Source organism: Impatiens glandulifera, chromosome 1 (assembly GCF_907164915.1).
Source record: "Impatiens glandulifera chromosome 1, dImpGla2.1, whole genome shotgun sequence".
NCBI lineage: Eukaryota > Viridiplantae > Streptophyta > Magnoliopsida > Ericales > Balsaminaceae > Impatiens > Impatiens glandulifera.
Window position 1 is genome coordinate 126,015,314 of NC_061862.1, and position 72,089 is coordinate 126,087,402.

Sequence of the window (72,089 nt, forward strand, 5' to 3'; positions counted from 1 at the left end):
ACGACTAAATAATTATTTTCTCTCTCCCACTAATTAATTTATCTTTTTTACTAATTTATCTATTTTCTATTTATTTATAGGGTTTAAGGTGTAAGATGTATATTTTCTATTTATTTCTAGGGTTTAAGGTGTAAGATGTAAGGTTAGGATTAAAAAAAATAATTAAAAATAAAATCTCAATTTATATATTTAAAAATTAATTAAAAAAAATGATTAGGAAGGGAATTCGAGGGAATGATATGGCAAAATTTGATTAGACAAAAAAATAACAAAATTTCTCTCTTTTCTTTCTCCTCACCTTTTATTTTTTTTCCAACCTATGATGTAGTGACACATCATTCTCTCCTATTCCCTCTCTCAAATTTTCTCCCTCTATCACTATTAATTAATTAATTTCTTTTTTTTTCTTCCAACTTAAACCCTAAACCTAACACTATAGATTCTAAACCTTAAACCTTCCATATACTTTTTTAGAGATGAGACAATAATATACTTTAGAGATGAGACAATAGATTATTTTAATTAGTCGTAAATAAAAGAGAAAAATTAATTAGTAAGAGAGAGAAAAAATAATTAATAAAAGTGATTAAAGATAAATTAATTAATTAATGATAATAGTGAGAGAAATTAATTAATAACACGAGAATCCAATATTCGCGGACTTTCGCGGCCCCTATCATATAAGTTTAGTTAAAGAATAATGATAGGGGACGCTAGGCCGCTAAAGTCCGCGAATATTGGATATTCGATTTAATGACAAAATATTGTTTCTTCTTTTTTTGTTAATTAATTTTTCTCACTTTCTCATTAATTAATTAATTTTTCCCACTCTCCTTATTAATTAATTAATTTATCTCAGTCTATTTCATTAATTATTTTTCCTCTCTCACTAATTAATTATCTCTTTTTTACTACTAATTAATTATTTTCTCTCACCCACTAATTAATTTATCTCTTTTTTATTTAGGGTTTAAGGTTTACGGTTTAAAATATAAGGTTAGGGTTGAAAAAATAATTAAAAATAAAATCTCAGTTTAAATATATATTAATTAATTAATTTCTTTTTTCTTTCTTCTAACTTAAACCCTAAACCATATACCCCAAACCTAAAACCCTAGATCCTAAAACCTAATCATTCAGTAGAGGAGGTAACCAATTTATGTTTTGCTGACGATTTGTTCATTCTAGCGCACGTATACATTGATTATATTAAAACTATTAGGGTTGCACTAACGTTCTTTTTTTGGTTACATGTGTTAACTATTAATGAAAGTAAAAGTGTGACATTTTATGGAGGCATAAATGACGAAACGAAGCAGAACATCTTAAACATCATTAGCATCAAGGAAGGAAGTTTTCCCATAAGGTACTTAGGAATTCCGTTAACCGCGAAGCAGATCAAGATCTCACATTGCAAGTCGCTGATTGAAAAGGTAAAAAACACGATATCTGGTTTGGAAGCGAAAAAACTTTCTTATGTAGGGAGGATCGAACTTATCAAAACAGTGGTCATGGGCATAGTTGGCTACTAGGCGCAGTAAATGGTCATTCTGAAGAATATAATGAAGGAGCTCGATACACTGATGAAGACTTTATCTGGGGCAGTAGAGGAAGAGGAGGAAAAAAAGTCAAATGGACCACTCTCTGCAAAACGAAGGACGAGGGAGGCATCGACTTGAAGAACTGTATCGAGTGGAACAAGGCTCTCACCTTCAAGCATCTGTGAGCTTTAGAGCGCAATCAGGAGTCACTATGGATCAAATGGGTGCATACGAGGTTTATGAACTACAAAACCTGCATCTGAACTTGCAAAATTTAGGAAGGTTTGAGCTGGTCTTTACAAAAGATTCTTAAACTAAGAAGCGATATTCCAGATCTTTATGACATTCGGTTAGGGGATGGGAAATGCACTCTATTCTGGCATGACCCCTGGTTCGAAAAATAGCCTATCATCCACAAGGATGAGTTTAAAAATACCCGCATCAGAAGGGACTACACATAAGCGAAAATAAGAGACATTAAAGACGGAAATTGGGACTCACTCCTGAGAAGAAATCTAGAAGGACAGAGGATACTTGATCATATAAGTAACATACAACTACACGACAGACCGAATATTCATTAATGGAAAACTGAGGACAATGGGAAGCTGGTATCGAAGAAAATATGGGAGGTAACGCGGGAAAAAGCACAGAAAGTAGAATGGGCTCCTCTTGTATGGTCAACGAAGATTATCCCTAGACACCAGTTCATCTTATGGTTCGCCTTCTTGGAAAGACTCAACACTCGTGATCGTATCAGTATGTATATGAGCATCCTAGACACAAACTGTCTTCTATGTAGAGGAAATGAAGAAACCATATATCACCTATTCGGAAGCTGCTGTATTGCTTCAGAGTTTTGGGACAGATTCTATAAAAGCCTGGAGCTGATCAGTTTCCCGAGCGAATGAAATGAAATCAAAGATGCAACACTACTCAAAGCCAAGAGAAATAGATTTGCAACAAGCATGTTCAAGTGTGATTTTGGAGCAGTGGTGTATAACATTTGACAAGAGCGGAATGCAAGGGTATATGACAGAACCCGCAAGAGAGTTGAAGAGTGATAGAAAGATATTGTATCGGATTGCAGCGCCCTCGCGGGAATGTGGACAAGAATTCCAAGCACAGAGCAGAATTGGAATATCTATAGGAATTGGAATTTACCGTTTTTTAAACTCAATAGAATTGAAAGCATTATAATCAGATAATTCATTTACATTTTAGCTTTTTAGCTTTTACTCAAAATGTTACGACTTCAAAATCATTTTAGGTCTGTCTAGAATGATTTCATAAACTCGTGTTTATTTTCCCATTTTTGGGAATTTTTAATGAAATAACGCTAAGTCGTTTTTACTAAAAAAAAACCTAAACATTTAATATACTTTAGAGGTGAGACAATAGATTATTTTAATTAGTCGTAAAAAAAGAGAAAAATTAATTAGTAGGAGAGAGAGAAAATAATTAATAAAAGTGACGAAAGATAAATTGATTAATTAATGAGAGAAATTAATTAATAACACGAGGAAAGAGAATATTTTATGATTAAACAGAATATCCAATATTCGCGGACTTTTGCAGCCCAGATTCGCGTCTCCTATCATATAAGTTAAAGAGTAATGATAGAGGACGCGAATTTGGGGCTGTGAAAGTCCGCGAATATTTGATATTCGGTTTAATGACAAAATATTCTTTCCTTTTTTGTTAATTAATTTCTCTCACTTTCATCATTAATTAATTAATTTATCTCACTCTCCTCATTAATTAATTTATGTCAGTCTCTTTCATTAATTATTTTCTTTGTCTCATTAATTAATTATCTCTTTTTTACAACTAATTAATTATTTTCTCTCTCTCACTAATTAATTTATCTCTTTTACTAATTTATCTCTTTTCTATTTAGTATGTAGTGTTTAATGTTTAGGGGTTTAAGATGTAAGGTTAGGGTTGAAAAAAAATAATTAAAAATAAAATCTCAGTTTAAATATATGCTAATTAATTAATTTCTTTTTCTTTTTTCCAATTTAAACCCTAAACCATATACCCAAATTCTAAACCCCTAAACCTAAAACCCTAGATCTTAAACCCTAAGCATTTTAGAGGTGAGACAATAAATTATTTTAATTATTAGTAAAAAAAGAGAAAAATTAATTAGTAAAAGAGAGAGAAATTAATTAATAAAAATAACGAAAGATAAATTAATTAATGAGAATAGTGAGAGAAATTAATTAATAATACGAAAAGAGAATATTCTATGAATAAACAGACTATCCACTATTAATATTCGCGGATCACGGCCCTAGATTCGCGTCCCCTATCATATAAATTAAGTTAAGGAGTAATGATTCATCCCTTATCATATAAGTTAAGGAGTAATGATAGGGGACGCGAATATGGGGCCGCAAAGTCCGCGAATATTGGATATTCGGTTTAATGACAAAATATTCTTTCCTCTTTTTTGTTAATTAATTTCTCACATTTTCCTCATTAATTAATTAATTTCTCTCACTCTCCATATTAATTAATTAATTTATCTTAGTGTTTTTCATTAATTATTTTCTCTCTCTCACTAATTAATTTTTTTTTACGACTAATAAATTATTTTCTCTCTCCCACTAATTAATTTATCTCTTTTACTAATTTATCTCTTTTCTATTTAGGGTTTAAAGTTTAGGAGTTTAAGATTTTTTTTTTTTTGGGAAAACGACTTATTGTCATTTCATTAAAAAAACCCAAAACGGGAAAAAACGGATATAGTCTCCTTTAACTTTCTAACAAACCTAGAAAGTTAAAGTTAGGTTCAAGTAAACAAACATTCAAACAAAGCAAACACGAGACTTACAATCAATCATAAAAAACTAACTAGCTTTCGAAAAATTAAAAGATGTGACTTTGTCATAATCGAATTTCCACTCCCGACAAAGGGTCCATTCACGCTGACCTTTGGGAACCCGCCTCCACGCACCGATTAGCGCACCACAATCAAACACGATATCCCTCCATACATGCTCAACGTCGCGACGAACTCTCCCAAATACTCTTGCGTTTCTCTCGGCCCATACATGATAAACAATGGCAGCAAAACCACATTTGAAGACATTGGCTGGAGTTTAAGATTTAGAATTTAAGGTTTAAGATGTAAGGTTAGGGTTAGAAAAAAATAATTAAAAATTAAATCTCAGTTTAAATATTTACTAATTAATTAATTTATTTTTCTTTCTTTCAACTTAAACCTTAAACCATATACCCAAACTCTAAACCCTAAACTTAAAACCCTAGATCCTAAACCTTAAACCTATTTCACAATCTATGTAGAATTGAACAACTGTATGTGAAGACTGCATTTCTCCATGTGACTTGGAGGAAGAGATCTATATGGAACAACCTGAGAGTTTCAAAGTTAAAGGTAAAGAAGATCTTGTCTGCAGATTGAGGAAAAGCTTGTATGGGCTCAAGCAAGCCCTAGACAATGGTACAGGAAATTTGACTCTTTCATGGAAGAAAATGGGTACAGTAAGACCACTTCTGATCATTATGTTTTCATCAAGAGATACGGTGTAGATGATTATGTTATTCTTCTGCTCTATGTTGATGATATGCTGATTGTTGGGCAAGATATTGCGAAAATTGAGAAGCTCAAAAGGGATTTGAACAAGTCTTTTGCGATGAAGGATTTTGGTTCAGTGAAGCCTAGGCATGGAAATATCAAGAGATAGAAAGAACAGAACACTTTGGCTATCACAGGAGAAGTACATTGAGAAGGTACTTGAGAGGTTTGCAATGAAAAATGCAAAACCGGTTTCAGTTCCACTTGCAGGTCATTTCAAGTTAAGTTCTAAATAATGTCCTACAAGTGAGAATGAGAAAGATGAAATGAAGAATGTACCTTATGCCTCTGTAGTTGGTAGTCTTATGTATGCCATATTATGTACAAGACCGGACATAGCACACACAGTTGGTGTTGTTAGTCGGTATCTCTCCAACCCGGGAGAAGAACATTGGCTGACTAGTAAGTGGATTCTCAGATATCTTCGAGGCTCTTCGAAAGCACGTTTATGCTTCGGAAGTGATACTCCTATTTTGGAAGGCTTTACAAATTATGATATGGCGGATGAGGTTGATTCAAGAAAATCTGTATCAGGTTTTTTGGTTACCTTTGTAGACGGTGATGTTTCGTTGCAGTCAAGATTACAAAAGTGTGTTGCTTTGTCTACTACAGAAGCTGAGTATATTGCAGCTACTGAGGCATGTAAAGAGGTTCTATGGATGAAGATGTTCCTACAAGAGTTGGGCCAAAAGAAAGAGAAGTTTACTTTGTTTTGCGACAGTCAAAGTGCCATTCATCTCTCAAAGAATTCAGCTTTTCATTCGAGATCCAAACACATCGACGTGAGATATCATTGGATACGTGATGTGCTTGAGGCAAAAGAGCTGAACTTGGAGAAGATTCATACAAGTGAGAATGGTGCCGATATGTTTACGAAATCCTTGCCTAAGGACAAGTTTGAAGATTGTCGGGAGAGAGCGGGTTTATTGGAGCCCACGAAGTAGCGCTGAAGGGGGAGATTTGTTGAGTCAGCTCATTTGACAGCTGGGCTTGACAAATTAATAAAGCCAATTAGGGCATATTTAATTAAGGAAAAAAAAAACACAACAGTTTTTTAGTTGTTTTTCTCTCTCCCTCTTCCAGCAGTTCTTCCTCCATTGAATCAGCAATTCCTCCATTGAAGCAGCAAAAGGAGAAAAATAATTGTTAGGCCTTTATTGTAGCTTATCTATTTATGGATTGCTAAACATGTGTTATTATTTGATTTCTACAATAAGTGGTATCAAAGCTGAGTTCGTTTGGTGGTGATTCTTGTATAATTCAAATGGAAGAATCGTTGAGTAGTAATGACACGATGATCAAACTCACAGCTACCAATTACACAATCTGGAAGTCACGGATGGAGGATTTATTGTGTAATTATGATTATAAAGACACTATTTTGGGTGATAAAGGAAAACTAGAGGCTATGACATATGCAGATTGGAAGAAGCTGAACAGAAAGGTAGTTGGTAAAATCAGACAATGGGTTGACAATAGTGTGTATCAACATGTGGCTACTGAAGTTAATGCTTATAATGTGTGGACTATTTTGAGTGAACTGTATGAGAAGAACAACACTCAAAATAGAGCATTTCTATTTAGGAAGTTTTGCTCGTGAAATATCAAGATGGGTCTTCTATGTCTGAGCATCTAAATGCTTTTCAGGGGATTCTAAATGAGTTGGCTGCGATAGGAATGAAATTTGATGATGAGCTTCATGCTATGTGTTTGATTAATTCTCTACCTGATAGTTGGGAAACACTTTTGGTTTCAATTACCAATTTTGTTCCACAAAGTAAGTTCACTTTGAAAATGTTGAAAGAGAGCGTGTTGAATGAAGAGGCTAGAAGAAAAGAACAGGGCTTCTCGACTCCAAGTTAGGTATTCGTGACCGAGAGAAGGGGTAGAAGTAAAAGTAAAACTCCAAAGAATCGTAGTGGTAGTTCCGACAGGTCACGTGGAACATTCAGCTCAAGAAAAGAGATTACATGTTATCATTGTGGGAAGCCAGGACAAAAGAAGTATCAGTGCAAATCTTTGAAACGGGAACAAAAGGAGAATAAGCAAGATGGAAGTAGTAAGGTTGCAGATGTGGGTGGTAACGACATCGATATTGTTTACGACAATGATAGTATCAACCTTGTTTCTCAAGATACACAATGGGTGGTAGACTCGGGTGCTTCTTATCATGTCACTAATCGTTGTGATATATTTGATTCTTACACTAGTGGACAGTTTGGTTAAGTGACGTTGGGAAACCATGTTACGTGTAAGATTGTTGGAAAAGGAGATGTCTGTTTGGATACTAACATTTCGTACAAGTTACTTTTGAAGAATGTTCGACATGTTCCCGATATTCGGATGAATTTAATCTCTACTGGTATTCTTGATGATGAGGACTATCATAGTTACTTTGGTGAAGGAAAATGGAAACTCATTAAGGGGTCTTTGGTGATAGCTAAAGGAAAGAAGGTCAGTTCTCTATATGTGAAAGAGACTAAGTCTTACGGGGGAGAAGAAAATGCAGTTAATGTGTTCAACACAAATTTGTCATAAGCGACTTGGTCACTTAAGTCAAAATGGTATGCGAGTTCTCTCCAAGAAAATCGATCTTCAGGCTTAAAGTCCACAGATTTGAATACATGCACATATTGCTTAGTTGGTAAGCGACATAGAGTTTCTTTCAAAAGTTTCTCTCCATCTAGGAAGCCCAATATCCTAGATATGGTTCACACAGACATATGTTTTATGGATTCCATGACTTTAGGTGATGCTCATTATTACATCACTTTTATCGATGATTGCTCAAGGAAGGCGTGAGAATATTGCTTGAAGACTAAGTACAAGCATTTGATTACTTCAAGTTGTTTAATGCTGAAGTGGAGAGAGAAGCTAGGAAGAAATTGAAATGTGTTCGTTCGGATAATGGTGGCGAATACAGAGGGCATTTTGTGGAATACTATAAAAGTCACGGGATCAAGCTTTTGAAGACTGTGTTAAAAACACCTCAACAGAATGAAGTCGCAGAGTGGATGAACAGGTCTATCAATGAGAGAATTTTGTGTATGTTGTCTATGTTAGTTTCTTTAATCTAAATCTTTAATCTTTAATCCTTAAGTCTATAATCTATATACTCTATGTCGATAAATTGAGATAAATTGTAATTACGGAAACATACTTGGATCTTGAATGAAGAACGGTCCATTAAGTCGTTCTTCGTTATTCTCTTTTTCTTGATCTTCTCTAGATCTTTGATCTTCTTGTTCTGAATCTGAACCTAGATCGGAATTTGAATCTTCTTGTTCTATATCTGAACCTGGATCGGAATGTCTGATGTGGGTGGGGTTTAAGTCTTTCAACCCTATACCAATAGCCCTTTAGTGTTCTTGAGAGATGAACCTAAAACCTTATTGTTCGATGAGAGAAACAAATTAGGTAGGCTCTCTATATGGGTTGGGGACCTAGCCCTAATATACCCATTTATTATTCGGCCCATCAACAAAATAATAAATGATATTTCTGCTTCTACACAAATATGTCCCCATATTTATTATAGATGTCTAAATAAGATCATAACTTTTATACTTTAATAGACCACTTTAATTGGCTTTAATCTTTATTATGGTAACAACTAATATACAATTATTAAATAATATATGTACCCAAATATTGAAAATAATTCCAACAATCTCCCACTTGGGTCATATAATATTTCCTTCAATTGTATATTATAACCTTAAGAGCTCAAAATATTATTATCATTTCCAAATACATCTATATCAATCTCGTCCATCAATTATATATAAACATAGGATTAAAGCGATTTTTGTTACATTAGTTCGTAACTAAACCCTCAATAGTCACATATGTCAAATGACATAGATTAAACATGGGTGTGTAGTGTGGATTAACATCTACTGTGATCTTTAACATGTCTAATACCAACTGGTCCTCCTTTATTCCTTATAGAGATCAATCTGAATAACTTTATAATCTTGATTTCTTTAAAAACTAAATCTTTAATTTCTTTAGGAACTGATTTTTTAATGTGCACATAAATTCCAAATTTTATCTATACAAGCATCACAATACAAACTCCCACTAAAAATGTATATCATCTAAATATGCAATATCCATATGAACAATATGTTCATGAAAGACCTCAGATAGCAAATATTTAGAGAACTGGTCCGTAATTTTAGAGTTTGTCCAAATATGCTCAATAGATAAGTAAACATTATGAATTCTTTATTTTCCAAATAGTTCGACTTAGTCGAACTTATATTACTCTTAAAGTAAAAGAACTGCAAATTATTGTCACGTAATATCTTTAGTGGTCTTTCTATATCATTCATAATTTGAAACCCCGTGACAAAATTTTGAAGTCAGATTCTTTAATTGGATACCACAAAACACCTAATAAATTCTGCCATCAACTTGAAATAATTCGAGTGTCTACTTAGCACTCTTCCAAAAATTAATTCTTTAAACTAAAATGATGTGGCACGAATTTTCGACTGTTTTAGTATCCAACAAAATTCGAATCAATATATCAAATGATCTCTATCCGATTTGATTTCACTATATGAGTATGTAATGTTTTGTTATTAAAATGTCATATTACTTGCTTGGTTGCTTTCTCAATGATCCAAACTAGAATCCTTCAAATATTTGTCAAACATTATAATTATACTTAATTTCTTGATTCATATAATCTTGAGTATACATTAGACTCTTGTTTAAGGAGTAATGATAAGAGACGCGAATCTGGGGTCTCTTTCATTAATTATTTTCCCTCACTAATTAATTATCTTTTTTTTACGACTAATTAATTATTTTCTCGCTCCCAATAATTAATTTATCTCTTTCACTAATCTCTTTTACTAATTTATCTATATTCTAATTAGGGTTTAAGGTTTAGGAATTTAAGATTTAGAATTTAAGGTTTAAGACGTATTGGAAAAAAATAATTAAAAATAAAATCTCAGTTTAAATTATTAGTAATTAATTAATTTCTTTTTCTTTCTTCTAACTTAAACCCTAAACCATATATCCAAATTCTAAACCCTAATCCTAAAACCTAGATCTTAAACTCTAACCCTTCAATATACTTTAGAGGTGAGACAATAAATTATTTTAATTAGTCGTAAAAAAAAAGAGAAAAATTAATTAGTAGGAGAGAGAGAAAATAATTAATAAAAGTGACGAAAGATAAATTGATTAATTAATGAGAATAGTGAGAGAAATTAATTAATAACACGAGAAAAGAGAATATTCTATGATTAAACAAAATATCTAATATAATATTCGTGCACTTTTACGGCCCCAGATTCGCGTCCTCTATCATATAAGTTAAAGAGTAATGATACGAGACGCGAATCTGGGCCGCGAAAGTCCGCGAATATTGGATATTCTGTTTTATGACAAAATATTCTTTTTTGTTAATTAATTTCTCTCACTTTCCTCATTAATTAATTAATTTCTTTCACTCTCCTCGTTAATTAATTAATTTATCTCAGTCTTTTTCATTAATTATTTTCTCTCTCTCACTAATTAATTATCTTTTTTTTATGACTAATTTATTATTTTCTTTATTTTACTAATCTCTTTTACTACTTTATCTTTTTTCTATTTAGAGTTTAAGGTTTAGGAGTTTAAGATTTAGAATTTAAGGTTTAAGATGTAAGGTTAGGGTTGAAAAAAAATAATTAAAAATAAAATCTCAGTTTAAATATTTACTAATTAATTAATTTCTTTTTCTTTCTTCCAACTTAAACCCTAAACCATATACCCAAATTCTAAACCCTAAAACCACATATCCTAAACCCTAAACCTTCAATATATATTTTTGAGTTGAGACAATAGATTATTTTAATTAGTCGTAAAAAAAAGAGAAAAATTAATTAGTAGGAGAGAGTGAAAATAATTAATAAAAGTGACGAAATATAAATTGATTAATTAATGAGAGAATATTCTTTTTTTGTTATTTAATTTCTCTCACTTTTTTCATGAATTAATTAATTTCTCCCACTCCTCATTAATTAATTAATTAATTTATCATAGTTTTTTCATTAATTATTTACTCTCTCTAATTAATTATCTCTTTTCTATTTAGGGTTTAAGGTTTAGGGTTTAGAATTTCAGTTTAAATATTTACTAATTAAAATTAATTAATATTTTTTTCTTTCTTCCAACTTAAACTCTAAACTATATACCCAAAATAGTGAAAGAAATTAATTAATAACAGAGTAAAGAGAATAATATTCTATGATTAAACAGAATATCTAATATTCGCGGACTTTTACGGCCCCTATTCACGTCCCCTATCATATAAGTTAAATTATAAGAAATTATATAAGTAATGATAGAGGAAGCGAATCTAGGGCCGCGAAAGTCCGTGATATTCGGTTGAATGACAGAATATTCTTTTCTCTTTTTTTGTTAATTATTTTCTCTCACATTACACATTAATTAATTTTTCTCACTTCCCTCATTAATTAAATAATTTATCTCACTCTTTTACTAATTTATCTCCTTTCTATTTAGGGTTTAAGGTTTAGAGGTTTAGGATTTAAGATGTAGGATTTAAGGTTTAAGATGTAAAGTTAGGGTTGAAAAAAATAATTAAAAATAAAATCTCAATTTAAATATTTACAATTAATTAATTTCTTTTTCTTTCTTCAAACTTAAACCCTAAACCATATACCCAAATTCTAAACCCTAAACTTAAAACTCTATATCCTAAAACCTAAACATTCAATATATTTAGGTTTGCAACAAGCGTGTTCAAGTGCGGTTTTGGAGTAGTGGTGTATAACATTTGGCAAGAAAGGAATGCAAGGGTATATGACAGAACCCGTAGGAGCGTTGAAGAGTTATAGAAAGATAATTTATCGTATTGCAGCGCCCTCGCAAGAACGTGGATAAGAATTCCAAGCACGGAGCAGAACTGGAATATCTGTAGGAATTGGAATTTACCATTTTTTAAACTCACTTGAATTGAAAGCATTGTAATCAGATAATTCATTTAAGTTTTTAAATTTTTAGCTTTTACTCCGAATGTTACGACTTCAAAATCATTCTAGGCCTGTCTAGAATAATCTCTTAAACTCGTGTGTTTTTTTCCCATTTTTGGGAATTTTTAATAAAATGACGCTAAGTCGTTTTTCCCAAAAAAAAACATTCAATATATTTCAAAATACCCGCATTAGAAGGGACTACACAGAAGCGAAAATCAGAGACACTAAAGATGGAAATTGGGACTCACTCCTAAAAAGAACTCCAGAAGGACAGATGATACTTGATCATATAAGTAACACACAACTACACGACAGACAGGATATTCATGATTGGAAAGTTGAAGACAATGGGAATCTGATATCGAAGAAAATATGGGAGGAAATCTGGGAAAAAGCACAAAAAGTAGAATGGGGCTCCTCTTGTATGGTCAACGAAGATTATCCCTAGACACCAGTTCATCCTATGGCTCGCCTTCTGGGAAAGACTCAACACTCGTGATCATATCAGCAAGTATATGAGCATCCCAGACAAGAATTGTCTTCTATGTAGAGGAAATGAAGAAATCATAGATCACCTATTCGGTGGCTGCTGTATTGCTTCAGAGTTTTGGGACAAATTTTATAAAAGCCTGGAGCTGATCAGTTTCCCGAGCGAATGAAATGAAATCAAAGAAAAACAACACTACTCAAAGCCAAGGGAAATAGATTTCCAACAAGCGTGTTCAAGTGCGGCTTTGGAGTAGTGGTGTATAACATTTGGCAAGAACGGAATGCAAGGGTATATGATAGAACCCGCAGAAGCGTTGATGAGTTATGGAAAGATATTGTATCGGATTGCAGCGCCCTCGCGGGAACGTGGACAAGAATTCCAAGCACGAAGCAGAACTAGAATATATGTAGGAACTAGAATTTACTGTTTTTAAAACTTACTAGAATTGAAAGCATTGTAATCAGATAATTCATTTACGTTATTAGCATTTTAACTTTACTTAGAATGTTACGACTTCAAAATTATTTTAGCCCTGTCTAGAATGATCTCTTAAACTCGTGATTTTTTTTTCTATTTTTGGGAATTTTTAATGAAATAACGCAAAGACGTTTTTTCCCAAAAAAAACCTTTAAACCTTTAGAGAGGTGAGACAATAGATTATTTTAATTAGTCATAAAAAAATTAATTAGTAGGAGAGAGAAAAAATAATTAATAAAAGTAACAAAAAATAATTTAATTAACTAATAGTGAGAGAATTTAATTAATAACACGGTATCCAATATTCCAATATTCGCGGACTTTCGCGAGTCCCCTGTCATATAAGTTAAGTTAATTAATTAATGAGAATAATGAGAGAAATTAATTAATAACACAGGATCCAATATTCGTGGACTTTCGCGGGTCCCTATCATATAAGTTAAGTTAAAGAACAATGATATGGGACGCTGGGCAGCTAAAGTCCGCGAATATTGGATATTCGGTTTAATAACAGAAATATTCTTTTTTCTCTTTTTTTGTTAATTAATTTCTCTCACTTTCCTTATTAATTAATTAATTTCTCCCATTCTCCTCATTAATTAATTAATTTATATTAGTATATTTCATTAATTGTTTTCTCTCTCACTAATTAATTTTTTTTACGATTAATTAATTATTTTCTCTCTCCCACTAATTAATTTATTTTTTTTTTACTAATTTATCTCTTTTCTATTTAGGTTTAAGGTTTAGGAGTTTAGGATTTAAGATTTATAATTTAAGATGTAAGATTAGGATTGGAAAAAAATAATTAAAAATAAAATCTCAGTTTAAATATTTTCTAATTAATTAATTTCTTTTTCTTTTTCCCAACTTAAACCCTAAACAATATACCCAAACTCTAAACGCTAAACCTAAAACCTTGATTCTAAACCCTAAACCTTCAATATAATTTAGAGATGAGACAATAGATTATTTTCATTAGTCGTAAAAAAAAGAGAAAAATTAATTAGTAGGAGAGAGAAAAAATAATTAATAAAAGTGAAAAAAGATAAATCAATTAATTAATGAGAATAATGAGAGAAATTAATTAATAACACGACGATCCAATATTCGCGGACTTTCGCGGCCCCCCTATCATATAAGTTAAGTTAAAGAGTAAGGGCATCTCCAACCCTACTGCAAAATGGGTTTGCAGTAGCCCATTTTGCTCCAACCCTACGGCATTCCCAGCGGCATTTTGCAGATCCGGCAAATATGGAGAGAGAAGCCGGCAAATTTGGCGTACTACTATTCATCACTGCAATTAGGCATAAAATGTAATCATGTCCTCCAACTTTTGTGTTTCTTTTAATTAAGGATTTCTTTATTTATTTTTATATTAAACATTTCTCTAATTTTATATATTTATAATCTTTAATATATAATCTTTTTATATTTATATATAATTTATTTAATTATTTAATAATTTATTTATTTAAATTATATTTATGTGTATGAATTGTTAATTTATAATTAAATTTTGTTTCATAAACAAAGAAAAGATTGGGGTTAAATTTATAAAGTTGATAAATATATAGATAATATTAGTAAAGTTAAAAAGTTGATATAAAAAAGAATATTCTGAGAATATTCTTTTGAGTTTGGAAATGGGTTTTTGGGTTGGAGATGGATTAATGTTTGATATAATGTTTACTGCATTTTGGAGTTGAAAATGGTGTTGAGGGTTGGAGATGGTCTAATGATCACGGAATTTCGCGGCCCCCCTATCATATAAGTTAAGTTAAAGAGTAAAAATAGGGGACGCTGTGCCGCTAAAGTCCGCGAATATTGGATATTCGCTTTAATGCCAGAATATTCTTTCCTCTTTTTTTGTTAATTAATTTTTCTCACTTTCCTCATTAATTAATTAATTTCTCCAACTTTCCTCATTAATTAATTTATTTCAGTATCTTTCATTAATTAATTTTTCTCTCACACTAATTAATTATCTTTTTTACGACTAATTAATTATTTTCTCTCTCCCACCAATTAATTTATCTCTTTTACTAATCTCTTTTACTAATTTATCTCTTTTCTATTTAGCGTTTAAGATTTAGGAGTTTAAAATTTAGAATTTAAGGTTTAAGATGTAAGATTAGGGTTGGAAAAAAATAATTAAAAATAAAATCTCAGTTTAAATATTTACTAATTAATTAATTTCTTTTTCTTTCTTCCAACTTAAACCCTAAACCATATACCCAAATTCTAAACCCTAAACCTAAAACCCGATATCCTAAACTCTAAACTTGGTGGAGGTTAAAGACAGAATCACATGAATCTTGTTTAATCTTGTTATTGTTTATGCTAACAATTCAAGCACTCACAGAAGACTCCTCTAGATTTGTCTTAGAAACTAGATCGGTAGTGATAAATCTTGGGCTGTCCTTGGTGATTACAACGTAACTAGAAACGAATCTGATCGTAGACCAGAATCTGAAATAACTCGGGATATGATTGACTTTAATGACTATATCAGAGATATGGGTTGTATCGAGCCTACTAATTTTGGGAATTTTTTCACTTGGTCTTCTACGAGAGGGAATGAGCAAATTAGAAGAAGAATAATTGACAGATGTCTAGTAAATGAGAACTGAATTAACCAATTTCCGAGAAGTCAACTTCATGTTCTGAATCTGGGTATATCTGATCACTGCCCGATTAAATTGTTATGGGAAAAGGAAGAAAGGTTCAAAAGGCCCTTTAAATTTTTCAATTTCTGGATGGAAACGATAAATTCAAGGGTATTCTCGAAAACGTATGGTCTACAGATGTCAGGGGATCCAACATGTACAAGGTTTCTGAGAAGCTTAAACTCTTGAAGAATCATCTCCAAAGCTTTGACAAGAAGAAGTTCAGCAATATCTCTAATAGAATTCTGGGTGCTAGAGAAGAATTGGAAGAAGTTCAGAAAAGGTTATTAAGGGATGATAATGATGAACAACTCAATGAAACAGAAAGTGATGTGCTTGAAAATTTCAGGAAGTTGAGTCTTCTTGAAGAGAATTTTATTAGACAGAAATCAAGACAGAGCTGACTCTCGTTGGGTGACAAAAACACATCTTTCTTCTACAGAAAATTTAAGACTAGAAACATGAGAAACAATGTATACATGCTGAAGAATGATGATGGTGAATATGTTCAAGGTCAAAAGGGTGTACAAGATTTGACTATCGATTTCTATAAGCAGCTTATGGGTACAAGAAAGCAGCATCAAAGTCACCTGAATACCTTGTATCAGATTACTGATAGAAAATTTCTGCAGAAGATAGTCGCGAATTGATAAGGGTGGTCACGAGGGTTGAGGTTACAGAAGCTATGTTTAGTATTGATGAGAATAAAAGCCCGGGTCCTGATGGGTTTAATGTACAGTTCTTAAAAGACAATTGGTTGGTTGTGGGTAAAGACGTTACTGATGGGGTTCTAGAATTTTTCAAAAACAGGAAGATGTTAAAGCAATGGAATACATCGGTCTTAACCTTGATCCCCAAAACTGCGGTACCGAGAAAGTACAAGATTTCAAACCAATTTCCTGCTGCAATGTGATTTATTAAATAATTTCAAAAATCATTTCTAAACGATTTAAAAATGTCATAAGAAAAATTATAAATCTTAACCAATCTGCATTCATCCCCGGTAGGACAATCTCTCATAATATTCTTCTCATGCAGAGCCTTTTAAAAGGCTACGGGAATAAGAAAATATCCCCGAGAGTGGCTTTCAAAATAGATATACACAAAACTTTTGACTCTGTTAGATGGGAAGCCATTCAAGTCTTTTTGGTTGTTTCTGCTTTTCTTATGATTTTTCTTGATTGGATTATGCAGTGTGTTTCATCATCCTGCTTTGTTGTTAGTGTCAATGGAGTCCACGGAGGCTATTTAAAGGGTGAAAACGGGGTAAGGCAAGGGGACCCCTCTCTTCTTACCTTTTCATAGCTATCATGGCGATTTTTAAGAGCATCTTCGCGATCTTCCGAAAGAATCTTTCACCCTTTCTGTGAGGTAGAGGAGGTAACCCATTTATTCTTTGCAAACGATTTGTTCATTCTAGCGCACACAGACATTGATTCCATTAAAACTATTAGGGTTGCACTAACGTTCTTTTCTGAGGTTACAGTTTAACTATTAATGAAAGCAAAAGTGTGGCATTTTATGGAGGCATAAATGACGAAATGAAACAGGACATCTTCAACATCATGGGCATGAAGGAAGGAAGTTTTCCCATAAGATACTTAGGAATTCCGTTAACTGCGAAGCAGATCGAGATCTCACACTACAAGCCGCTGTTTGAAAAGGTAAAAAACACGATATCTGGCTGGGCAGCGAAAAAACATTCTTATGTAGGGAGGATCGAACTTATCAAAATAGTGGTCATGGGCATAGTTGGCTACTGGGCGCAGCAAATGGTCATTCCGAAGACGGTAATGAAGGAGCTCGATACTCTAATGAGGAACTTTATCTGGGGCAGTAGCGGAAGAGGAGGAAAAAAAGTCAAATGGACCGCTCTCTGCAAACCAAAGGACGAGGGAGGCATCGGCTTGAAGACTGTATCGAGTGGAACAAAGCTCTCGCCTTCAAGCATCTATGGGCTTTAGAGCGCAATCAGGAGTCATTATAGATAAAATGGGTTCATACGAGGTTTATGAAATACGAAACCAGCATCTGGACCTATAAAATTCATGAAGGTATGAGCTGGTCTCTAAAAAAGATTCTTAAACTAAGAAGCGATATTGCAGATCTTTATGACATCCGGCTAGAGGACGGGAAAGACACTCTATTCTGGCACGACCCCTAGTTCGAAATCCAACCTATCATCCACAAGGAGGAGTTTCAAAATACCCATATCAGAAGAGACTACACAGAAGCGAAAATCAGAGACATTAAAGACGGAAATTGGGACTCACTCCTGAGAAGAAATCCAAAAGGACAGATGATACTTGATCATATAAGTAACATACAACTACACGACAGACCGGATATTCATGAATGGAAAGCTGGTATTGAAGAAAATATGGGAGGTAACCCGGGAAAAAGCATAGAAAGTAGAATGGGCTCCTCTTGTATGGTCAACGAAGATTATTCCTAGACACCAGTTCATCCTATGGCTCACCTTCTGGGAAAGACTCAACACTCGTGATCGTATCAGCAAGTATACGAGCATCCCAGACACGAACTGTCTTCTATATATAGGAAATAAAGAAACCATAGATCACCTATTCGGGAGCTGTTGTATCGCTTCAGAGATTTGGGACAGATTCTATAAAAGCCTGGAGCTGATCAGTTTCCCGAGCGAATGGAATGAAATCAAAGATGCAGCACTACTCAAAGCCAAGGGAAATAGATTTGCAACAAGCGTGTTCAAGTGTGGCTTTGGAGCAGTGGTGTATAACATTTGGCATGAACGAAATGCAAGGGTATATGACAGAACTCGTAGGAGCGTTAAAGAGTTATTGAAAGATATTGTATCGGATTGCAGTGCCCTTGCGGGAACGTGGAATAGAACTCCAAGCACGGAACAGAACTGGAATATTTGTAGGAACTGGAATTTACAGTTTTTAAACTCACTAGAATTGAAAGCATTATAATCAGATAATTCATTTACGTTTTTAAATTTTTAGCTTTTACTTAGAATGTTACGACTTCAAAATCATTCTAAGCCTGTCTAGAATGATCTCTTAAACTCGTGATTTTTTTCCCATTTTTGGGAATTTTTAATGAAATAACGCTAAGTCGTTTTTCCAAAAAAAAAACTTAAACATTCAATATACTCTATGAGACAATAGATTATTTTAATTAGTCGTAAAAAAAAGAAAAAAATTAATTAGTAGGAAAGAGAGAAAATAATTAATAAAAGTGACAAAAGATAAATTAATTAATTAATGAGAATAGAGAGAGAAATTAATTAATAACACGGGATCCAATATTCGCGGACTTTCGCGGCCCCTATCATATAAGTTAAGTTAAAAAATAATGATAGGGATGCTGGGCCGTTAAAGTCCGCGAATATTGGATATTCGGTTTAATGACTGAATATTGGATATTCGGTTTAATGACAGAATATTCTTTCTTTTTTTGTTAATTAATTTCTCTCAATTTCCTCGTTAACTAATTAATTTCTCTCACTCTCCTCATTAATTAATTAATTTATCTCAGTCTTTTTCATTAATTATTTTATCTCTTTCACTAATTAATTATCTTTTTTTAAACTGTTTTCTCTCCCACTAATTAATTTATCTTTTTCTACTAATTTATCTCTTTTTTATTTAGATTTTAAGGTTTAGGAGTTTAGAATTTAGGATTTAGAGTTTAAGATGTAAGATTAGGGTTTAATAAAATAATTAAAAATAAAATCTCATTTTAAATCCTAAACCTAAAACCCTTGATTCTAAATCCTAAACTTTCAATAAACTATTATTTTAATTATTTTAATTAGTCGTACAAAAAAAGAAAAATTAATTAGTAGGAGAGAGAGAAAATAACTAATAAAAGTGACGAAAGATAAATTAATTAATTAATGAGAATAGTGAGAAAAATTAATTGATAACACGAGAGTAAATAGAATATTATATGATTAAAAAAAATATCTAATATTCGCGGACTTTTGCAGCCCCAGTTCGCGTCCCCTATCATATAAGTTAAAGAGTAATGGTAAGCGAATCTGAGGGCGGCGCGAAAGTCCAAGAATAAACAGAATATTAGTTTTTTTGATAATTAATTTCTCTCACTTTCTTTATTATTTAATTGATTTCTCTCACTCTCCTCATTAATTAATTAATATTGGATATTCGGTTTAATGATAGAATATTTTTTCTCTTTTTTGTTAATTAATTTCTCTCACTTACCTCATTAATTAATTAATTTTTTCCACACTCTTCATTAATTAATTAGTTTATCTTAGTCTTTTATTAATTATTTTCTCTTTCTCACTAATTAATTATCTTTTTTTAATTAATTAATCTCAGTCTCTTTCATTAATTATTTCTTCTCTCTAATTAATTATCTCTTTTTTTACGATTAATTAATTATTTTCTCTCCCACTAATTAATTTATCTCTTTTTTAGAGAGTTCAAGGTTTAAGGGTTTAGGATCTCAATTTAAATATTAAAAAAATAATTAATTTCTTAAAAAAATATTTAATAAAAATGACAAAAAGATAAGTTGATTAACAAAAAAAAAAGGAAAGAATATTCTGTCATTAAACCGAATATCCAATATTCGCGGACTTTCGCGGCCCCAGATTAACATCCCCTATCATATAAGTTAAATTATAAGAAGTTATATAAATATTCTTTCATTTAATTTAATTGACAGAATATTCTTTCGTTTTTTTTATTAATTAATTTCTCTCATTTTCATCTTCATCGTTAATTAATTAAATTCTCTCACTCTCCTCATTAATTAATTAATTTATCAGTCTTTTTAATTAATTATTTTCTCTTTCTCACTAATTATTTCTTTCTCTCACTAATTAAGTATCTTTTTTTTACTACTAATTTATTATTTTCTCTCCCACTAATTACTTTATCTATTTTACTAATCTCTTTTACTAATTTAACTTTTTTCTATTTAGGGTTTAAGGTTTAGGAGTTTAAGATTTAGAATTTAAGGTTTAAGATGTAAGGTTAGGGTTGAAAAAAAATAATTAAAAATAAAATCTAAATTTTAAATATTTACTAATTAATTAATTTCTTTTTCTTTCTTCTAACTTAAACTCTAAACCATATACCAAACTCTGAACCTTAAACCTAAAACGCTAGATTCTAAACCTAAACATTCAATATATTTAGGTTTGCAACAAGCGTGTTCAAGTGTGGCATTGGAGCAGTGGTGTATAACATTTGGCAAAAACGGAATGCAAGAGTATATGACAGAACTCGCAGAAGCGTTGATGAGTTATGGAAAGATATTGTATCGGATTGCAGCGCCCTCACGGTAACGTGGACAAGAATTCCAAGCACGGAGCAGAACTAGAATATCTGTAGAAACTGGAATTTACCGTTTTTTAAACTTACTAGAATTAAAGCATTGTAATCAGATAATTCATTTACGTTTTTAGCTTTTTAGTTTTTACTCAGAATGTTACGACTTCATAATCATTCTAGGCCTGTCTAGAATGATCTCTTAAACTCGTGGTTTATTTTCTCATTTTTGGGAATTTTTAATGAAATAACACTAAGTCATTTATCCAAAAAAAAAAAAACCCTAAACATTCAATATACTTTAGAGAAGTGAGACAATAGATTATTTTAAGTAGTCGTAAAAAAAAAAGAAAAATTATTTAGTAGGAAAGAGAGAAAATAATTAATAAAAGTGACAAATGATAAATTAATTAATGAGAATAGTGTGGGAAATTAATTAATAACACGGCATCCAATATTCGTGGACTTTCTCAGGCCCCCTATCATATAAGTTAAATTAAAGAATAATGACAAGGGACGCTAGGCCACGAATATTGGATAATCGGTTTAATACAGAATATTCTTTCCTCTTTTTTTTGTTAATTAATTTCTCTCACTTTCCTTATTAATTAATTAATTAATTAATGTCTCCCACACTCCTCATTCATTAATTAATTTATGTCAGTCTTTTTAATTAATTACTTTCTCTCTCTCACTATTTAATTATATTTTTTTTTACGACTAAATAATTATTTTCTCTCTCCCACTAATTAATTTATCTTTTTTACTAATTTATCTATTTTCTATTTATTTCTAGTGTTTAAGGTTTAAGATATAAGGTTAGGATTAGAAAAAAATAATTAAAAATAAAATCTCAATTTACATATTTAAAAATTAATTAAAAGAAATGATTAGGGAGGGAATTCGAGGGAGGGAATGATATGGCAAAATTTGATTAGCCAAAAACATAACAAAATTTCTCTCTTTTCTCTCTCCTCACCTTTTATTTTTTTTCCAACCTATGATGTAGTGACACATCATTCTCTCCCATTCCCTCCCTCAAATTTTCTTCCTCTATCACTATTAATTAATTTATTTTTTTTTTCTTCAACTTAAATCCTAAACCTAAAACTCTAGATTCTAAACCCTAAACCTTCCATATACTTTTTTTTAGAGATGAGACAATAATATACTTTAGAGATGAGACAATATATTATTTTAATTAGTCGTAAATAAAAGAGAAAAATTAATTAGTAAGAGAGAGAAAATAATTAATAAAAGTGATTAAAGATAAATTAATTAATTAATGAGAATAGTGAGAGAAATTAATTAATAACACGATGGACGCTAGGCCGCTAAATTCCGCGAATATTGAATATTCGATTTAATGACAAAATATTGTTTCTCTTTTTTTGTTAATTAATTTTTCTCACTTTCTCATTAATTAATTAATTTTTCTCACTCTCCTCATTAATTAATTAATTTATCTCAGTCTATTTCATTAATTATTTTCCCTCTCTCACTAAATAATTATCTCTTTTTTTATTACTAATTAATTATTTTCTCTCTCCCACTAATTAATTTATCTCTTTTTTATTTAGGGTTTAAGGTTTAGGATTTAAGGTTTAAAATGTAAGGTTAGGGTTGAAAAAAATAATTAAAAATAAAATCTCAGTTTAAATATATACTAATTAATTAATTTCTTTTTTCTTTCTTCTAACTTAAACCCTAAACCATATACCCTAAACCTAAAACCCTAGATCCCAAAACCTAAACATTCAGTAGAGGAGGTAATCAATTTATGCTTTGCTGACGATTTGTTCATTCTAGCGCACATATACATTAATTCTATTAAAACTATTAGGGTTGCACTAACGTTCTTTTTTTTGGTTACATGTGTTAACTATTAATGAAAGTAAAAGTGTGGCATTTTATGGAGGCATAAATGACGAAACGATGCAGAACATCTTAAACATCATTAGCATCAAGGAAGGAAGTTTTCCCATAAGGTACTTAGGAATTCCGTTAACCGCGAAGCAGATCGAGATCTCACATTGCAAGCCGCTGATTGAAAAGGTAAAAAACACGATATCTGGTTCGGAAGCGAAAAAACTTTCTTATGTAGGGAGGATCGAACTTATCAAAACAGTGGTCATGGGCATAGTTGGCTACTAGGCGCAGTAAATAGTCATTCTGAAGAATATAATGAAGGAGCTCGATACACTGATGAGTACTTTATCTGGGGCAGTAGAGGAAGAGGAGGAAAAAAAGTCAAATGGATCACTCTCTGCAAAACGAAGGATGAGGGAGGCATCGACTTGAAGAACTGTATCGAGTGGAACAAGGCTCTCACCTTCAAGCATCTGTGAGCTTTTGAGCGCAATCAGGAGTCACTATGGATCAAATGGGTGCATACGAGGTTTATAAACTACGAAACCTGCATCTGAACTTGCAAAATTCAGGAAGGTATGAGCTGGTCTTTAAAAAAGATTCTTAAACTAAGAAGTGATATTCCAGATCTTTATGACATTCGGTTAGGGGACGAGAAATGCACTCTATTCTGGCACGACCCCTGGTTCGAAAAACAGCCTATCATCCACAAGGAGGAGTTTCAAAATACCTGCATCAGAAGGGACTACACATAAGCGAAAATAAGAGACATTAAAGACGGAAATTAGGACTCACTCCTGAGAAGAAATCTAAAAAGACAGAGGATACTTGATCATATAAGTAACATACAACTACACGACAGACCGAATATTCATGAATGGAAAACTGAGGACAATGGGAAGCTGGTATCGAAGAAAATATGGGAGGTAACGCGGGAAAAAGCACAGAAAGTAGAATGGGCTCCTCTTGTATGGTCAACGAAGATTATCCCTAGACACCAGTTCATCTTATGGTTCGCCTTCTTGGAAAGACTCAACACTCGTGATCGTATCAGCATGTATATGAGCATCCCATACACAAACTGTCTTCTATGTAGAGGAAATGAAGAAACCATATATAAACTATTCGGGAGCTGCTGTATTGGTTCAGAGTTTTGGGAGAGATTCTATAAAAGCCTGGAGCTGATCAGTTTCCCGAGCGAATGGAATGGAATGAAATCAGTTTCCCGTGCTTGGAATTCTATTCCACGTTCTGTTGATGAGTTATGGAAAGATATTGTATCGGATTGCAGCGCCCTCGCGGGAATGTGGACAAGAATTCCAAGCATGGAGCAGAATTGGAATATCTATAGGAATTGGAATTTACCGTTTTTTAAACTCACTAGAATTGAAAACATTATAATCAGATAATTCATTTACATTTTAGCTTTTTAGCTTTTACTCAAAATGTTACGACTTCAAAATCATTTTAGGTCTGTCTAGAATGATTTCATAAACTCGTGTTTATTTTCCCATTTTTGGGAATTTTTAATGAAATAACTCTAAGTCGTTTTACTAAAAAAACATAAACATTTAATATACTTTAGAGGTGAGACAATAGATTATTTTAATTAGTCGTAAAAAAAGAGAAAAATTAATTAGTAGGAGAGAGAGAATATAATTAATAAAAGTGACGAAAGATAAATTGATTAATTAATGAGAATAATGAGAGAAATTAATTAATAACACGAGGAAAGAAAATATTTTATGATTAAACAGAATATCCAATATTCGCGGACTTTTGCAGCCCAGATTCGCGTCCCCTATCATATAAGTTAAAGAGTAATGATAGAGGACGCGAATTTGGGGCTGTGAAAGTCCGCCAATATTGGATATTCGGTTTAATGACAAAATATTCTTTCGTTAATTAATTTCTCTCACTTTCATCATTAATTAATTAATTTATGTCAGTCTCTTTCATTAATTATTTTCTTTGTCTCATTAATTAATTATCTCTTTTTTACAACTAATTAATTATTTTCTCTCTCTCATTAATTAATTTATCTCTTTTACTAATTTATCTCTTTTCTATTTAGTATTTAGTGTTTAATGTTTAGGGGTTTATGATTTAAGGTTTAGGATGTAAGATGTAAGGTTAGGGTTGAAAAAAATAATTAAAAATAAAATCTCAGTTTAAATATATGCTAATTAATTAATTTCTTTTTCTTTTTTCCAATTTAAACCCTAAACCAAATACCCAAACTCTAAACCCTAAACCTAAAACCATAGATCTTAAACCCTAAGCATTCAATATACTTCAGAGGTAGAGGTGAGACAATAAATTATTTTAATTATTAGTAAAAAAAGAGAAAAATTAATTAGTAAAAGAGAGAGAAATTAATTAATAAAAGTAACGAAAGATAAATTAATTAATTAATGAGAATAGTGAGAGAAATTAATTAATAATATGAAAAGAGAATATTCTATGAATAAACAGACTATCCACTATTAATATTCGCGGATCGCGGCCCCAGATTCGCGTCCCCTATCATATAAATTAAGTTAAGGAGTAATGATTCGCATCCCTTATCATATAAGTTAAGGAGTAATGATAGGGGACGCGAATATGGGGCCGCGAAAGTCCGCGAATATTGGATATTCGTTTAATGACAAAAGATTCTTTCCTCTTTTTTGTTAATTAATTTCTCACACTTTCCTCATTAATTAATTAATTTCCCTCACTCTCCATATTAATTAATTAATTTATCTTAGTGTTTTTCATTAATTATTTTATCTCTCTCACTAATTAATTTTTTTTTACGACTAATTAATTATTTTCTCTCTCACACTAATTAATTTATCTCTTTTACTAATCTCTTTTATTAATTTATCTCTTTTCTATTTAGGGTTTAAACTTTAGGAGTTTAAGATTTTTTTTTTTAGGGAAAACGACTTATTGTCATTTCATTAAAAAACCCAAAACGGGAAAAAACGGATATAGTCTCCTTTAACTTTCTAACAAACCTAGAAAGTTAAAGTTAGGTTCAAGTAAACAAACATTCAAACAAAGCAAACACGAGACTTACAATCAATCATAAAAAACTAACTAGCTTTCGAAAAATTAAAAGATGTCACTTTGTCATAATCGATTTTCCACTCCCGACAAAGGGTCCATTCACGCTCACCTTTGGGAACTCGCCTCCACGCACCGATTAGCGTACCACAATCAAACACGATATCCCTCCATACATGCTCAACGTCGCGACGAACTCTCCCAAATACTCTTGCGTTTCTCTCGGCCCATACATGATAAACAATGGCAGCAAAACCACATTTGAAGACATTGGCTGGAGTTTAAGATTTAGAATTTACGGTTTAAAAATAATTAAAAATTAAATCTCAGTTTAAATATTTACTAATTAATTAATTTATTTTTCTTTCTTTCAACTTAAACCCTAAACTATATACCCAAACTCTAAACCTAAAACCCTAGATCCTAAACCCTAAACCTATTTCACAATCTATGTAGAATTGAACAACTGTATGTGAAGACTGCATTTCTCCATGTGACTTGGAGGAAGAGATCTATATGGAACAACCTGAGGGTTTCAAAGTTAAAGGTAAAGAATATCTTGTCTGCAGGTTGAGGAAAAGCTTGTATGGGCTCAAGCAAGCCCTAGACAATGGTACAGGAAATTTGACTCTTTCATGGAAGAAAATGGGTACAGTAAGACCACTTCTGATCATTGTGTTTTCATCAAGAGATACGGTGTAGATGATTATGTTATTCTTCTGCTCTATGTTGATGATATGATGATTGTTGGGCAAGATATTGCGAAAATTGAGAAGCTCAAAAGGGATTTGAACAAGTCTTTTGCGATGAAGGATTTTGGTTCAGTGAAGCCTAGGCATGGAAATCACAAGAGACAGAAAGAACAGAACACTTTGGCTATCACAGGAGAAGTACATTGAGAAGGTACTTGAGAGGTTTGCAATGAAAAATGCAAAACCGGTTTCAGTTCCACTTGCAGGTCATTTCAAGTTAAGTTCTAAATAATGTCCTACAAGTGAGAATGAGAAAGATGAAATGAAGAATGTACCTTATGCCTCTGTAGTTGGTAGTCTTATGTATGCCATAGTATGTACAAGACCGGACATAGCACACACAGTTGGTGTTGTTAGTCGGTATCTCTCCAACCCGGGAGAAGAACATTGGCTAACTGTTAAGTGGATTCTCAGATATCTTCGAGGCTCTTTGAAAGCACGTTTATGCTTCGGAAGTGATACTCCTATTTTGGAAGGCTTTACAAATTATGATATGGCGGATGAGGTTGATTCAAGAAAATCTGTATCAGGTTTTTTGGTTACCTTTGTAGGCGGTGATGTTTCGTTGCAGTCAAGGTTACAAAAGTGTGTTGCTTTGTCTACTATAGAAGCTGATTATATTGCAGCTACTGAGGCATGTAAAGAGGTTCTATGGATGAAGAAGTTCCTACAAGAGTTGGGCCAAAAGAAAGAGAAGTTTACTTTGTTTTGCGACAGTCAAAGTGCCATTCATCTCTCAAAGAATTCACCTTTTCATTCGAGATCCAAACACATCGACGTGAGATATCATTGGATACGTGATGTGCTTGAGGCAAAAGAGCTGAACTTGGAGAAGATTCATACAAGTGAGAATGGTGCCGATATGTTTACGAAATCCTTGCCTAAGGACAAGTTTGAAGATTGTCGGGAGAAAACGGGTTTATTGGAGCCCGCGAAGTAGCGCTGACGGGGGAGATTTGTTGGGTCAGCTCATTTGGCAGCTGGGCTTGACAAATTAATAAAGCCCATTAGGGCATATTTAATTAAGGAAAAAAAAACACAATAGTTTTTTAGTTGTTTTTCTCTCTCCCTCTTCCAACAGTTCTTCCTCCATTGAAGCAGCAATTCCTCCATTGAAGCAGCAAAAGGGGAAAAATAATTGTTAGGCCTTTGTTGTAGCTTATCTATTTATGGATTGCTAAACATGTGTTATTATTTGATTTCTACAATAAGTGGTATCAAAGCTGAGTTCGTTTGGTGGTGATTCTTGTATAATTCAAATGGAAGAATCGTTGAGTAGTAATGACACGATGATCAAACTCACAACTACCAATTACACAATCTGTAAGTCACGGATGATGGATTTATTGTGTAATTATGATTATGAAGACACTATTTTGGGTGATAAAGGAAAACTAGAGGCTATGACAGATGCAGATTGGAAGAAGCTGAACAGAAAGGCAGTTGGTAAAATCAGACAATGGGTTGACAACAGTGTGTATCAGCATGTGGCTACTGAAGTTAATGCTTATAAAGTGTGGACTATTTTGAGTGAACTATATGAGAAGAACAACACTCAAAATAGAGCATTTCTATTTAGGAAGTTTTGCTCGTTGAAATATCAAGATGGGTCTTTTACGTCTGAGCATCTAAATGCTTTTCAGGGGATTCTAAATGAGTTGGCTGCGATAGGAATGAAATTTGATGATGAGCTTCATGCTATTTGTTTGATTAATTCTCTACCTGATAGTTGGGAAACACTTTTGGTTTCAATTACCAATTCTGTTCCACAAAGTAAGCTCACTTTGAAAATGTTGAAAGAGAGCGTGTTGAATGAAGAGGCTAGAAGAAAAGAACAGGGCTTCTCGACTCCAAGTTAGGAATTCGTGACCGAGAGAAGGGGTAGAAGTAAAAGTAAAACTCCAAAGAATCGTAGTGGCAGTTCCGACAGGTCACGTGGAACATTCAGCTCAAGAAAAGAGATTACATGTTATCATTGTGGCAAACCAGGACAAAAGAAGTATCAGTGCAAATATTTGAAACAGGAACAAAAAGAGAATAAGCAAGATGGAAGTAGTAAGGTTGCAGATGTGGGTGGTCACGACATCGATATTGTTTACGACAATGATAGTATCAACCTTGTTTCTCAAGATACACAATGGGTGGTAGACTCGGGTGCTTCTTATCATGTCACCAATCGTTGTGATATATTTGCTTCTTACACTAGTGGACAATTTGGTTTAGTGACGTTGGGAAACCATGTTACGTGTAAGATTGTTGGAAAAAGAGATGTCTGTTTGAATACTAACATTTCATGCAAGTTACTTTTGAAGAATGTTCGACATGTTCCCGATATTCGGATGAATTTAATCTCTACTGGTATTCTTGATGATGAGGACTATCATAGTTACTTTGGTGAAGGAAAATGGAAACTCACTAAGGGGTCTTTGGTGATAGCTAAAGGAAAGAAGGTCGGTTCTCTATATGTGAAAGAGACTAAGTCTTACGGGGGAGAAGAAAATGCAGTTAATGTGTTCAACACAACTTTGTCATAAGCGACTTGGTCACTTAAGTCAAAATGGTATGCGAGTTCTCTCCAAGAAAATCGATCTTCAGGCTTAAAGTCCACAGATTTGAATACATGCACATATTGCTTAGTTGGTAAGCGACATAAAGTTTCTTTCAAAAGTTTCTCTCCATCTAGGAAGCCCAATATCCTAGATATAGTTCACACAGACATATGTTTTATGGATTCCATGACTTTAGGTGATGCTCATTATTACATCACTTTTATCGATGATTGCTCAAGGAAGGCGTGGGAATATTGCTTGAAGACTAAGTACAAGCATTTGATTACTTCAAGTTGTTTAATGCTGAAGTGGAGAGAGAAACTAGGAAGAAATTGAAATGTGTTCGTTCGGATAATGGTGGCGAATACAGAGGGCCTTTTGTGGAATACTATAAAAGTCACGGGATCAAGCTTTTGAAAACTGTGTTAAAAACACCTCAACAGAATGAAGTCGCAGAGAGGATGAACAGGTCTATCAATGAGAGAATTTTGTGTATGTTGTCTATGTTAGTTTCTTTAATCTAAATCTTTAATCCTTAAGTCTATAATCTATATACTCTATGTCGATAAATTGAGATAAATTGTAATTACGGAAACATACTTGGATCTTGAATGAAGAACGGTCCATTAAGTCGTTCTTCGTTATTCTCTTTTTCTTGATCTTCTCTAGATCTTGGATCTTCTTGTTCTGAATCTGGACCTAGATCGGAATTTGAATCTTCTTGTTCTATATCTGAACCTGGATCGGAATGTCTGATGTGGGTGGGGTTTAAGTCTTCCAACCCTATACCAATAACCCTTTAGTGTTCTTGAAAGATGAACCTAAAACCTTATTGTTCGATGAGAGAAACAAATTAGGTAGGCTCTCTATATGGGTTGGGGACCTAGCCCTAATATACCCATTTATTATTCGGCCCATCAACGAAATAATAAATGATATTTCTGCTTCTACACAAATATGTCCCCATATTTATTATAGATGTCTAAATAAGATCATAACTTTTATACTTTAATAGACCACTTTAATTGGCTTTAATCTTTATTATGGTAACAACTAATATACAATTATTAAATAATATATGTACCAAAATATTGAAAATAATTCCAACAATCTCCCACTTGGGTCATATAATATTTCCTTCAATTGTATATTATAACCTTAAGAGCTCAAAATATTATTATCATTTCCAAATACATCTATATCAATCTCGTCCATCAATTATATAAACATAGGATTAAAGCGATTTTTGTTACATTAGTTCGTAACTAAACCCTCAATAGTCACATATGTCAAATGACATAGATTAAACATGGGTGTGTAGTTTGGATTAACATTTAGTGTGATCTTTAACATGTCTAATACCAACTGGTCCTCCTTTATTCCTTATAGAGATCAATCTGAATAACTTTATAATCTTGATTTCTTTAAAAACTAAATCTTTAATTTCTTTAGAAACTGATTCTTTAATGTGCACATAAATTCCAAATTTTATCTATACAAGCATCACAATACAAACTCCCACTAAAACTGTATATCATCTAAATATGCAATATCCATATGAACAATATGTTCATGAAAGAACTCAGATAGAAAATATTAAGAGAACTGGTCTGTAATTTTAGAGTTTGTCCAAATATGCTCAATAGATAAGTAAACATTATGAATTCATTATTTTCCAAATAGTTCGACTTAGTCAAACTCATATTACTCTTAAAGTAAAAGAACTGGAAATTATTGTCACGTAATATCTTTAGTGGTCTTTCTATATCATTCATAATTTGAAACCCCGTGACAAAATTTTGAAGTCAGATTCTTTAATTGGATACCACAAAACACCTAATAAATTCTGCCATCAACTTGAAATAATTCGAGTGTCTACTTAGCACTCTTTCAAAAATTAATTCTTTAAACTAAAATGATGTGGCACGAATTTTCGACTGTTTTAGTATACAACAAAATTCGAATCAATATACCAAATGATCTCTATCCGATTTGATTTCACTATATGAGTATGTAATGTTTTGTTATTAAAATGTCATATTACTTGTTTGGTTGCTTTCTCAATGATCAAAACTAGAATCCTTCAAATATTTGTCCAACATTATAATTATACTTAATTTTTTGATTCATATAATCTTGAGTATACATTAGACTCTTGTTTAAGGAGTAATGATAAGAGACGCGAATTTGGGGTCTCTTTCATTAATTATTTTCTCTCACTAATTAATTATCTTTTTTTACGACTAATTAATTATTTTCTCGCTCCCAATAATTAATTTATCTCTTTCACTAATCTCTTTTACTAATTTATCTATATTCTAATTAGGGTTTAAGGTTTAGGAGTTTAAGATTTAGAATTTAAGGTTTAAGACGTATTGGAAAAAAATAATTAAAAATAAAATATCAGTTTAAATATTTAGTAATTAATTAATTTCTTTTTCTTTCTTCCAACTTAAACCCTAAACCATATACCCAAATTCTAAACCCTAATCCTAAAACCTAGATCATAAACTCTAAACCTTCAATATACTTTAGAGGTGAGACAATAAATTATTTTAATTAGTCGTAAAAAAAAAGAGAAAAATTAATTAGTAGGAGAGAGAGAAAATAATTAATAAAAGTGACGAAAGATAAATTGATTAATTAATGAGAATAGTGAGAGAAATTAATTAATAACACGAGAAAAGAGAATATTCTATGATTAAACAAAATATCTAATATTCGTGGACTTTTACGGCCCAGATTCGCGTCCTCTATCATATAAGTTAAAGAGTAATGATATGAGACGCGAATCTAGGCCGAGTAATGATATGAGACGCGAATCTGGGCCGCGAAATTCCGCGAATATTGGATATTCGGTTTAATTACAAAATATTCTTTCATTTTTTTTTGTTAATTAATTTCTCTAACTTTCCTCATTAATTAATTAATTTTTTTCCCTCTCCTCATTAATTAATTAATTTATCTTAGTCTTTTTCATTAATTATTTTCTCTATCTCACTAATTAATTATCTTTTTTTATGACTAATTTATTATTTTCTTTTAGTAAAGATGTAAGGTTAGGGTTGGAAAAAATAATTAAAAATAAAATCTCAGTTTAAATATTTACTAATTAATGAATTTATTTTTCTTTCTTCCAACTTAAACCCTAAATCATATACCCAAATTCTAAACCCTAAAACCATATATCCTAAACCCTAAACCTTAAATATATATTTTAGAGGTGAGACAATAGATTATTTTAATTAGTCGTAAAAAAAGAAAAAAATTAATTAGTAAGAGAGAGTGAAAATAATTAATAAAAGTGACGAAATATAAATTGATTAATTAATGTGAATAATGAGAGAAATTAATTAATAACACAAGAAAAGAGAATATTATATGATTAAATAGAATATCCAATATTCGCGGAATTTTGCCGCTCCAGATTCGCGTCCTCTATTATATAAGTGAAATTATAAGAAATTATATGAGTAATGATAGGGGACGCAAATCTGGCCGCGAAAAAGTTCGTGAATATTAGATATTCGGTTTAATGACAGAATATTCTTTTTTTTGTTATTTAATTTCTCTCACCTTTTCTTTTCATGAATTAATTAATTTCTCCCACTCCTCATTAATTAATTAATTAATTAATTAATTTATCATAGTCTTTCTCATTAATTATTTTCTCTCTCTAATTAATTATCTCTTTTCTATTTAGGGTTTAAGGTTTAGGGTTTAGAATCTCAGTTTAAATATTTACTAATTAATTAATATTTTTTCTTTCTTCCAACTTAAACTCTAAACTATATACCCAAAATAGTGAAAGAAATTAATTAATAACACGAGTAAAGAGAATAATATTCTATGATTAAATAGAATATCTAATATTCGCGGACTTTTACGGCCCCGGATTCACGTCCCCTATCATATAAGTTAAATTATAAGAAATTATATAAGTAATGATAGATGAAGCGAATCTGGGGCCGCGAAATTCCGTGAATATTAGATATTCGGTTGAATGACAGAATATTCTTTTCTCTCTTTTTTTTTTGTTAATTATTTTCTCTCATTTTACATATTAATTAATTAATTTTTCTCACTCCCCTCATTAATTAAATAATTTATCTCAGTCTTTTTCATTAATTATTTTCTCTATTTACTAATTAATTATTTCTTTTTCTACGACTAATTAATTATTTTATTTCTCCCACTAATTAATTTATCTCTTTTACTAATTTATCTCTTTTCTATTTAGGGTTTAAAGTTTAGGGGTTTATCTCTTTTACTAAATTATCTCTTTTCTATTTAGGGTTTAAGGTTTAGAGGTTTAGGATTTAAGATGTAGGATTTAAGGTTTAAGATGTAAGGTTAGGGTTGAAAAAAATAATTAAAAATAAAATCTCAATTTAAATATTTACTAATTAATTAATTTCTTTTTCTTTCTTCAAACTTAAACCCTAAACCATATACCCAAATTCTAAACCCTAAACTTAAAACCTTATATCCTAAAACCTAAACATTTAATATATTTAGGTTTGCAACAAGCGTGTTCAAGTGCGGTTTTGGAGTAGTGGTGTATAACATTTGGCAAGAAAGAAATGCAAGGGTATATGACAGAACCCGCAGGAGCGTTGAAGAGTTATAGAAAGATAATTTATCGGATTGCAGCGCCCTCGCAAGAACGTGGATAAGAATTCCAAGCACGGAGCAGAACTGGAATATCTGTAGGAATTGGAATTTACCATTTTTTAAACTCACTTGAATTGAAAGCATTGTAATCAGATAATTCATTTAAGTTTTTAACTTTTTAGCTTTTACTCCGAATGTTACGACTTCAAAATCATTCTAGGCCTGTCTAGAATAATCTCATAAACTCGTGGGTTTTTTTTCCCATTTTTCGGAATTTTTAATGAAATGACGCTAAGTCGTTTTTCCCAAAAAAAACATTCAATATATTTCAAAATACCCGCATTAGAAGGGACTACACAGAAGCGAAAATCAGAGACATTAAAGATGGAAATTGGGACTCACTCCTAAAAAGAACTCCAGAAGGACAGATGATACTTGATCATATAAGTAACACACAACTACACGACAAACAAGATATTCATGATTGGAAAGTTGAAGACAATGGGAAGCTGGTATCGAAGAAAATATGGGAGGAAATCTGGGAAAAAGCACAAAAAGTAGAATGGACTCCTCTTGTATGGTCAACGAAGATTATCCCTAGACACCAGTTCATCCTATGGCTCGCCTTCTGGGAAAGACTCAACACTCGTGATCGTATCAGCAAGTATATGAGCATCCCGGACAAGAATTGTCTTCTATGTAGAGGAAATGAAGAAATCATAGATCACCTATTCGGTGGCTGCTGTATTGCTTCAGAGTTTTAGGACAAATTCTATAAAAGCCTGGAGCTGATCAGTTTCCCGAGCGAATGAAATGAAATCAAAGAAAAACAACACTACTCAAAGCCAAGGGATATAGATTTCCAACAAGCGTGTTCAAGTGCGGCTTTGGAGTAGTAGTGTATAACATTTGGCAAGAACGGAATGCAAGGGTATATGATATAACCCGCAGAAGCGTTGATGAGTTATGGAAAGATATTGTATCGGATTGCAGCGCCCTCGCGGGAACGTGGACAAGAATTCCAAGTACGAAGCAGAACTAGAATATATGTAGGAACTAGAATTTACTGTTTTTAAAACTTACTAGAATTGAAAGCATTGTAATCAGATAATTCATTTACGTTATTAGCATTTTAACTTTACTTAGAATGTTACGACTTCAAAATTATTTTAGGCCTGTCTAGAATGATCTCTTAAACTCGTGATTTTTTTTTTGGGAATTTTTAATGAAATAACGCAAAGACGTTTTTTCCCAAAAAAAAAAAAAAAACCTAAACATTCTATATACTTTAGAGAGGTGAGACAATAGATTATTTTAATTAGTCATAAAAAAAATAATTAGTAGGAGAGAGAAAAAATAATTAATAAAAGTAACGAAAAATAATTTAATTAACTAATGAGAATAATGAGAGAAATTAATTAATAACACGGGATCCAATATTCGCGGACTTTCGCGGTCCCTTTCATATAAGTTAAGTTAATTAATTAATGAGAATAATGAGAGAAATTAATTAATAACACAGGATCCAATATTCGTGGACTTTCGAGGCCTCCCTATCATATAAGTTAAGTTAAAGAATAATGATATGGGACGCTGGGCCGCTAAAGTCCACGAATGAATATTGGATATTCGGTTTAATAACAGCATATTCTTTTCTTATTAATTAATTAATTTCTCCCACTCTCCTCATTAATTAATTAATTTATCTTAGTATATTTCATTAATTGTTTTCTCTCTCACTAATTAATTATCTTTTTTTTACGATTAATTAATTATTTTCTCTCTCCCACTAATTAATTTATCTTTTTTTTACTAATTTATCTCTTTTCTAATTAGGTTTAAGGTTTAGGATTTTAGGATTTAAGATTTATAATTTAAGATATAAGATTAGGATTTGAAAAAAAAAAATTAAAAATAAAATCTCAGTTTAAATATTTTCTAATTAATTAATTTCTTTTTCTTTTTCCCAACTTAAACCCTAAACAATATACCCAAACTCTAAACGCTAAACCTAAAACCTTGATTCTAAACCCTAAACCTTCAATATACTTTAGAGTTAGAGATGAGACAATAGATTATTTTCATTAATAATAAAAAAAAGAGAAAAATTAATTAGTAGGAGAGAGAAAAAATAATTAATAAAAGTGAAAAAAGATAAATCAATTAATTAATGAGAATAATGAGAGAAATTAATTAACGGCCCCCCTATCATATAAGTTAAGTTAAAGAGTAATGATCACGGAATTTCGAGGCCACCCTATCATATAAGTTAAGTTAAAACGTAAATATAAAGGACGCTGTGCCGCTAAAGTCCGCGAATATTGGATATTCGGTTTAATGCTAGAATATTTTTTCCTCTATTTTTGTTAATTAATTTTTCTCATTTTCCTCATTAATTAATTAATTTCTCCCACTTTCCTCATTAATTAATTAATTTATTTAAGTATCTTTCATTAATTATTTTTTCTCTCACACTAATTAATTATCTTTTTTACGACTAATTAATTATTTTTTCTCTCCCACTAATTAATTTATCTCTTTTACTAATCTCTTTTACTAATTTATCTCTTTTCTATTTAGGGTTTAAGATTTAGGAGTTTAAAATTTATAATTTAAGGTTTAAGATGTAAGATTGGAAAAAAATAATTCAAAATAAAATCTCAGTTTAAATATTTACTAATTAATTAATTTATTTTTCTTTCTTCCAACTTAAACCCTAAACTATATATCCAAATTCTAAACCCTAAACCTAAAACCCTAGATCCTAAACTCTAAACCTGGTGGAAGTTAAAGACAGAATCACATGAATCTTGTTTAATCTTGTTATTGTTTATGCTAACAACTCAAGCACTCACAGAAGACTCCTCTGGATTTGTCTTAGAAACTAGATCGGTAGTGATAAATCTTGGGCTGTCCTTGGTGATTACAACGTAACTAGAAACGAATCTGATCGTAGCCCAGAATCTGAAATAACTCGGGATATGATTGACTTTAATAACTATATTAGAGATATGGGTTGTATCGAGCCTACTAATTTTGGGAATTTTTTCACTTGGTCTTCTACGAGAGGGAATGAGCAAATTAGAAGAAGAATAATTCACAGATGTCTAGTAAATGAGAACTGAATTAACCAATTTCCGAGAAGTCAACTTCATGTTCTGAATCCGGGTATATCTGATCACTGCCCGATTAAATTGTTATGGGAAAAAGAAGAAAGGTTCAAAAGGCCATTTCAAATTTTCAATTTCTGGATGGAAACGATAAATTCAAGGGTATTCTCGAAAACGTATGGTCTACAGATGTCAGGGGATCCAACATGTACAGGGTTTCTGAGAAGCTTAAACTCTTGAAGAATCATCTCCAAAACTTTGACAAGAAGAAGTTCAGCAATATCTCTAATAGAATTCTGGCTGCTAGAGAAGAATTGGAAGAAGTTCAGAAAAGGTTATTAAGGGATAATAATGATGAACAACTCAATGAAACAGAAAGTGATGTGCTTGAAAATTTCAGGAAGCTGAGTCTTCTTGAAGAGAATTTTATTAGACAGAAATCAAGACAGAGCTGACTCTCGTTGGGTGACAAAAACACATCTTTCTTCTACAGAAAATTTAAGACTAGAAACATGAGAAACAATGTATACATGCTGAAGAATGATGATGGTGAATATGTTAAAGGTCAAAAGGGTGTACAAGATTTGACTATCGATTTCTATAAACAGCTTATGGGTACAAGAAAGTAGCATCAAAGTCACCTGAATACCTTGTATCAGATTACTGATAGAAAATTTCTGCAGAAGATAGTCGCGAATTGATAAGGGTGGTCACGAGGGTTGAGGTTACAGAAGCTATGTTTAGTATTGATAAAAAAATAAAAGCCCGGGTCCCGATGGGTTTAATGCACAGGTCTTAAAAGACAATTGGTCGGTTGTGGGTAAAGACGTTACTCTGATGGGGTTCTAGAATTTTTCAAAAACAGGAAGATGTTAAAGCAATGGAATACATCGGTCTTAACCTTGATCCCCAAAACTGCGGTAGCCGAGAAAGTACAAGATTTCAAACCAATTTCCTACTGCAATGTGATTTATTAAATAATTTCAAAAATCATTTCTAAACGATTTAAAAATGTCATAAGAAAAATTATAAATCTTAACCAATCTGCATTCATCCCCGGTAGGACAATCTCTCATAATATTCTTCTCATGCAGAGCCTTTTAAAAGGCTACGGGAATAAGAAAATATCCCCGAGAGTGGCTTTCAAAATAGATATACAAAAAGCTTTTGACTCTGTTAGATGGGAAGCCATTCGAGTCTTTTTGGTTGTTTCTGCTTTTCTTATGATTTTTCTTGATTGGATTATGCAGTGCGTTTCATCATCCTACTTTGTTGTTAGTGTCAATAGAGTCCACGGAGGCTATTTAAAGGGTGAAAACGGGGTAAAGCAAGGGGACCCCTCTCTTCTTACCTTTTCATAGCTATCATGGCGATTTTTGAGAGCATCTTCGCGATGTTCCGAAAGAATCTTTCACCCTTTCTGTGAGGTAGAGGAGGTAACCCATTTATTCTTTGCAGACGATTTGTTCATTCTAGCGCACGCAGACATTGATTCCATTAAAACTATTAGGGTTGCACTAACGTTCTTTTCTGATGTTACAGTTTAACTATTAATGAAAGCAAAAGTGTGGCATTTTATGGAGGCATAAATGACGAAATGAAACAGGACATCTTCAACATCATGGGCATGAAGGAATGAAGTTTTCCCATAAGATACTTAGGAATTCGGTTAACTGCGAAGCAGATTGAGATCTCACACTACAAGCCGCTAATTGAAAAGGTAAAAAAATACGATATCTGGCTGGGCAGCAAAAAAACATTCTTATGTAGGGAGGATCGAACTTATCAAAATAGTGGTCATGGGCATAGTTGGCTACTGGGCGCAGCAAATGGTCATTCCGAAGAAGGTAATGAAGGAGCTCGATATACTAATGAGGAACTTTATCTGGGGCAGTAGCGGAAGAGGAGGAAAAAATGTCAAATGGACCGCTCTCTGCAAACCGAAGGACGAGGGAGGCATCGACTTGAAGACTGTATCGAGTGGAACAAAGCTCTCACCTTCAAGCATCTATGGGCTTTAGAGCGCAATCAGGAGTCATTATAGATAAAATGGGTGCATACGAGGTTTATGAAATACGAAACCTGCATTTGGACTTGTAAAATTCATGAAGGTATGAGCTGGTCTCTAAAAAAGATTCTTAAACTAAGAAGCGATATTGTAGATCTTTATGACATCCGGCTAGGGGACGGGAAAGACACTCTATTCTGGCACAACCCCTAGTTCGAAATCCAACCTATCATCCACAAGAAGGAGTTTCAAAATACCCGCATCAGAAGAGACTACATTGAAGCGAAAATCAGAGAAATTAAAGACGGAAATTGGGACTCACTCCTGAGAAGAAATCCAAAAGGACAGATGATACTTGATCATATAAGTAACATACAACTACACGACAGACCGGATATTCATGAATGGAAAGCTGGTATCGAAGAAAATATGGGAGGTAACCCGGGAAAAAGCACAGAAAGTAGAATGGGCTCCTCTTGTATGGTCAACGAAGATTATTCCTAGACACCAGTTCATCCTATGGCTCGCCTTCTGGGAAAGACTCAACACTCGTGATCGTATCAGCAAGTATACGAGCATCCCAGACACGAACTGTTTTCTACATATAGGAAATAAAGAAACCATAGATCACCTATTCGGGAGCTATTGTATCGCTTCAGAGCTTTGGGACAGATTCTATAAAAGTCTGGAGCTGATCAGTTTCCCGAGCGAATGGAATGAAATCAAAGATGCAGCACTACTCAAAGCCAAGGGAAATAGATTTGCAACAAGCGTGTTCAAGTGTGGCTTTTGAGCAGTGGTGTATAACATTTGGCAAGAACGGAATGCAAGGGTATATGACAGAACTCGCAGGAGCGTTAAAGAGTTATTGAAAGATATTGTATCGGATTGCAGTGCCCTTGCGGGAACGTGGACAAGAGTTCCAAGCACGGAACAGAACTGGAATATTTGTAGGAACTGGAATTTACAGTTTTTTAAACTCACTAAAATTGAAAGCATTATAATCAGATAATTCATTTACGTTTTTAGCTTTTTAGCTTTTACTTAGAATGTTACGACTTTAAAATCATTCTAGGCCTGTCTAGAATAATCTCTTAAACTCGTGGTTTTTTCTCATTTTGGGAATTTTTAATGACATGACGCTAAGTCGTTTTTCCCCAAAAAAAACCTCATAAAACTTCAATATACTTTAGAGATGAGACAATAGATTATTTTAATTAGTCGTAAAAAAAAGAGAAAAATTAATTAGTAGGAGAGAGAGAAAATAATTAATAAAAGTGACGAAAATAAATTGATTAATTAATTAGAATAAAGAGTGAAATTAATTAATAACACGAGAAAAGAGAATATTCTATGATTAAACAGAATATCCAATATTTTCGCGGACTTAGAGGACGCGAAAGTCCGCGAATATTAAATATTCGGTTTAATGACAAAATATTTTTTCTTTTTTTTTGTTAATTAATTTATCTCACTTTCCTCATTAATAATTAATTTGTCCCACTCTTCTCATTAATTAATTATTTCTCTTTTAATTAATTAATTTATCTCATTCTTTTTCATTAATTATTTTCTCTCTCTAATTAATTATCTCTTTTTTTACTACTAATTAATTATTATTTCTCTCCCACTAATTAATTTATCTCTTTTATTAATTTATCTGGTTTAGGATTCAGTTTTATTACTTATTTTCTCTCTCTAATTAATTATCTCTTTTTTTACGACTAATTAATTATTATCTCTCCCACTAATTAATTTATCCTTTTACTAATTTATCTTTTTTCTATTTTCTATTTAGGATATTTCTATTTAGGATATAAGGTTTAGGAGTTTAGGATCTCAATTTAAATATTTACTAATTAATTAATTTCATTTTCTTTCTTCCAACTTAAACCCTAAACCATATACCCAAACTTTAAACCATAAACCTAAAACCCTAGATACTACACTAAACATCAATATACTTTAGAGGTAAGACAATAGATTATTTTAATTAATAAACTTTAGAGGTGAGACAATAGATTATTTTAATTAGTCGTAAAAAAAAGAGAAAAATTAATTAGTAGGAGAGAGAGAAAATAATTAATAAAAGATACGAAACATTAATTAATTAATGAATAGTGAGAATAAATTATTTAATAAAATAATAATGATAAGGGACGCATACGATTACGATTAAAGAGTAATGATAGGGGACGCGAATCAAAGGTCGTGAAAGTTCACGAATATTGGATATTCGGTATAATAACAGAATATTCTTTCCTCCCTTTTTTTGTAAATTAATTTCTCTCACTTGCTCATTAATTAATTAATTTCTCCCACTCTCCTCATTAATTAATTAATTAATCTCAGTCTCTTCCATTAATTATTTTCTCTTTAATTATCTCATTTTTTAAGACTAATTAATTATTTTCTCTCTCCCACTAATTAATTTATCTCTTTTACTAATTTATATAGAGTTTAAGGTTTAAGATGTAAAATTAGGTTTTGAAAAAAATATTTAAAAATAAAATCTTAGTTTAAATATTTACTAATTAATTAAGAGAAATGATTGGGTAGGGAATTTGAGGAAGGGAATGATGTGCACAATTTGATTAGCCAAAAAATAAAAACATTTCTTTTTTTTCTTTCTCCTCATCTTTTATCTTTTTTCCAACCAGTCATGTAGTGACACATCATTCTATCCCTCAAATTTCCTCCTCTATCACTCCTCATTAATTAATCTCTTTTTCTTTCTTCCAACTTAAACCCTAAACCTAAAATATGACAAAATTTCTCTCTCTTCTCTCTCCTCACTTTTTATCTTTTTTTCCAAACCAGTAAGTGATGTAGTGACATCATTCCCTCCCATTTCCTCCCTCAAATTTTCTCCCACTATCACTCCTCATTAATTAATTTCTTTTTCTTTCTTCTAACTTAAATCCTAAACCTAAAACATTAGATTCTAAACCCTAAACCTTCAATATACTTTAGAGATGAGACAATAAATTATTTTAATTAGTCGTAAAAGAAAAAAAAATTAATTAATAGGAGAGAGAAAATAATTAATAAAAGTGACTAAAGATAAATTAATTAATTAATGAGAATAGTGAGAGAAATTAATTAATAACATGAGGATTCAATATTCGCGGACTTTCGCGTTCCCCTATCATATAAGTTAAGTTAAAGAATAATGATAGGGGAAGCTATGCACAGTCTCCTCATTAATTAATTTTTCCCAGTCTCCTCATTAATTAATTAATTTATCTCAGTCTATTTCATTAACTACTAATTAATTATTTTCTCTCTCCCACTAATTAATTTATCTCTTTTCTATTTAGGGTTTAAGGTTTAGGGTTTAGGATTTAAGGTTTAAGGTTTAAAATGTAAGATTAAGGTTGAAAAAAAATAATCAAAAATAAAATCTCAGTTTAAATATATACTAATTAATTAATTTCTTTTTCTTTCTTCTAACTTAAACCCTAAACCATATACCCTAGATCCTAAAACCTATACATTCAGTAGAGAAAGTAACCCATTTATGCTTTGCTCACGATTTGTTCTAACTAGCGCACGCATACATTGATTCCATTAAAACTATTAGGGCTGCACTAACGTTCTTTTCAGAGGTTACATGTTTAACTATTAATAAAAACAAACGTATGGCATTTTATGGAGGCATAAATGACGAAATGAAACAGGACATCTTCAACATCATGGGCATGAAGGAATGAAGTTTTCCCATAAGATACTTAGGAATTCCGTTAACTGCGAAGCAGATCGAGATCTCACACTACAAGCCGCTGATTGAAAAGGTAAAAAAACACGATATCTGGCTGGGCAGCGAAAAAACATTCTTATGTAGGGAGGATCGAACTTATCAAAATAGTGGTCATGGGCATAGTTGGCTACTGGGCGCAGCAAATGGTCATTCCGAAGAAGGTAATGAAGGAGCTCGATACACTAATGAGGAACTTTATTTGGGGCAGTAGCGGAAGAGGAGGAAAAAATGTCAAATGGACCGCTATCTGCAAACCGAAGGACGAGGGAGGCATCGGCTTGAAGACTGTATCGAGTGGAACAAAGCTCTCACCTTCAAGCATCTATGGGCTTTAGAGCGCAATCAGGAGTCATTATAGATAAAATGGGTGCATACGAGGTTTATGAAATACGAAACCTGCATCTGGACCTGTAAAATTCATGAAGGTATGAGCTGGTCTCTAAAAAAGATTCTTAAATTAAGAAGCGATATTGCAGATCTTTATGACATCCGGCTAGGGGACGGGAAAGACACTCTATTCTGGCACGACCCCTAGTTCGAAATCCAACCTATCATCCACAAGGAGGAGTTTCAAAATACCCGCATCAGAAGAGACTACACAGAAGCGAAAATCAGAGACATTAAAGACGGAAATTGGGACTCACTCCTGAGAAGAAATCCAAAAGGACAGATGATACTTGATTATATAAGTAACATACAACTACACGACAGATCGGATATTCATGAATGGAAAGCTGGTATCGAAGAAAATATGGGAGGTAACCCGGGAAAAAGCACAGAAACTAAAATGGGCTCCTCTTGTATCGCTCCTCATGTATGGTCAACGAAGATTATTCCTAGACACTAGTTCATCCTATGGCTCGCTTTCTAGGAAAGACTCAACACTCGTGATCGTATCAGCAAGTATACGAGCATCCCAGACACGAACTGTCTTCTATATATAGGAAATAAAGAAACCATAGATCACCTATTCGGGAGCTGTTGTATCGCTTCAGAGCTTTGGGACAGATTCTATAAAAGCCTGGAGCTGATCAGTTTCCCGAGCGAATGGAATGAAATCAAAGATGCAGCACTACTCAAAGCCTAGGGAAATAGATTTGCAACAAGCGTGTTCAAGTGTGGCTTTGGAGCAGTGGTGTATAACATTTGGCAAGAACGGAATGCAAGGGTATATGACAGAACTCGCAGGAGCGTTAAAGAGTTATTGAAAGATATTGTATCAGATTGCAGTGCCCTTGCGGGAACGTGGACAAGAATTCCAAGCACGGAACAGAACTGAAATATTTATAGGAACTGGAATTTACAGTTTTTTAAACTCACTAGAATTGAAAGCATTATAATCAGATAATTCATTTACGTTTTTAGCTTTTTAGCTTTTACTTAGAATGTTACTACTTCAAAATCATTATAGGCCTGTCTAGATTGATCTCTTAAACTCGTGGTTTTTTCTCATTTTGGGAATTTTTAATGACATGACGCTAAGTCGTTTTTTCCCAAAAAAACCTCCTAAAACTTCAATATACTTTAGAGGTGAGACAATAGATTATTTTAATTAGTCGTAAAAAAAAGAGAAAAATTAATTAGTAGGAGAGAGAGAAAATAATTAATAAAAGTGACGAAAATAAATTGATTAATTAATAAGAATAGTGAGAGAAATTAATTAATAACACGAGAAAAGAGAATATTCTATGATTAAATAGAATATCCAATATTGGCCGACTTTCGCAGCCCCTGTCATATAAGTTAAAGAGTAATGATAGGGGACGCAAATCTGGGGCTACGAAAGTCCGCGAATATTGGATATTCGGTTTAATGACATAATATTCTTTACTTTTTTTGTTAATTAATTTCTCTCACTTTCCTCATTAATTAATTAATTCCTCTCACTCTCCTCATTAATTAATTAATTTATCTCAGTCTCTTTCATTAATTATTTTTTGTCTCATTAATTAATGTGGAGTGATAGGGAGAGGGAATTTGGGGAGGGATTGAGAGAGAGAATAACTTGGCATCACCCTCATTGGAAAAATGGAAAAGTGGGAGGAAAAAAAAGAAAAGAGCTAAATTATTTGATTTTTTCAGTGCCACATCATTCCCTTTCTTATTCTCTAATCCAAATTCCCTCTCCCAATCATTTCTCTTAATTAATTATCTCTTTTTTACAACAAATTAATTATTTTCTCTCTCCCACTAATTAATTTATCTGGGGTTTATGATTTAAGGTTTTAAGATATAAGATTAGGGTTGAAAAAATTAATTAAAAATAAAACTCAGTTTAAATATATACTAATTAATTAATTTCTTTTTCTTTCTTCCAACTTAAACACTAAACCATATACCCAAACTCCCGGGATCGGATTCTTGCCGACATGGACATTCTGGATGCTAATTGTTTGCTTTGTGATGAGAATACGGAGTCTATTAACCACTTGTTTGGGAGCTGCCCGTTTGTTAAGTCTCTTTGGAGTAAGTTCACGTTGGATTTGAGCTTTTATCATTTACTGGGTTCATGGGATGAGATCATTGTTGCTGCCCGCATCAAGGCTAAAGGTAATAGATTTCCAGCCAATGTCTTCAAATGTGGTTTTGCTACCATTGTTTATCATGTATGGGACGAGAGAAACGCAAGAGTATTTGGGAGAGTTCGTCGCGACGTTGAGCATGTATGGATGGATATCGTATTTGATTGCGGTGCGCTAATCGGTACGTGGAGGCGGGTTCCTAAAGATGAGCGTGAATGGACCCTTTGTCGGGAGTGGAAAATCGATTATGACAAAGTGACATCTTTTAATTTTTCAAAAGCTAGTTAGTTTCTTATGATTGATTGTAAGTCTCGTGTTTGCTTTGTTTGAATGTTTGTTTACTTGAACCTAACTTTAACTTTCTAGGTTCGTTAGAAAGTTAAAGGAGACTATGTCCGTTTTTTTCCCGTTTTGGGTTTTTTTAATGAAATGACAATAAGTCGTTTTTCCAAAAAAAAACCATATACCCAAACTCTAAACCCTAAACCTAAAACCCTAGATCCTAAACCCTAAACCTTCAATATACTTTAGAGGTGAGACAATAAATTATTTTAATTATTCGTAAAAAAAGAGAAAAATTAATTAGTAGGAGAGATAGAAAATAATTAATAAAAGTAACGAAAGATAAATTAATTAATTAATGAAAATAGTGAGAGAAATTAATTAATAATATGAGAAAAGAGAATATTCTATGAATAAACAGAATATCCACTATTAATATTCGCGAATCGCGGCCCCGAATTTGCGTCCCCTATCATATAAGTTAAGTTGAGGAGTAATGATTCGCGTCCCTTATCATATAAGTTAAGGAGTAATGATAGGGGACGCGAATATGGGGCCGTGAAAGTCCGCGAATATTAGATATTCGGTTTAATGACAAAATATTCTTTCCTCATTAATTAATTTCTCTCACTCTCCATATTAATTAATTAATTTATCTCAGTCTTTTTCATTAATTATTTTATCTTTCTCTCACTAATTAATTTTTTTTACAACTAATTTATTATTTTCTCTCTCCCACTAATTAATTTATCTGTTTTACTGATCTCTTTTACTAATTTATCTCTTTTCTATTTAGGGTTTAAGATTTAGGAGATTAAGATTTAGAATTTAAGGTTAGGGTTAGAAAAAAAATAATTAAAAATTAAATCTCATTTTAAATATTTACAAATTAATTAATTTCTTTTTCTTTCTTTCAACTTAAACCCTAAACATATACCCAGGGACGAATCTATGTAGGGGCTCGGGTGGGCTCAAGCCCACCACGAAAAAAAAAATTGTTTCAGAAATATGACATTACCTTTAATCTCTTAAAAAAATTTATATAATTTGTTATTTTTTTATCTAATTATTAAAAAAATGGTAAAATTTTACTTTTATATACTTGTTTTTTCAAAAAATTTCCGTTATTATTTTAAGCCCACCCTAAATTTTTTTCAAGCCCACCCCAGTTCAAAATCCTGGGTCCGTCCCTGCATATACCCAAACTCTAAACCCTAAACCTATTTCACAATCTATGTAGAATTGAACAACTATATGTGAAGACTGTATTTCTCCATGGTGACTTGGAGGAAGAGATCTATATGGAACAACCTGAGGGTTTCAAAGTTAAAGGTAAAGAAGATCTTGTCTACAGGTCGAGGAAAAACTTGTATGGGCTCAAGCAAGCGCCTAGACAATGGTACAGGAAATTTGACTCTTTCATGGAAGCAAATGGGTACAGTAAGACCATTTCTGATAATTGTGTTTTCATCAAGAGATACGGCGTTGATGATTATGTTATTCTTCTGCTCTATGTTGATGATATGCTGATTGATGGGCAAGATATTGCGAAAATTGAGAAGCTCAAAAAGGATTTGAACAAGTCTTTTGCGATGAAGGATTTGGGTTCAATGAAGCAGATTCTAGGCATGGAAATCACAAGAGACAGAAAGAACAGAACACTTTGGCTATCACAAGAGAAGTACATTGAGAAGGTACTTGAGAGGTTTGCAATGAAAAAAGCAAAACCGGTTTCAGTTCCACTTGCAGGTCATTTCAAGTTAAACAATGTCCTACAAGTGAGAAAGAGAAAGATGAAATTAAGAATGTAACTTATGCCTCTACAGTTGGTAGTCTTATGTATGCCATAGTATGTACAAGACCAGGCATAGCACACGCAGTTAGTGTTGTTAGTCGGTATCTCTCCAACCCGGAAGAAGAACATTGGCTGGCTGTTAAGTGGATTCTCAGATATCTTCAAGGCTCTTCGAAAGCACGTTTATGCTTCGGAAGTGATACTCCTATTTTGGAAGGCTTTACAAATTATGATATGGCGGATGATGTTGATTCAAGAAAATTTGTATCAGGTTTTTTGGTTACCTTTGCAAGCGGTGATGTTTCGTTTCATGTGTTTACACAAGTTTGCATAGAATAGAAAGCGAATTAAATCCCTAACAGGATTTCTTTCAAACCGTTTTTCAAAAGCATTCATCCTTAGCCAGACCCCCGTCTCTATCGATAAAGTCGATCCTATCAATTGGTATCAGAGCCCTGTTTCTATTCTCAAGCCTTTCCTGAAATATGTCGACCATACCCAAAGATGCCAGTGCTACAGCCGTTCCAACATTCTCTCGTGAAAACTACATTGTCTGGAAGAAAAGAGTTCGTGCTCATCTCTCTTCTCTTCATGATGACATATGGAACATTGTCACAGAAGGTCCTATCAAGATTGATAAGGAGAAGGATGACTGGACCGCTGATGAAAAGAGGCAAAACAACCTCAACAACATGGCTCTTGATGTTCTGTACAGATCTCTCGATGACAGTATGTTCAACTACATCTTCGAATGTGACACTACAAAGAGGTTTGGGACAGACTCACTCAACTGTGTGAGGGCAACGAACAAACCAAGGAAAACAAGATCATGGTTGCCACTCAACAGTTCGACAGCTTCAAAATGCATCCTGGTGAAACAATGAACGATTTCGACACCAGATTCAGCAAGATCATCTCCTCTCTGTCCATTCTAGGCAATACCTATAGCAACTGGGAGCTTGCTATCAAGGTCATGCGTGCTCTTCCAAGAGAATGGGACATAAAGACTATGGCTATGGGAGAATCTAAATATCTTAATAAGATCTCTCTCTTTGATCTCTTTGCTGACCTCAAAGCCAATGAGTTCGAGATGAACTGTAGGATAGAAGAAGATCAACCCACGTCCGTTATCATTGCCAAGGTGCTGGTGACTGCTGAAGAGCCACCAACTGCTCCGGACGGGAAGATAGCAGCTCAGCAGCTTAACAGCGATGCCATGTCTCTCTTTGTGAAGAAGTTTGGCGACTTCATGAAGAAGAGCAACTCTAACTCAAACTCTTCAAATTCTAATGATATTAGAAAATCTAAATCTAATGTTACTTGTTTTAACTGTGGTATTAAAGTTCATTATGCATCGGAATGCCGGAAGCCAAAGCGTGAAGATGCCAAGAATGATGGAGAAGAGCTGAAGGCTCTTATGGCTGGTGACGGAAAGAACAGAAGAAGCAGTCGTGGCTCGTACTTTTCATCCAGTGAAAGTGATGAAGAAGACGTGGCTTGCTTCATGGCCAGAGAAGATGAAGAAGGAACTCAGGAGACTGAGGTGATGCAGGAGGATCGCAGAAAGGAAGCTAGAAGAGTACTCTTCTGAGTACACAGCTTGGAAGATCAACAATGGCATCTGCCATTCTGGAAGAATAAATGTTTCTATTTGTTAAAAATGTTTTTGGTCTTTGGACCACAAATTTTTTTTATTAAACATTAATGTCTATATTCATAATGAGAGGGAAAAATTATTTTGAAAGTAAAAATACTCTATACACGAATATCCTTAATCGGTTTAAATAGACAAGGATGTCTAAAAGAAACAGTGTGTACTTAGACGTATTTTTGCTCATAATCCATACATCTAAGTCGACATGTTGAGGTGTTATACCTACGCGATTAAACGGACACGTCCAATAAACGTTAGACGTTTTTACGTCATGAGCAAAAGGATGCTCACGTTTAATCAACACACGTCTAACACGTGGTGTTTATGCAGAATTAGACGTACACGTCTAATAAACATTAAACGGATTTTTATAAACACGGAATTAGACGCATGCGTCTAATAGATTCATCCGCCTAATAGACGTGTGTTATATGGATTTGTGGAGTAAGAATAACGTCTAACTACGTGCCGATTAGACTGATCAAGGACAGCTGTCCCACGTTGAGAGCTATCTTCTTTTCCCGCTCAAAACATCAAACAGTCATCTCTTATTAACATGAAGACACGTGTCTATCAAGTTTAGAGAAAATGAGTAATATACCCTCATTTTTAATGATGACTTCTTGAAAAAGGACGTCTAACATTTATTAATGGGTCATACCCCAAGAATACACGGTTATTCTGTATTTCCCTCTTTCATCTATATAAGGACATTACTACATGAATTTGAAAACTTTCAATCCTTCAAAATTCCTAAGAACCTTAGCTTTCTTTGCATTTCTCTCACTAAATCTCTCTGAAATCATGTGTCGATTCATATTCCTTCGAAAATGGTGAAGAAAATCACTCTCGGTCACTATACTTTGCAGGTGGATTTTCCATCGGTGTATACGTTTGATCAACCGGAGGTGGTGAAGATGTTCCAAACCCTAGAATATTCTGGGTTAAGGAAGTATCTAGGCGGACCGTTCTTCTTCTACGAAGACGAAGTTCGCGAGTTCTTCAAAACGACAACTATGGTGGGTGAATCCATCGTAGCAACCGTCAACGAACGAAGTTTTCTTTCGACGAAGCAGTGTATGCGGAGTTCTTCGAACTTTCGACGGAGGGTCATCTATTCGACTTGGTTCTCTCTTTAGAAATCTTGGAGGAGATGAAGACAACCTTTTCTACAGACGGTTCGAAGATCCATGTGAATGGATTCAAGAAGGTATTCAAACCGCATTTTATTCTTCTGAACGACGTGGTGGAGAAGGCGCTACAAGGGAAAGCTGGTTCGTTCAATAGTCAAGACCGTTTTGACTATATGTGTGCTATCTTAAAAGGGATCTAGGTAAACTGGGCTCATACCCTTTTTCAGAACTTGTGCTACTCTATCAATCAGACGAACAAAGAAAGTATAACATATGTGGCTCAATTGAGTCATCTGTTGAAGCATTTGGGGGTTCCTATTGGTGAACCGGTGCAGATCAACTCTCCAAGAGTATTTACTGCTCTTACGGTGGCTAGCACGCTGACGAGGTTGAAGAACAACCTTAAATTTGCATCTGGTGCTTCTAGTTACCATACCGGTGGAAAACCTTCTACCCGATACAAGCCCTCTGCTTCTGTTCTGTCAACAGGGGTAAAGAGAACCAAAACGGTGAATGAATCGGAGGCCAGTTCCTCCAGTCTGAAAAGTCCAAACAAGAAGGACTCTGAATCTGTTGATTCAAGGTTGAAGCAAGGTTCAGGCGTACTTACTGCAACTCCAATGTCATCATTATCCACTCCCTCAACCTTTTTGAGGAAACCTTCGAGATCTTGTGCCTTAAAGGAGAAGAAGACAAGGGCGCCTCGTGCGTCTAAATCTGCAAAGGTAAAGTCTTCTAAATCTTTGACCGTTGTGCCTAAATTTGATGTTCCCGTAGTAGAACAAGCTGAATCCATATTTTATCCTTTGAGAGAATCTACTGAAGGGCCTACTGTTGAGTCAGCCGGTCCAAATGATGAAACCGTTGATAGGATTGAGTCTCATGTTGTTCAAACTGATCTTATAGCCGTCGGTGCTACAGAGTCATCGCAACCAGAACAAGGTGCTATTCTTACCCTTGTGGCTGGTGATCCCATTATTCCAGTTCCTAAAGATTCATTGGTAGCTGGGAAAGTTGTTCGTATGGAGCTTCCTGTTGAGCTCTGTAAGAAACCACAATCTGCGTTCGAACTGATGCGTTCCAAAAAATGAAAGATGAAATCGTGATCGGTGAACCAAGACCAACTCCAAAACCCGTAGAGGTTGTTGGAAAAGGTAAATCTATTGCAATTCAAGTTCCTGAAAAGGTATCGGAGGCAACAGGAATCGTTGACCTCATTTTAGATTAAGTTAAAGTTCTTACTGCTGAGAAATTGAGAATTTATGAATCTTGGTCTATGGAGAGGCTATCCTCCAAGTACAACGATTCTTTGTCAAACGCTAAAACTAATTCTTTAATGTGCACATAAATTCCAAATTTTATCTATATAAGCATCACAATACAAACTCCCACTAAAACTGTATATCATCTAAATATGCAATATCCATATGAACAATATGTTCATGAAAGACCTCAGATAGCAAATATTTAGAGAACTGGTCCGTAATTTTAGAGTTTTTCCAAATATACTCAATAGATAAGTGAACATTATGAATTCTTTATTTTCCAAATAGTTCGACTTAGTCGAACTCATATTACTCTTAAAGTAAAAGACCTGAAAATTATTGTCACGTAATATCTTTAATGGTCTTTCTATATCATTCATAATTTGCAACCCCGTGATAAAATTTTGAAGTCAGATTCTTTAATTGGATACCACAAAACACCTAATAAATTCTGCCATCAACTTGAAATAATTCGAGTGTCTACTTAACACTCTTCCAAAAATTAATTCTTTAAACTAAAATGATGTGGCACGAATTTTCGACTGTTTTAGTATCCAACAAAATTCGAATTAATATACCAAATGATCTCTATCCGATTTGATTTCACTATATGAGTATGTAATGTTTTGTTATTAAAATGTCACATTACTTGTTTGGTTGTTTTCTCAATGATCCAAACTAGGATCCTTCAAATATTTGTCCAACATTATAATTATACTTAATTTCTTGATTCATATAATCTTGAGCATACATTAGACTCTTGTTTAAGGAGTAATGATAAGAGACGCGAATCTGGGGTCTCTTTCATTAATTATTTTCTCTCTCACTAATTAATTATCTTTTTTTTACGACTAATTAATTATTTTCTCGCTCCCAATAATTAATTTATCTCTTTCACTAATCTCTTTTACTAATTTATCTCTATTTAATTTAGGGTTTAAGGTTTAGGAGTTTAAGATTTAGAATTTAAGGTTTAAGACGTAAGGTTAGTATTGGAAAAAAATAATTAAAAATAAAATCTCAGTTTAAATATTTAGTAATTAATTAATTTCTTTTTCTTTCTTCCAACTTAAACACTAAACCATATACCCAAATTCTAAACCCTAAACCTAAAACCTAGATCATAAACTCTAAACCTTCAATATACTTTAGAGGTGAGACAATAAATTATTTTAATTAGTCGTAAAAAATAGAGAGAAATTAATTAGTAGGAGAGAGAGAAAATAGTTAATAAAAGTGACGAAAGATAAATTGATTAATTAATGAGAGAAATTAATTAATAACACGAGGAAAGAGAATATTGTATAATTAAACAAAATATCTAATATTCGCGGACTTTTACGGCCCCAGATTCGCGTCCTCTATCATATAAGTTAAAGAGTAATGATATGAGACACGAATCTGGGCCTCGAAAGTCCGCGAATATTGGATATTCGGTTTAATGACAAAATATCTTTCATTTTTTTGTTAATTAATTTCTCTCACTTTCCTTATTAATTAATTAATTTCTTTCACTCTCCTCATTAATTAATTAATTTATCTTAGTCTTTTTCATTATTTATTTTCTCTCTCTCACTAATTAATTATCTTTTTTATTTTTTATGACTAATTTATTATTTTCTTTATTTTAATCTCTTTTACTACTTTATCTTTTTTCTATTTAGAGTTTAAGGTTTATGAGTTTAATTTAAGGTTTAAGATGTAAGGTTAGGGTTGGAAAAAATAATTAAAAATAAAATCTCAGTTTAAATATTTACTAATTAATTAATTTCTTTTTCTTTCTTCCAACTTAAACCCTAAACCATATACCCAAATTCTAAACCCTAAAACCCTAGATCCTAAACCCTAAACCTTCAATATATACTTTTTAGAGGTGAGACAATAAATTATTTTAATTAGTCGTAATAAAAAAGAGAAAAATTAATTAGTAGGAGAGAGTGAAAATAATTAATAAAAGTGACGAAATATAAATTGATTAATTAATGAGAATAATGAGAGAAATTAATTAATAACACGAGAAAAGAGAATATTATATGATTAAATAGAATATCTAATATTCGCGGAATTTTGCCGCTACAGATTCGCGTCCTCTATTATATAAGTTAAATTATAAGAAATTATATGAGTAATGATAGGGGACGCAAATCTGGGGCCGCGAAAGTTTGCGAATATTGGATATTCGGTTTAATGACAGAATATTCTTTCTTTCTTTTTTTTTTTATTTAATTTCTCCCACTCCTCATTAATTAATTAATTTATCTTAGTTTTTTTTATTAATTATTTTCTCTCTCTAATTAATTATCTCTTTTTCTATTTAGGGTTTAAGGTTTAGGGGTTTAAGATCTAAGTTTAAATATTAACTAATTAATTAATATTTTTTCTTTCTTCTAACTTAAACTCTAAACTATATACCCAAACTCTAAATCCTAAACCTAAAATCCTATATGCTAAATCAACCTTCAATATATTTAGAGGTGAGACAATAGATTATTTTAATTAGTCGTAAAAAAAGAAAAAAATTAATTAGTAGGAGAGATAATTAGTCGTAAAAAAAGAAAAAAATTAATTAGTAGGAGAGATAAAATATGATGAAAGATAAATTGATTAATTAATGAGGATAGTGAGAGAAATTAATTAATAACACGAGTAAAGAGAGAATAATATTCTATGATTAAACAGAATATCTAATATTCGCGGACTTTTACTGCCCCAAATTCGCGTCCTCTATCATATAAGTTAAATTATAAGAAATTATATAAGTAATGATAGAGGAAGCGAATCTGGGGCCGCGAAAGTCCGTGAATATTGGATATTTGGTTGAATGGCAGAATATTCATTCCTCTTTTTTGTTAATTAATTTCTCTCACTTTTTACTCATTAATTAATTAATTTTTCTCACTCTCCTCATTAATTAAATAATTTATCTTAGTCTCTTTCATTAATTATTTTCTCTCTTACTAATTAATTATCTCTATCTCTTTTACTAATTTATCTCTTTTCTATTTAGGGTTTAACGTTTATCTCTTACTAATTAATTATCTCTATCTCTTTTACTAATTTATCTCTTTTCTATTTAGGGTTTAAGGTTTAGGGGTTTAGGATTTAAGATATAGGGTTTAAGGTTTAAGATGTAAGGTTAGGGTTGAAAAAAAATAATTAAAAATAAAATCTCTATTTAAATATTTACTAATTAATTAATTTCTTTTTCTTTCATCCAACTTAAACCCTAAACCATATACCCAAATTCTAAACCCTAAACTTAAAACCCTATATCCTAAAACCTAAACATTCAATATATTTAGGTTTGCAACAAGCGTGTTCAAGTGCGGTTTTGGAATAGTGGTGTATAACATTTGACAAGAAAGGAATGCAAGGGTATATGACAGAACCCGCAGAAGCGTTGAAGAGTAATGGAAAGATATTGTTTCGGATTGCAGCGCCCTCGCAAGAACGTGGATAAGAATTCCAAGCACGGAGCAGAACTGGAATATCTGTAGGAATTGGAATTTACCATTTTTTAAACTCACTTGAATTGAAAGCATTGTAATCAGATAATTCATTTAAGTTTTTAACTTTTTGGCTTTTAATCGGAATGTTACGACTTCAAAATCATTCTAGGCCTGTCTTATTTAATCTCTTAAACTCGTGGGTTTTTTTTCCCATTTTTGGGAATTTTTAATGAAATGACGCTAAGTCGTTTTTCCCCAAAAAAAACATTCAATATATTTCAAAATACCCGCATCAGAAGTGACTACACATAAGCAAAAATCAGAGACATTAAAGATGGAAATTGGGACTCACTCCTAAGAAGAACTCTAGAAGGACAGATGATACTTGATCATATAAGTAACACACAACTACACGACAGACAGGATATTCATGATTGGAAAGTTGAAGACAATGGGAAGCTGGTATCGAAGAAATATGGGAGGTAATCTGGGAAAAAACACAAAAAGAAAAATGGGCTCCTCTTGTATGGTCAACGAAGATTATCCCTAGACACCAGTTCAAACTATGGCTCGCCTTCTGAGAAAGACTCAACACTCGTGATCGTATCAGCAAGTATATGAGCATCCTGAACACGAATTGTCTTCTATGTAGAGGAAATGAAGAAATCATAGATCACATATTCGGTGGCTGTTGTATTACTTCAGAGTTTTAGGACAAATTCTATAAAAGCCTAAAGCTGATCAGTTTCCCGAGCGAATGGAATGAAATCAAAGAAAAACAACACTACTCAAAGCCAAGGGAAATAGATTTGCAACAAGTGTGTTCAAGTGCGGCTTTGGAGTAGTGATGTATAACATTTGGCAAGAACAGAATGCAAAGGTATATGATAGAACCCGCAGAAGCGTTGATGAGTTATGGAAAGATATTGTATCGGATTGCATCGCCCTCGCGGGAACGTGGACAAGAATTCCAAGCACGGAGCAGAACTAGAATATATGTAGGAACTAGAATTTACTATTTTTTAAACTTACTAGAATTGAAAACATTGTAATCAGATAATTCATTTACGTTTTTAGCTTTTTAACTTTTACTTAGAATGTTACGACTTCAAAATTATTTTAGACCTGTCTAGAATGATCTCTTAAACTCGTGATTTTTTTTCTTTCTATTTTTGGGAATTTTTAATGAAATAACGCTAAGACGTTTTTCCCAAAAAAACCCCTAACATTCAATATACTTTAGAGAGAGAGGTGAGACAATAGATTATTTTAATTAGTCATAAAAAAAAGAAAAATTAATTAGTAGGAGAGGGAAAAAATAATTAATAAAAGTGACGAAAAATAATTTAATTAATTAATGAGAATAGTAAGAGAAATTAATTAATAACACGGGATCCAATATTCGCGGACTTTCGCGGCCCCCTATCATATAAGTTAAGTTAATTAATTAATGAGAATAATGAGAGAAATTAATTAATAACACGGGATCCAATATGGTTCATATAAGTTAAGTTAAAGAATAATGATATGGGACGCTGGGTCGCTAAAGTCCGCGAATATTGGATATTCGGTTTAATAACAGAATATTATTTTCTCTCTTTTTTTGTTAATTAATTTCTCTCAATTTCTTTATTAATTAATTAATTTCTCCCACTCTCCTCATTAATTAATTTATCTTAGTATATTTCATTAATTGTTTTCTCTCTCACTAATTATATCTCACTAATTAATTATTTTTTTTTTACGATTAATTAATTATTTTCTCTCTCCCACTAATTAATTTATCTTTTTTTTTACTAATTTATCTCTTTTCTATTTAGGTTTAAGGTTTAGGAATTTAGGATTTAAGATTTATAATTTAAGATGTAAGATTTTTAGGAATTTAGGATTTAAGATTTATAATTTAAGATGTAAGATTAGGATGGGAAAAAAATAATTAAAAATAAAATCACAGTTTAAATATTTTCTAATTAATTAATTTCTTTTTCTTTTTTCCAATTTAAACCCTAAACAATATACCCAAACTCTAAACGCTAAACCTAAAACCCTTGATTCTATACAATATACCCAAACTCTAAACTCTAAACGCTAAACCTAAAACCCTTGATTCTAAACCCTAAACATTCAAATATACTTTAAAGGTGAGACAATAGATTATTTTAATTAGTCGTAAAAAAAGAAAAAATTAATTAGTAGGAGAGAGAGAAAATAATTAATAAAAGTGACGAAAGATAAATTGATTAATTAATGAGAATAATGAGAGAAATTAATTAATAACACGAGGAAAGAGAATATTCTATGATTAAACAGAATATCCAATATTCGCGGACTTTTGCAGCCCAGATTCGCGTCTCCTATCATATAAGTTAAAGAGTAATGATAGATGACGTGAATCTGGGGCTGCGAAAGTACGCGAATATTGGATATTCGGTTTAATACAAAATATTCTTTCTTTTTTTAAGGTTTAGGAGTTTAGGATTTAAGATTTATAATTTAAGATGTAAGATTAGGATGGGAAAAAAATAATTAAAAATAAAATCACAGTTTAAATATTTTCTAATTAATTAATTTCTTTTTCTTTTTTCCAATTTAAACCCTAAACAATATACCCTAAACGCTAAACCTAAAACCCTTGATTCTATACAATATACCCAAACTCTAAACTCTAAACGCTAAACCTAAAACCCTTGATTCTAAACCCTAAACATTCAATATACTTTAGAGGTGAGACAATAAACCCTAAACATTCAATATACTTTAGAGGTGAGACAATAGATTATTTTAATTAGTCGTAAAAAAAGAGAAAAATTAATTAGTAGGAGAGAGAGAAAATAATTAATAAAAGTGACGAAAGATAAATTGATTAATTAATGAGAATAATGAGGGAAATTAATTAATAACACGAGGAAAGAGAATATTCTATGATTAAACAGAATATCCAATATTCGCGGACTTTTGCAGCCCAGATTCGCGTCTCCTATCATATAAGTTAAAGAGTAATGATAGATGACGTGAATCTGGGGTTGCGAAAGTCCGCGAATATTGGATATTCGGTTTAATGACAAAATATTCTTTCTTTTTTTGTTAATTAATTTCTCTTACTTTCCTCATTAATTAATGTCTCATTAATTAATTATCTCTTTTTTACAACTAATTAATTATTTTCTCTCTCTCACTAATTAATTTATTTCTTTTACTAATTTATCTCTTTTCTATTTAGTGTTTAAGGTATAGGGGTTTATAATTTAAGGTTTAAGAGGTAAGATGTAAGGTTAAGGTTGAAAAAAAATAATTATAAATAAAATCTTAGTTTAAATATATACTAATTAATTAATTTCTTTTTCTAATTAAACCCTAAACCATATACCCAAACTCTAAACCCTAAACCTAAAACCCTAGATCTTAAACCCTAAGCATTCAATATACTTTAGAGTTAGTGTTTAAGGTATAGGGGTTTATAATTTAAGGTTTAAGATGTAAGATGTAAGATGTAAGGTTAAGGTTGAAAAAAAATAATTAAAAATAAAATCTCAGTTTAAATATATACTAATTAATTAATTTCTTTTTCTAATTAAACCCTAAACCATATACCCAAACTCTAAACCCTAAACCTAAAACCCTAAGCATTCAATATACGTTAGAGTGAGACAATAAATTATTTTAATTATTATTAAAAAAATTGAAAAATTAATTAGTAAGAGAGAGAAATTAATTAATAAAAGTAACGAAAGATAAATTAACTAATTAATGACAATAGTGAGAAAAATTAATTAATAATACGAGAAAAGAGAATATTCTATGAATAAAACTATCCACTATTAATATTCGCGGATCGCGACCCCAAATTCGCGTCCCCTATCATATAAGTTAAGTTAAGGAGATCGCGACCCTAAATTCGCGTCCCCTATCATATAAGTTAAGTTAAGGAGTAATGATTCGCATCCCTTATCATATAAGTTAAGGAGTAATGATAGGGGACGCGAATATGGGACGCGAAAGTCCGCGAATATTGGATATTCGGTTTAATGACAAAATATTTTTTCCTCTTTTTTGTTAATTAATTTCTCACACTTTCCCCATTAATTAATTAATTTCTCCCACTCTCCATATTAATTTATTAATTTATCTTAGTCTTTCATTAATTATTTTATCTCTCTCACTAATTAATTTTTTTTACGATTAATTAATTATTTTCTCTCTCCCACTAATTAATTTATCTCTTTTACTAATCTCTTTTACTAATTTGTCTCTTTTCTATTTAGGGTTTAAAGTTTAGGAGTTTAAGATTTTGTTTTTTTTGAGAAAACGACTTATTGTCATTTCATTAAAAAACCCAAAACGGGAAAAAAACGGACATAGTCTCCTTTAACTTTCTAACCAACCTAGAAAGTTAAAGTTAGGTTCAAGTAAACAAACATTCAAACAAAGCAAACACGAGACTTACAATCAATCATAAGAAACTAACTAGCTTTCGAAAAATTAAAAGATGTCACTTTGTCATAATCGATTTTCCACTCCCGACAAAGGGTCCATTCACGCTCATCTTTGGGAACCCGCCTCCACGTACCGATTAGCGCACCACAATCAAACACGATATCCCTCCATACATGCTCAACGTCGCGACGAACTCTCCTAAATACTCTTGCGTTTCTCTCGGCCCATACATGATAAACAATGGCAGCAAAACCACATTTGAAGACATTGGCTGTAGTTTAAGATTTAGAATTTAAGGTTTAAGATGTAAGGTTAGGGTTAGAAAAAAATAATTAAAAATTAAATCTCAGTTTAAATATTTACTAATTAATTAATTTATTTTTCTTTCTTTCAACTTAAACCCTAAACCATATACCCAAACTCTAAACCCTAAACCTAAAACCCTAGATCCTAAACCCTAAACCTATTTCACAATCTTTTCAACTTAAACCCTAAACCATATACCCAAACTCTAAACCCTAAACCTAAAACCCTAGATCCTATACCCTAAACCTATTTCACAATCTATGTAGAGTTGAACAACTTTATGTGAAGACTGCATTTCTCCAAGGTGACTTGGAGGAAGAGATCTATATGGAACAACCTGAAGGTTTCAAAGTTAATGGTAAAGAAGATCTTTTCTACAGGTTGAGGAAAAGCTTGTATGGGCTCAAGCAAGCCCTAGACAATGGTACAGGAAATTTGACTCTTTCATGGAAGAAAATGGGTACAGTAAGACCACTTCTGATCATTGTGTTTTCATCAAGAGATACGGTGTAGATGATTATGTTATTCTTTTGCTCTATGTTGATGATATGCTGATTTTTGGGAAAGATATTGCGAAAATTGAGAAGCTCAAAAGGGATTTGAACAAGTCTTTTGCGATGAAGGATTTGGGTTTAGTAAAGCCAAGGCATGGAGATCACAAGAGATAGAAAGAACAGAACACTTTGGCTATCACAGGAGAAGTACATTGAGAATGTACTTGAGAGGTTTGAAATGAAAAATGCAAAACCAGTTTCAGTTCCACTTGCATGTTATTTCAAGTTAAGTTCTAAACAATGTCCTACAAGTGAGAAAGAGAAAGATGAAATGAAGAATGTACCTTATGCCTCTATAGTTGGTAGTCTTATGTATGCCACAGTATGTACAAGACCAGACATAGCACACGCAGTTGGTGTTGTTAGACGGTATCTCTCCAACCCGGGAGAAGAACATTGGCTGGCTGTTAAATGGATTCTCAGATATCTTCGAGGCTCTTCCAAAGCACGTTTATGCTTCGGAAGTGATATTCCTATTTTGGAAGGCTTTACAAATTATGATATGGCGGATGATGTTGATTCAAGAAAATTTGTATCAGGTTTTTTGGTTACCTTTGCAGGCGGTGCTGTTTCGTTGCAGTCAAGGTTACAAAAGTGTGTTGCTTTGTCTACTACAGAAGCTGAGTATATTGCAGCTACTGAGGCATGTAAAGAGGTGCTATGGATGAAGAAGTTCCTACAAGAGTTGGGCCAAAAGAAAGAGAAGTTTACTTTGTTTTGCGACAGTCAAAGTGCCATTCATCTCTCAAAGAATTCAACTTTTCATTCGAGATCTAAACACATCGACGTGAGATATCATTGGATACGTGATGTGCTTGAGGCAAAAGAGCTGAACTTGGAGAAGATTCATACAAGTGAGAATGGTGCCGATATGTTTACAAAATCCTTGCCTAAGGATAAGTTTGAAGATTGTCGGGAGAGAGCGGGTTTATTGGAGCCCGCGAAGTTGCGCTGACGGGGGAGATTTGTTGGGTCAGCTCATTTGGCAGCCGGGCTTGACAAATTAATAAAGCCCATTAGGGCATATTTAATTAAGGGAAAAAAATACAACAGTTTTTTAGTTGTTTTTCTCTCTCCCTCTTCCAGCAGTTCTTCCTCCATTGAAGCAGCAATTCCTCCATTGAAGCAGCAAAAGGGGAAAAATAATTGTTAGGCCTGTGTTGTAGCTTGTTTATTTCTGGATTGCTAAACATGTGTTATTATTTGATTTCTCCAACAAGTGGTATCAAAGTTGAGTTCGTTTGGTGGTGATTCTTGTATAATTCAAATGGAAGAATCGTTGAGTAGTAATGACACGAAGATCAAACTCACAGCTACCAATTACACAATCTGGAAGTCACGGATGGAGGATTTATTGTGTAATTATGATTATGAAGACACTATTTTGGGTGATAAAGAAAAACTATAGGCTATGACAGATGCAGATTGGAAGAAGCTGAATAGAAAGACAGTTGGTAAAATTAGACAATGGGTTAACAACAGTGTGTATCAGCATGTGGCTACTGAAGTTAATGCTTATAAAGTGTGGACTATTTTGAGTGAACTGTATGAGAAGAACAACACTCAAAATAGAGCATTTCTATTTAGGAAGTTTTGCTCGTTGAAATATCAAGATGGGTCTTATATGTCTGAGCATCTAAATATTTTTCAGGGGATTCTAAATGAGTTGGCTGCGATAGGAATGAAATTTAATGATGAGCTTCATGCTATGTGTTTGATTAATTCTCTACCTGATAGTTGGGAAACACTTTTGGTTTCAATTACCAATTCTGTTCCACAAGATAAGCTCACTTCGAAAATGATGAAAGAGAGCGTGTTGAATGAAGAGGCTAGAAGAAAAGAACAGGGCTTCTCGACTCCAAGTTAGGTATTCGTGACCGAGAGAAGGGGTAGAAGTAAAAGTAAAATTCCAAAGAATCGTAGTGGCAGTTCCGACAGGTCACGTGGAACATTCAGCTCAAGAAAAGAGATTACATGTTATCATTGTGGCAAGCCAGGACACAAGAAGTATCAGTGCAAATCTTTGAAGCGGGAACAAAAAGAGAATAAGCAAGATGGAAGTAGTAAGGTTGCAGATGTGGGTGGTAACGACATCGATATTGTTTACGACAATGATAGTATCAACCTTGTTTCTCAAGATACACAATGGGTGGTAGACTCGGGTGCTTCTTATCATGTCACCAATCGTTGTGATATATTTGCTTCTTACACTAGTGGATAGTTTGGTTTAGTGACGTTAGGAAACCATGTTACGTGTAAGATTGTTGGAAAAGGAGATGTCTGTTTGGATACTAACATTTCGTGCAAGTTACTTTTGAAGAATGTTCGACATGTTCCCGATATTCGGATGAATTTAATCTCTACTGGTATTCTTGATGATGAGGGCTATCATAGTTACTTTGGTGAAGGAAAATGGAAACTCACTAAGGGGTCTTTGGTGATAGCTAAAGGAAAGAAGGTCGGTTCTCTATATGTGACAGAGACTAAGTCTTACGGGGGAGAAGCAAATGCAGTTAATGTGTTCAACACAACTTTATCATAAGCGACATGGTCACTTAAGTCAAAATGGCATGCGAGTTCTCTCCAAGAAAATCGATCTTCAGGCTTAAAGTCCACAGATTTGAAGACATGCACATATTGCTTAGTTGGTAAGCGACATAGAGTTTCTTTCAAAAGTTTCTCTCCATCTAGGAAGCCCAATATCCTAGATATGGTTCACACAGACATATGTTTTATGGATTCCATGACTTTAGGTGGTGCTCATTATTACATCACTTTTATCGATGATTTCTCAAGGAAGGCGTGGGAATATTGCTTGAAGACTAAGAATCAAGCATTTGATTACTTCAAGTTGTTTCATGCTGAAGTGGAGAGAGAAACTGGGAAGAAATTGAAATGTGTTCGTTCGGATAATGGTGGCGAATTCAGAGGGCCTTTTGTGGAATACTATAAAAGTCACGGGATCAAGCTTTTGAAGACTATGTTAAAAACACCTCAACAGAATGGAGTCGCAGAGACGATGAACAGGTCTATCAATGAGAGAATTTTGTGTATGTTATCTATGTTAGTTTTTTTAATCTAAATCTTTAATCCTTAAGTCTATAATCTATATACTCTACGTCGATAAATTAAGATAAATTTTAATTACGGAAACATACTTGGATTTTGAATGAAGAACGATCCATTAAGTCGTTCTTCGTTATTCTCTTATTCTTGATCTTCTCTAGATCTTGGATCTTCTTGTTCTGAATCTGGACCTAGATCGGAATGTGAATCTTCTTGTTATATATCGGAACCTGGATCGGAATGTCTGATGTGGGTGGGGTTTAAGTCTTCCAACCCTATACCGATAGCCTTTTAGTGTTCTTGAGAGATGAACCTAAAACCTTATTTTTCGATGAGAGAAACAAATTAGGTAGGCTCTCTATATGGGATGGGGACCTAGCCCTAATATACCCATTTATTATTCGGCCCATCAACGAAATAATAAATGATATTTCTGCTTCTACACAAATATGTCCCCATATTCATTATAGATGTCTAAATAAGATCATAACTTTTATACTTTAATAGACCACTTTAATTGGCTTTAATCTTTATTATGGTAACAACTAATATACAATTATTAAATAATATATGTACCAAAATATTGAAAATAATTCCAACAATCTCCCACTTGGGTCATATAATATTTCCTTCAATTGTATATTATAACCTTAAGAGCTCAAAATATTGTTATCATTTCCAAATACATCTATATCAATCTCGTCCATCAATTATATCAACATAGGATTAAAGCGATTTTTGTTACATTAGTTCGTAACTAAAACCTCAATAGTCACATATGTCAATACAATCAAATGACATAGATTAAACATGGGTGTGTAGTGTGGATTAACATGTAGTGTGATCTTTAACATGTCTAATACCAACTGGTCCTCCTTTATTCCTTATAGAAATCAATCTGAATAACTTTATGTTAGGATCTAGGTAGCCGCTGGAGGACCGGGGGTTGGACCGGTTAGCGGTTCTCACTCGAAGGGTGGTGGTTAATCCGGTTAGAGATTAACACCGGGGTTTCAATACTACACAACCTGTCACAAACCCTTGAACTAGGTTCAAGCGCGGAAGAGGTTTGCTTTCAGGTTGAAGCAGCACACTTGTTTGATGGATAAGGCCGGTTTCGGATGATGGAGATTTGAAAATGGTGGGTCGGTTTCGGTAATCTGAAAATTCGGTATGGTTAGTATAGAGTCGGTTTGGAGCGGTGTAGTTAAGTTAATCGGTTAGACAATGGAGCCGGCAGAAAGTAAATAACAAGACAGATTTTATGGATGTTCGGAGATAAAACTCCTACGTCACCCCTTCCTCTCGAAACCGCGAGAAGGATATTCACTAAGGAATACAAGTACAATACGATCGAGACTTATTTCCTTCTCGATAACACTCTTACAATTTGTACCGAAGTTGTAAAACACACTTTAACTTTGGCACTTAGGCTTTCTTAGAATAACACAATCTTATCACTTGTAGTAAATGCTTTCAGCGTTTCACTTATTCCACTGAGTGTCTCGCATTTACTCTTCTTCAACTGCCCCCTTTTATAGGTGAAATATGCCAACGGTCATATTTCACTACCTTGAATCTGATTGGCTGAGCAGGGTGCAGTGATTCAGTGTTTCAGAGATTCAGACTTGCGGTCGTTTCCTCAGACCTGATGGTCAACCTTAGACCTGATGTTCTGTCTCAGACCTGGCGGTCTGTTCTTCCGGTATGTAAGACAAACCTGTCGGGTTTGTCTTTTACTTGATGTATGCACTGTCTGTTGGACAGTTGTCTGTACTTGGAAGATCTTCTTTCTGACTTATCCCGAAGTGGAAAGATCCGGTAGTACTGACTTCTACAGCCTACAGTCTTTCCTCAGACTTGCATGGATATGGAAGTGTTCAGTCTGTTCCTTTGGTATCGTTCTCAACAGATACCCGAATTGTCTTCTTGTTCTAGTCGGCCATTTGTCTTAACCGAATGGCTTTTGGTATGAGTGATGTAACCGGACTTCTTCCGGTTATTCCTCTGCCTTGTGGCCGATCGGCTGTTTGATGATTCGGTTTTAAGCTTTGGCCGATCCTTTCTTTGTGCGGTCATGTGCCGAGTATTCTTGGTCGGTTTAGTAGCTTGACCGGCTAGTTTTCTTAGCCGATTCTTTTGTTTATCTGGTCCGGTTCCTTGTTCCTGCATGGAGAGTTTATTTAAGTTAGGTTTATTTGAACCGGTCTGATTTTATCTAACAGTTTCTCCCTTTTTGATTATTTTATTTAAAATTATCAAAATCATGTAAGTTTGCAACCGTAGGCCGGTTGTTTTGTTTGTCCGCATTTTTGAAACTGACTTAGGAAAATTTTTCGAAAAATTTGAGAAAAATTTTGGAAGAGTCTTTATCTTATCAATTTCTCCCTTTTTGATTATTTTATTTAAAATTATCAAAACTAAGTAGAGATGCAAGAGATGGCCGGTTTCAAAAATAGCTTTATATATAATATAGATAACCGAAAATAATATGTAAAAACACTAAGATAAGTAAAGAAAAGATAGCCCCTATTCCGAGTCCGAGAAGTCATATATGCTCTTTTTCTTCTTCGGTTGCTGTCGACTGGTCGGTTCGGAAGGTCGTCGTCTTGTAGACCGGGACTGCAATTGTTCTTCGACTTCCTCTTCGACTTGGTCGGCCTGCTGCGATGTACTCGTGATGACCATTTCAGTGACCTCATTGAGCAGCTCGGCTATTTGAACCTTCTTAGGGGCCTCCCTCTTTCGCTTTTTCGGCGCTGAGGCGGAGGCAGCCGCCTTTTTCTTCTTGTTTTCGGCTGCGAATTCTTCCAGCCTCCGTGTTTGCCTTTCCAACCGCTCAGCATCCTCCGCAGCTTGAGCAGCTGCTTTCTTTGTAAGTCCTGGGAATATGGCCTCTGCCCTTTTAATCCGCGCGGCCTCCTCTTCCTCTTCGGTAAGTTGAGAAGAGCGCGGTGCCTCTTTCTCTTTCGCTGCTTCGGCATCCAGCGCATCCTGGACCCTCTTAGCCACTTAAGCATCAGCCGCTACAGCCGCGGCATCCGCGTTCACCTTAGCCCTCAGTAATTCGGCAACCTGTTCGGAAAGCGCCTTCAGTTCGGCCTCGAGACCCACATTTTTCTTCTCGAGTTCGGAGACCTGGTCGAGTGTTGTGCCAACCAGGTCATCCTCCATCGTTGTCAATCGTTGATCGGTCTCTCTCTCAAGCCGGTCGAAGTCTTTCTTTAACTCGGAGGTCGAATCCTCCAGAATTGCGGTTCGCTGAACATATTTACCGCGCAGAGCCACCTCTTTCTGTAGATCTTCGTTGACTTCTGAGATTCGGTCCCGATTGGAATTCAAAAGAAACCATGTGGTGTCGGCAAACTTGAGTGCCGAGCTAGTGATTCTTTGGACTCTATCCTTGAATGGCTGAACCGCGGAGTCTTCAAACTCTTGAATGCGGTTATCAATCCGCTCTGCGGTTGAGTCTTCAAGCCGTTGGAGACGGCCCTCAACCCATTCCTTTGTGAAGTCTGATGCGGAGACTTCCGGTTGTGGAGGAGGCGATTGCCCGGTGACATTGGGATCGGCTCTTTCATCGGATTCTTTGGATGCCGCATTCTCCCTTGGAGGTGTTGGGCAGTGTTCCGGAGTTGTTTCGATCCTGGGAGCAGTATAGACCGGTATTTTCATTCGGCTGCATATTGCCTCTAGCCGTTCGATTTCTTGAGTGAGTTCCCCTTTGGTTTTTTCAAGCCTTGCTAACACCCGCGGCGCTACGGTGTCTTCCGGTCCCAACTTTTCGAGCTCCTCCGTAATTTTCCGGATGCGTGTTGTTAGCTTCCGTAATTGGACCTTCGGTTTTAAGAGGCAGGTTCGGTGTTGTACCTCTTGGAGTGTGTTGGAGTTTGTAAGGTTCATGATCAAGTCTTCCACCTCCTCCAATCTTTGGATGCACTCCACGTCTGTGTGGCCCGGTAGAATTTCTCTATACGGTGTGCCGTACCGGTGATCGGGACATTCCAGGTATAGTTCTTCAATTGACTCGGCTCGCTTTTTGACGACCTGAAGGAGTTTCCGAGATATCCTATCGGCCTCTGCTTCTTCGGCCTCCTCCTTCTCTTTGTCGCCGTCCTCATTACCGGCTTCTTTATCACCTTCTACATCATCCTCTTCACCACCTTCGGTGGTCTCAGGGTTGGTGTTAGGTCCGGCATCATTGGGGCTCTGGGCCGAATGGTCGTCTTCATTGACCGATCTATCATCCTCGGTCTTCTCCGTGTCGGTTCTCTCAGAGAAGGGAGTCGACTCCTCATCCTCGGTTTGCTGCGGCGGTTTCGAAAAAGTTACTTTCTCTTTTCCTTTACTTTCAGCCTTTGCTTTGGCTGGGGCCGCTTTCTTGTCGGCTTTCTTCTTTCGGCCACCTGTGGAACCGGGGGCCGGCTGCTTCCTTTCTAGGAATTGCTTTGATCTGATGAGGCATCGTTCTGCGACAACGACGCCGGGACTGATGTCGAGATTGAGGTGAAGGAAGATCTTACCGAGAGGAACGGCGTATCCCCACGACCGGTTTGAATCCGGTTTCACCATATCCATTAGGTTGTTGAACACCGCTTTTGCCCAGTTGACCTTTCTTCCCTCCATCAGACCGATCAGCATCTTGATTTTGTCTTTTGTGAGGTTGCTGAAGTTTCCTCCCCTCGCCAAAATCGCTCTTGCGAAGATGTCACATATTGGGATATACTCCGGCTTCAACATTTGTTTGCTGCCGGATGCTTTGATCGGCTCTTTTGTTGCCGATAGAATCTGGCAAGCCGCCTCAAAGGTTTCCTGCTCTATGTCTGCCGTTGCATCCTGGCCGGTTGTCGGAAGACGCAGGCTCTCTGCCACCGATGCCTCGGTGAGCTCTATTTCAGAACCGCATACAGTCGCGGTGATTTGTCGTTGGAGATGGTTGCGGTTTTGAAGAATTCTTCGACCGCATCTTTGTATATAACATGAGGACCGCCAATGAAATATTCCAGACCGGTTTTGACTACCCGGTCAAGAACCTCCTTTGCCTCGGACGTACCTTTCAGCCGAATTTCCTCGAAATCCACCTGAGATAGGAGTCTAAACAAAGCTGAATCACGCCCCATTGTAGAGATTTTTTTTTGAGAGAGTGAGAGAAAACCGCTTCAGAGAGTTAGAAGGCTTAGAGAGAGAAAGCAGATTCGCGTGAGAGTGAAGTAAAATGACCGAGAGGCCCTTTTATAGATGCGGTTTGGAAGCCCAACCGTCCCATCAATATTGGGCGGGAACTTTCCCTCCAAATTGAAAGAGGCGGCAAACCGTGGGCGCCAAACCATGGGCGGTAAACCAAAGGGTGGGCGGCAGTTTTGGGCGGGAGATTTCCCTCCAAAGCTTTTGCTTATGCCATTGATGACGCACTCTTCCTTTTGAAACCGATTGATGGTACGGTTTCTAAGTCTAACCGGTTATTTTGAGTGATCAGAGTGTTTGCAATTTATTTTGAGCAATTTTATGTGACCGAATAAGAACGCGGTTTGAAGATGTTAACCGGTTACTTAGATAAATGTTCAAAGAATTAAGAAGACACGGTCATTTAAACTGAAATGATATTGAATTCAAGAAATATTGCAGAAAGAAAACCGACAGAAAATTCGGTATTGAGATAGGCATACATAAATAATGGAAAGTACAGCCTATGGAAAAGACATTCTAGACATTCGGTCTATCGCCGAATCCTTGTCTAGGATGTTTGAGGAAGAGGCTGGTGTGCCCGGTCCGAACTCTGGCCGGTACCCAAGAATCAGCTTGCTGATATGCGGTGCATACCCGAGACCTCTCTTAGTCAGCACCATATTCTTGAGGTTTTCGAATATGACCGTTGACCAGTTGATGGCCGATTCGCAGAGGATGTGGGTCATAATGTTGTAGGTATTTCTAGAATACCGTTGATTCGGCGATTGACACAGAATCGAACGAGTCACGATTTCGAGAAGTAGTTGACCGTGACTAGCAAGCTGGGTTTTCGGCCCATAGTGTTCCACCGGAGAAGGGGTGGCCGATAGATATTGGGCGAGTTCAAATCCCGCAAGGTCCTCTATGGTCGGAAAGTCAGAGAATCCTTCAGTAGGTAGACCGAATAGTGAAGCAAATTCAGCTTCATCGATCCAGAATGTGTGGTCTCTGACGGTAGAGACGATATACTTTCCCCTGATGCAGGCGCTTCGAAAGAAGGCCTTGACATCCTCTAGGAGAACTGGACCGGCCTCTTCAAGAAAAGGTTAAAGACCGGTTTCAGTGAGAGAGTGAAACATTAACTTCTGTTCAGGATTTCCGTCTATCTCTCCCATGCAAGAGTCGAAGTCAATGCTTAAGAAGTTACCCAAAGTTCGGCTCGGCATGATTTCGGTGTTGAGAGAGATAGAATTCAAAGTATCTTAGAAGTGTTCTTATGCTTTCGTATGAGGTAAGTTGATTAGAGAATGACTCCTTATATAGGGTCGGTTTTGGAGGGAAAACATAAGCTTTGATTGTTAGTTTTGTTTTATTAAGCAAAAGAATCTTTATGTTTTCAAGGTGCATGGGGAAGAGGCAGATTGCGGAGCCCGAGGTAGGTAGTAGTTGAGAGGTAACCAGGTTGGTTAGATATTAAATGTTCAGGTGGTTGGGGGTTAACTCATTAATTGGGATTCCTTTTTTCATTGAATGCACTAATCATAACCGCGATTAATTAGTTGAAACCGAAAGTAGCACAGGACATTGCCGAACAAGCATGGATAATAATGAAGAAAACATGAGATCAAAAGAAATATAAATAAAACCGAAGAGAACGTGGATCTGGCCGAAACGATCAATCATAGGTTGGATAAAGATACACCCGGTGCATGAAGCAAAACGACCGAGTGCAAGAAGGAGTGACTTAGTGTGCATAAGAGTTGACGACACCATTGCGGCGGTTTCTCCTTCTCCAAGCTCTCTCGAACCGCTCATAAAAGGAGTCGGTTACTTCTTTAGTCAGCACCTGGGCTTGGTTCAAACCTTCTCCGGGACAGGTTGGGACACCAAGCTCCACAAGAAGACAGCTTAGTTGGGGGATGAAACCGACTGATCGGATGCCAACCATCCAGATAAGGATGTCAAACAGCACCCTGGACCAGTTCACTGGTGTGCCGGTGATTATAGCCGCCATCATGTTGAAGTTCGAGGTGTAGTAGGTATTTGTGACATCCCTTCCGAAGACGCTCTTACCGATCACATCATTTAGGAGCTGATATTCAGCTCTCAGGCGTGATTTCGAACCGTGATCCTCAACTGGATCGTCAGATCGTGCGAAGGCGATGGAGATCTCGGCTTTTATGTCGGCTGGAACTTCTAGATCAGTTATCCCGTGCTTTGGCAGGCTAAAGCACCGCGCAAAGTCCCTTTCGGTGAAATCAAAGACAATACCTCCCACTTTCGATTGAATATGAGTTTCAAAGTGGGGGGTGCCTCTAAACACCCTGGCGTGATAGAAGAACTCTAGAATGGATTTAGGATAGATGGTGTGTTTGTCGTCTAGGAAGTTCTGAAGACCGGTTTCCTCTAGAGATTTGATTATCTTGTAAATCTCATAGTGCTCTGTGTTTGAACAGGATTGAAAATCGATCTGGAGGATGTTGGGAAACTGAGACATTTTTGTCTTAGTGAGAGGATAATCTTTTGTCTTGTGAGTGTTGTGGTGAATGGTTACTTCACTTAAATACTAGTTTGGGGGCTATCCTATTGTCCAGATATTAAATGAGATGACATCTATTAACTGCAGGATAGGAGGTATTGCATGAAATAGGTATGTTTGCAGTCTAGGATGTTGGTCATAGGCCTGGACTGTGAAAGATATCAAAAGATCTTTACGTCTTTTTAGGCGCGACCATTTTTACTTTGAAAAGGCAATGTTGCAGAACAGACATCTATAAACACTGATAATTATTCCACTTCTGTTTGAATTTCAAATAATCTAAGATGACCTGCTTCCGAACCGGTCAGTCATCAGATGTTCATCCCGATGCGGTTATTTGATGCATGCACCAAGTAGCCGGTCGGTTTACTCTGTCTGATGAACCGTGCGGTTCTTCCATAGGTAACTCAAAAATTTGAAGTCCAAAGGTATAGGAGGAACTACCGGTTTTGTCTGTCCGAAACGGTTTCCCTTTAAGCATCCTTAGGAAGGATCTGGCTAATGTCGGTTAAGCCGAGAGTAAGTCTGAATTGAGAGAACTTAGCTTCCTGTAGAGGCTTAGTGAAGATATCGGCTACTTGTTGATCGGTCGATACGTATTCCAGCCGGATATGCTTCAACGTGACATGTTCCCTGATGAAGTGGTGCCTTATGTCGATATGCTTGGTTCTGGAGTGGAGAACCGGGTTGTAGGTGATTGCAATGGCACTTGTATTGTCACAAAAGATCGGGGACTCTTCGGCTATGATACCGAAGTCCTTCAGTTGTTGTTGGATCTAGAGGAGTTGAGAACAGCAACTTCCGGCCGCCAAGTATTCAGCTTCCGCGGTTGATGTGGCCACCGATGTCTGCTTCTTGCTATGCCATGAAACAAGCCGGTCACCTAGGAATTGCCACGTACCGCTTGTGCTTTTCCTGTCAATCTTACACCCTGCATAGTCTGCATCTGAGTAACTTGTTAGATTAAAGGATGAGTCCTTTGGGTACCACAGACCGACATCAGGTGTGCCTTTTAGATATTTCAGTATCCTTTTTGCGGCTGTGTAGTGAGATTGTTTTGGATTTGCTTGAAATCTCCCACATACACCAACTGCAAACAGGATGTCCGGTCTGCTCGCTGTCAGGTATAGGAGGGAACCGA